The sequence below is a fragment of the Adiantum capillus-veneris genome, chromosome 22 (genome assembly GCF_014529385.1).
Source record: "Adiantum capillus-veneris isolate H3 chromosome 22, ASM1452938v2, whole genome shotgun sequence".
Lineage (NCBI taxonomy): Eukaryota > Viridiplantae > Streptophyta > Polypodiopsida > Polypodiales > Pteridaceae > Adiantum > Adiantum capillus-veneris.
The window spans coordinates 32002566-32074654 of record NC_140952.1 but is presented as its reverse complement, the minus strand read 5'-3'; the positions used below and the strand labels follow the sequence as shown (position 1 = coordinate 32074654).

At 42.0% G+C, this 72089-nt stretch overlaps 2 protein-coding genes across 2 annotated transcripts; one reads left to right on the top strand and one right to left on the bottom strand.

Moving 5' to 3' along the window:
• Positions 1–33372: 33372 nt before the first annotated feature.
• On the top strand, positions 33373–37593 carry LOC147429124 (uncharacterized). Its single transcript, XM_086496087.1, has 6 exons — positions 33373–34011; positions 34088–34355; positions 34441–34671; positions 35031–35091; positions 36024–36090; positions 37160–37593. The coding sequence occupies exons 1-6, from the start codon at positions 33852–33854 to the stop codon at positions 37591–37593; spliced, it is 1221 nt and encodes a 406-aa protein (XP_086352213.1). The 5' UTR covers positions 33373–33851.
• Positions 37594–50629: 13036 nt separating this feature from the next.
• LOC147429123 (putative inactive receptor kinase At2g26730) lies at positions 50630–57369 on the bottom strand. The gene is made up of 2 exons (XM_086495183.1): positions 54627–57369; positions 50630–51697 (listed from the first exon to the last, which is right to left on the bottom strand). Exons 1-2 carry the CDS (start codon positions 55960–55962, stop codon positions 51027–51029), a joined length of 2007 nt encoding a protein of 668 aa, XP_086351309.1. The 5' UTR covers positions 55963–57369; the 3' UTR covers positions 50630–51026.
• Between the last annotated feature and the right edge of the window lie 14720 nt (positions 57370–72089).

Genomic DNA, 72089 nt, shown 5'->3' with positions numbered 1-72089 from the left:
TGTTCGCTATGCGGTCCTTGACTTGGCTTCTGTGGCTCCAATTACTTAGGCAAGACAGTGTACGAGGAGCATGGATGATTTTTGCATGAAGATCATGAGCTACGTGGACCAAATATATGCAAACACAACATCCATTGAAGGTGATTGATTGGAAGAGCATGTAGAAAGAATCAGGAGAGTTTATGCCACTTGCGATAAAAAGACTTTGTATTTTTCATGACCTTCCATATTGGAGTGACTTGCTTATCAATCATTTTCTCAAACCAATGCATATTTTTAAAAATGTGGGGGAGACCTTATGGAAGACCATTATTGGAAAAACGGATAGCAAGGCGCAAAGAGACGACCTGCAAGTTGTGGGTCAAATGCTAGGGATGTAGCCTCATCTTAAACCCAATGGAAATTATGCTATTCCAAAAGCTCCATGGGTTTTGAGAAAGGTAGAGGAACAACAAGTAAAGAAAGTCATATCTACATTCAAAACTCCTACTTGGAGTGTGTGATGCTTTAAAATAGCTTTTACTAAAGATGACAAACTAAGTGGTCTTAAGTCTCATGATTGGCACAGTGTTTTACAGTTTATCTTATCAATAGATCAATGACTACCTGACACATGACATATGAAACACAATTTACAATATTAGTGAGTTAGTGAGTTGGATCTCGTCAAAAGAGATTAGGAGAGACAATATAGATACAACATAGATGCTATAGAGGCAGTGTATATGGTGGAGAAGTATTTTCCAACCAACATTCTTACTATCCAAATGCATTTACTTGTGCATGTGGTTCATGAATTTGTAGTAGCTAAAACATTCCATTACAAGTGTATGTTCTTCTTGGAGTGATTCATGAAGATGTTAAAAGGGTTCGTTTGTCAAAGTGCTCGCCCTGAGGGTAGCATAGCCGAAGGATGGCTTGTGCAGGATTCTCTTGTTTTTATCAGTGAGTTCTTGGGTCCATATGACCCAGGGATTCCCCGATTGTGGACTTCTGAGATAAACACCAAGGTAACTGGGGAGGAGCCACAAGGATAGGGCATCATGAGGAAGATGGATGTCAAAATGCGTGAAAAGTTTATGAGATTTTATCTTCTCAACTCAAAAGTCATGCAAAAATGGATTCAAAAATATGAAACAACATTGGTCAATTGGATGATGCAATTCAAGCACAATCATATCACTAGAAATATTCCCTTTCTAGGTCACCTTCAAAAAAATACCAAACTTTCCTATTGGATGCTGGCTTGATGCAACAATCTCAGAGGCAAAGAAAAATGGAGTATTGATCATCAAAGAGGAAGAGGATATGTCGAGGGGATGCAATTGGCATGTATGTATTGTACTTACTTTTTTTAAACCACATGAAAATCAATGTGAGTTTGAAATTGTTTTATGTGCCACTAGTATCACAAATAGGGAGCTTTGTGGTCACATGGGTGACACTTGAGAGTGCAACGGGTAGACCAGGAAGGGTCACCTTTGACAGTGGGTGTCAAGGAAAGCTTTGTTCAACAAAGTTGAAGTAGTGCTAGGGATGACAATACACAAAGTAGTGCAGGAGCATCCAGATGGGTTCCAATAGCAGTGAGATGCAGCCTGAGCACGCTTGGAGTTCGTAGGATCTTCTCATCTTGGGAGTGGAGGCTATGAGACTCTTTGACATGAGTATTTAAGTGTCATACACTATTTAAATAGCATATGACATATGTTATTCAATTGTTTATTTTATGGTTAAGTATTTATATTACAAGAGCTTGCCATGAAGTGTTCTCCGATAGGTAGAGAGGAGAAATATGAATTCAAGAATGTGCTATCAGCTCTTGTTCTGCAGCTTCAAGAGGAGGGATAGGACATCAATTGGGAGGCCTTACATTGGTCAATCTGGTCGATGTAAATAGATTCATTTTACATGTTGATGTATAGCTATTTATGTTTTGGTTCATATCTACTTTTAGACGGTAGTTGTTATGTTTATGGTTATGTCCATTTGATTATGGTTATGGTTATGGTTATGGTTTCAAAATTTGGTTTTGGTTATGTTTTGATTATGTTTATGGTTATATTTGTTTTTATTATGGTTATATTTAAAGTTATGGTTATGGTTTTAAAATTTGGTTATGGTTATGGTTATGGTTATGGTTATGGTTATGGTTATGGTTATGGTTATGGTTATGATTATGATTTCAAAATTCGGTTATGGTTATGGTTATGGTTATGGTTATGGTTATGGTTATGGTTATGGTTATGGTTATGGTTTTGGTTTTGAAATTTGGTATTATGGTTATGGTTTCAAACTTCAGCTATGGTTATTCTTTATGGTTATGGTTTCAAAATTCAATTATGGTTATTATTTTGCAATTTACAAGATTGTTATGATTATGGTTTCAAAATTCGGTTAGAAATATGGTTTGAAGTTATGGTTATGGTTTCAAAATTCAATTATGATTATGTTTTGTGATTTACACGATGGTTATGATAATGGGTTTCAAAATTTTATTATGGTTATGGTTTCAAATTTGTTTATGGTTATGGTTTTAAAATTTGGTTATGGTTGTAGTATTTGGTTGTGGTTATGGTTATGGTTTGAGGTTATGGTTATGGTTATGGTTATGGTTATGCTTATGCTTATGCTTATGCTTATGCTTATGCTTATGTTTATGCTTATGCTTAAGGTTATGGTTATGGTTTCAAAACTCAATTATGGTTATATTTTGCGATTTAGACAATGGTTATGGTTTGCGAGTAATGGTTTGCAAGTATTGTTATGGTTATGTTTTGTGAATCTCATCATGGTCAATATGTACTCACACTTCTGTGGAATTTTTAGGCAAAACAAAGGTGGAGTGTGGATGCTTTTGCACTCTCTCCTTTGAGCAGAGAAGGCTGCTTTTGGTGCTACTGTACATCCAACACCAAATACTATTCTTCTTTGCTCAAAAACATTTTGCAAGTTTTGGCATCCATATGATCATCTATATAGGCATTGATATGCATGTTGTTATGTACTTTTTTATTGCAATGTGTATACTGACACCCGCTATACCAACGGGCAGTATGTATAGTGTTATTGTAGGCATACTCCACTAAGGGTAAGTACTTCTCCCATTGGCACCTTTGATCTACTTCCATTACATAGGCTTTTAGTAGATCAAGAATTGTTAGGTTAGTTATTTCACTTTGGCCATCCGTTTGCGGGTGATAGGCCGAAGAGAAGTTTAGCCTTGTCCATAGATTGTCAAAGAGACCCTTCCAGAAATTATTGGTCATTCTAGGATCTCTATCCGACAATATGGACATTGGCAAGCCATGGTACTTGAAGATTTTTGAAATGAAGAGAGTTGCCATTTGATGGGCTTTGACAGTCTTTATGAAAAGTATAAAATGAGTTTGTTTACTGAACCTGTCTACCATCGTCCATATTCCCGTATTCCCATGGATAGACTTAGGGAATCCAAAGATAAAATCCATGGATATGCTCTCCCATGGTGAATTAGGGATTGGCAAGGGTTGAAGCAATCCAGGTTGTTTCCCTCTATCAAACCATCTTTTGGCATACCACACATTTAGGAACGCGCTAAAAGCCCATTCTGCATCAACATTAGCAACATAGTCTCCTTTCATAGAAGACTCAACAATGGCTACATTTGTAGTGGAACCAGCATTTGCAGTGGAACCACCCTCTTTCTTCTTAGCCTCTTTGGCCTTCAACTTAGGACACGACTTGATCAAGTGATCATTAGCTTTACAATAATGGCAACGCATCTTTTTTCTGCCCTTATCACCAGAATTTCCAGATGAAGTGCTACCACCAGAAGCATTAGGAACATGATTTTTTCCACTCGCAGCAGAACCATAAGAAGCGGCTGCATTACTGTTACCACCCTTTCTTTGAGAAGCAATAAAAGCCTGTTTAACTGCACGCTGCCTAGTCCTGTTCTTTCTAGAAAGTGACTCTTGCAACAGCAATGTGCATAATGCATCAAACTTGACAACTTCAGGATTTCCTTGGGTCATCAGTCTCCAAGTACTAGCAAAAGTCTGGTAGGAATCTGGTAAGGCATCAAGAACAGTCTGCACAAGGAAACTGTCTGAAATGACTTCACCTGGAGAAATAAGTTGCTCATTGCTTGACACTAGCAAGGAAAGTGTCCATATCATCTTGCTCATGCATAACCTTCCACTCCAGCTCTTTACGCAGCAAAGCAATTTTAACCTCATTGCGGCTTGCATAAAGATCTGCTAGAATATCCCAAGCCTGTTTTGTAGATTTTGTTGAACGGATGTGAGGAACAATGGTGCGCTTCACAGACAATGCAATCAATGCATAAGCTTGCGCATCCTTAACATCCCAATGATATTGTTCTGTCGTAGGCAAAACAACTCTAACAACAGCAATCCTTGCAGCAAGACCTGCAACATCCTCAACATCGCCTACATCCTCAAAACCAGGACGCACATCAATGCCCTGCACAATGTTCCAGACAAGAACATGTTGCATCATATAAGCCCACATAGGGTAGTTGTCCCCATCCAACCTGTCCTCAGCAACAAACATCTTGAATACATCTGTGTTGTTGTTGTCAGCCATGGTAAATGCTGCACCTGATGTGAAAACTGCCCAAAAATAGGAGAAATGGAGCGGGAACAACACGTGATATATAGCACAAACCATAGAAGACTATAAGGCACTTGTTATGCAGAAAACGGAACTGACAAATTCTGCACAAAATGACGAAATAGCCTGTGCAGTACTGCCTCTAGTGGAAACGGAGGCCGAAATGAGCCCAAATAAAAATATGAGCAGACCGAGCTCTACAAGCGCTCCCAAAATATTTGTCGACCTGAGAACTGTTGCCAAACCTCACTGTAAAGGAGAAAGTGAGCAGGCGTGTACTGGAACAGCTGGCGACTAAGCCCGAGAGGACGCAACCTACTTTTATACCAATTGTTGGAATTAGGGTTGTTGAGAGACACACACTACTTGGATAAGACAAAGGAAGCTCAAGGCACACAATAGAGAGTGTATTACTTAGTGTGCAATGGAAAGATAGATAGCCCTAGAGTGATGGACGTATATACAATGCACGGGGAAAAAGCCTCCTAAAGAGGGAAAAAATGCCCCGGTGGTCCTAGTGTGTTCACACACATCACTACCAGATGTATATGGTAACAAAAAACGCTAAAAAGGTAGACTTGGCTGAACTAGGATAAGAGCCTAGACAGGCTTACATTGCAAAGGACCTAATAGAAGAAGAAGAAAAGCTTTTATTGAGCTTGTTAAAGGAATACCGGGATATCTTCACTTGATCTTACAAGGATCTCAAGGGTGTTGATCCAAAAATCTATCAACATACTATACCCATGAGAGATGATGCGAAACCAAGTAGACAGAGACAGTACACCTATAATGAAACATTTGCCAGGAAGATCAAAGAAGAGATTGAAAAATTGAAGGAAGCTGAATTCATTTATGAAATTGAACACACAGATTGGGTGTTTCCAATTGTGGTAGTACCTAAGAAGAATGGGAAATTACGAGTGAGTGTTAATCTCAAAAAAGTGAATGCAGCTACCATTAGAAACAACTTTCCTCTTCCGATAACTGAGCATGTTTTAGAACGAGTGGCAGGAAAAGAAGCTTATAGCTTCTTAGATGGCTTTTCGGGATACAATCAACTTTTAGTTGATCCCAAAGATTAGCATAAAACTGCTTTTGCAATAGAATGGGGTATATTTGCCTATTGGGTTATACCGTTTGGGTTAACTAATGCTCTAGCTACATTTCAGAGATTGATGAGCCCATGCTTTCAAAGAGTATCTTCAGAAATTCTTAGGAGTATACATGAATGACCTATGCGTACATTCGTCAATCAGAGTAGAACATTTTGAACACCTCAAAAAGGTATTCTAGAAATGTAGACTTTACAGGATTTGCTTAAACCCTGAAAAGTGCACATTCATGGGAAGACAAGAGAAAATTCTTGGATGTATCATGTCAAAAAATGGCACAGCTACCGATATTGAAAAGATCATGTCATTGCTGATTTGCCTAGACCAACAACAGTCAAGGGGGTACAAGCCTTCATGGGACATTGTGAGTATTACCGATGGTTCATCTACATGTACGCTATAATTGAAAAACCCATGTATAGCTTGATTACGGACTTTGAATGGTCCGAGGCATGTGAAGAATCCTTCATGAAGCTTAAGCAAGCTCTCACCTCAGCTCCAATATTGAAAGCACCAGATTGGGATAAGGTATTCCACGTACATGTAGATGCTTCAAACTTTGCTATTGGTTGTATACTAGCCCAACCAGGAGATGGGAAAATTGACTTTCTTATTTCTTATGCTAGCTGACAATTGAACATGGCAGAAAAGAATTACACCACCACTGAAAGAGAAGGACTAGGAATGATCTATGCCGTTAAAAAGTATAGACATTACCTATTAGCCAACAAGTTTGTGTTCTTTGTGGACCACCAAGCCTTGTTATATTTGGTCGACAAGCCATGCAGCATAGGGAGAATAGTGAGATGGTTCATCATTCTTCTCGAATTTGATTTCATTGTGGTTGTAAAAAAAGGTACTACACATCAAGGAGCAGATCATTTGTCAAGGATTGTTTTAGGGGAATCACCTAAAGGGGTAGACGATGATCTACTAGATGCCTATTTGTTCTCCGTGGAAATGATCCCTAGATGGTCGGAAAACATCGTGTCATTGATGACAATAGCTCAAGTAGATTCGCAAATACCACTTCCTATCACAATTGATTTAATCAAGCAATCAACTATGTATCAATTACTAGTTGGGAGGCTATATAAAAGAAATCGAGATGGGATATTGCTTTTATGCATTAACCCTAAAGAAAAGGATCAATACCTAAGTCAAGCACATGCTACCATAGTACCCGGGGAGGTCACCTAATAAAAATGTAACCTATCACGTGAGTTCAACAGAAGGGTATTTAAAGTTCTTGAAACTTACAGAAATATATATACACAAGGGCATTATTTTTTCAAATTTGAAAAAAATTTATAGATTTGAAATAAAAGGGTACATTATATTCTTAACAAAATTCACAGATAAGGGGTTTTACAAACATGTCTTGAATGCACGTGATATGGTAGTTTTACACATAGTGAACCCCCCGAGCCATAGTAGGACTTCACTTTGTGGAAAACCAAACTATGCAACGAATCTTAAGACTTGGAGTATTTTGGCCGACTACGAGGAGAGATGTTAGATCTTCTGTAAAAGATTGCCCTCAATGTCAAAAACAACCCCCCATTCCTCATGTAACATTGTTTCAAATGTCACCTATTCCTAAGTGGAGTAATTATCTGGTTACTTACTTATCAAGCCGAACATTTTCTGAGGATATGAGTAAACGCCGTCAAAGAGCAATTGAAACTGAAGCAAGAGACTATGCTCTGTTGGAATTAGGGTTACAGAGAAACGCACACAACTTGGAGAAGACGAAGGAAGCTCAAGGCACACAATAGAGAGTGTGTTACTTAGTGTGCAATGGAAAGATAGATAGCCCTAGAGTGATGGGCGTATATACAATGCACGGGGGAAAAAACCTCCTAAAGAGGGAAAAAATGCCCCGGTGGTCCTAGTGTGTTCACACACATCACTACCACATGTATATGGTAACAAATCCCCCCTGGAGTGATGCGGTGAACGAGAGATGGCACATGAGTAAAGGGAAGTGCCATGCCCTGAGGACAGGATCAGTCCACAAAGGGGAGTAAGCCCAAATCTTTGTAGAAAGCTTCAAGCTTATCATGAGACAATGCCTTTGTGAAAATATCTGCAAGGTTGTCCTGTGTTGGCACATAAGCCAAGCTGATCTCTCCCGCTGAAAGCCTCTCCCTAACATAGTGGTAATGCACCTCAATGTGCTTTGTGCGAGCATGAAAAACTGGGTTCCTCGCAACTACCAATGCGCTTTGACTGTCAGTGTAGATAGTGTTGGCAGTGTCCTATCCAACACCCAAATCAGCCATAAGTCGTTTGAGCCATACACACTCAACCGTAGCTGTGAAGACTGTCCTGTACTCAGCCTCACAACTCGAAGTGGCCACAATAGGTTGCTTCTTGCTCAACCTTGATATACATGAACTGCCAAGCATGAAACAGAAACCACTTGTGGACACTCGCGTGTCAAAACAACCAGCCCAATCTGAGTCCAAAAAAGCATGTAAGTCTGGCGGCAATGATTCCCCCTTGGGATAAAACAAGCCAAGATGTAAAGTGCCACTAAGGTAGCGGAAAATCCTCTTGACAGCCTCCCAATGCTTAGACCCTGGGCTATGCATAAATCTGCTTACCTGTGAGACTGCAAACTGAATATCTGGCCTCGTGTTGCATACATAAATGAGGCAGCCAACAATAGTTTGGTAAAGAGTGACATCAGTAGGATCGCCAACATCATGTAAACTCAACTTCAAACCTGTTTGCATGGGAGTGGCAATAGGTTTGCAATCCTCAAGTCCAAACTTACATAACAATGTCTCTATGTAACTTTTCTGACACAAGGCAATACCACCATCACAGTGCTTAAACTGTATACCCAAGTAAGGATGCAACACCCCCAAATCTTTCATCTTGAAAGTAGCATTCAAATCAGCCTTAAATTCAGCAATATGTCTCTCATTTGGTCCATTGATCAGCAAATCATCAACATAAAGAACCACAATGAGAAGTACATCACCCTCACGCTTTACATACAATGTGATTTCTGTTGGACTGTTACGAAAGCCTTGTTTGACCAAATGAGTGTCAGATTTCTCATACCAAGCACGAGGAGATTGCTTCAACCCATACAAAGCCTTGTTACATTTGCACACTTTGTCCTCTTGTCCTTTTATGACAAAACCACGAGGCTGCGTTACATAAACTTCCTCAAATATGTCACCATTCAAGAAAGCAGTAACAATGTCTGATTGATGTACATCCCAACCAAAATGAGCTGCCAATGCACATAGAAAATGCACAGTAGTCATACGACAAGTGGGAGCAAAAGTCTCGTCATAATCTATGCCTTTTTGTTGTGCATAACCCTTTGCAACAAGTCGAGCCTTATGGCGATCGATCTCACCATCCGGCTTGCGTTTCAACTTGTAAACCCACTTCGTACCAATGGCCTTTTTTCCAGGAGGCAAATCACATAAAGTCCATGTGTCATTTTCTATAAGTGCATCATATTCTTATTACATGGCAGCCATCCAATTTTTTGAATTCTATGCTTCATCAAAAGTCAGAGGCTTCTCAACATCATGTAAGCTAGACACAGCCAAAGCATAACAATCTGATGCATAAGATGCATGGCGAGAGCCTGAACGTGTACGAGTAGACAAATGTGCATCCAATTTACTGTCACGCAAAGTGTGCACTAGCCATTTTGGCATACCTCTAGCCTGCTCATTTTCAGCCCTTTCCTCATCAAGTACATTATGTACATCTGCATTAGTAATAGGCTGATCTAAAACATTTTCAAAAACCCCCATAGGCTGTACATTTGCCTCATTGGAACTTACATTCGTATTTCCACCACTGAAAAGAGGCAACAAAGTGTCATAAATGTCCTGTGAGCTTACATTACTGTCTCTAGTACATGACAGCAAGGGCTGAACAGAATCTTCCACAAACACTACATCCCGAGAAACCAGAATACGTTTTGTTTGTGGATGATACAACCTGTAACCTTTGCTTTCAGCACTTTAACCAAAAAAAAAACATTTGACAGCCTTATCATCCAATTTTCTGCGCTGCACTTGTGGCACCAAAGCATATACCAAACAACCAAAAACACGCATGTGCTCAATAGAAGGCTTTCTATCATGCCATGCTTCATATGGAGTAATAGACTGCAAAGCTTTCGTAGGACACCTGTTAAGTACATAAGTGGCACACATGATGGCCTCACGCCAAAAGAATGCGGTAAAGCTTGACTTTTGACCATACATTGTGCCATTTCCGTCAGTGACCTGTTTTTCCTCTCAGCAACACCATTTTGCTGAGGTGTGTAAGGCACTGTACATTGGTGTTTTATCCCACGACTAGCCAGAAATACATTAAATTCATGAGACATATACTCTTCCCCTCGATCGGAACGGAGGGTGCCCATAGTACATTTCGAGATATTTTTAGCCATAGCCAAAAATTGTTTAAAGCACATAAAAACTTCGAACTTCGCTTTAAGCTGAAATACCCATGCATGCCTGGAGTAATCATCAATGAAAGTCACGAAGTATAGGTAATTGCCCAAGGACGGAGTTTGCATGGGCCCACAAACATCACTACGCACAAGCTGCAACCTGCATGTGGCCCGAACTGAACCATCCTTTGGAAACTTAGAACACTGCATCTTACCCAAAATACAGCCTTCACAAACATGTTTGACAGGTGCTCCAAGAGGTGGCAAAGAAGTAACCATGTCAGATTTCTGCAAACACAGCAAACTGGCAAAATTCAGATGACCAAAACGTGCATGCCAAAGTTTTGCATCTGAAATAGCCCTTGAATCTGCAACAACATTTGCAAACTTTTGTCGACACTTGTCATACAAAGTGAGCTTATACAGCCCACGGCACAAAAGCCCAGATGCAACAATTTCATCACCAAAACTGAGATCCTGAACTGTACATTTGTCATCCACAAATTTGACTACAAGTCCAAGTCTAGCAAGTGCGGATATAGACAAGAGATTCTTCTTGATCCTAGGTACATAAAGTGCATCAACAAGTGTGAAAGAACTGCCATTAGCAGTAGTAAGCACAATCTTTCCAACTCCCTGAACTGGATAAGAGGCGTTGTTGGCACAAGTGACTGAATTCCCATGAGGGACATACTCGAGAGAGGTAAACAATTCACGATGTGAGGTAATGTGCTTTGTAGCACCACTGTCAAAATAACACACATGTGAATCTGTAGCAATTGACAAGCATGCATCATGGATAGCAGGATTGTAAGTGCACTCTGCGCTAAAAGCCCATTCTGCATCAACATCAGCAACACAGTCTTCTTTCACAGAAGACTCAACAATGGCTGCATTTGTAGTGGAACCAACATTTGCAGTGGAACCACCCTCTTTCTTCTTAGCCTCTTTGGCCTTCAACTTAGGACACGACTTGATCAAGTGATCATTGGATTTACAATAATGGCAACGCATCTTCTTTTTGCCCTTATCACCAAAATTTCGAGACGAATTGCTACCAGCAGAAGCATTAGGAACATAATTTTTGCCACTCGCAGCAGAACCATAAGAAGTGGCTGCATTGCTGTTACCACCCTTTCTTTGAGAAGCAATAAAAGCCTGTTCAACTGCACCTTTCCTAGTCCTATTTTTTCTAGAAAGTGACTCTTGCAACAGCAATGTGCATAATGCATCAAACTTGACAACTTCAGGATTTCCTTGGGTCATCAGTCTCCAAGTACTAGCAAAAGTCTGGTAGGAATCTGGTAAGGCATCAAGAACAGTCTGCACAAGGGAGACATCTAAAAGAACTTCACCTGCAGAAATAAGCTGCTCATTGATATCCTTGACACTAGCAAGGAAAGTGTCCATATCATCTTCCTCATGCATAATCTTCGACTCCAGCTCTTTACGCAGCAAAGCAATTTTAGCCTCATTGAGGCTTGCATAAAGACCTGCTAAAATATCCCAAGCCTGTTTTGCAGATTTTGCTGAACGGATGTGAGGAACAATGGTACGCTTCATAGACAACGCAATCAATGCATGAGCTTGTGCATCCTTAACATCCCAATGAGCTTGTTCTGTCGTAGGCAAAACAACTCTAACAGCTGCAATCCTTGCAACAAGTCGTGCAACATCGCCTACATCCTCAGAACCAGGACGTATATCAATGCCCTGCACAATGTTCCAGACACCCTTTGACACAAGAACATGTTGCATCATATAGGCCCACATAGGGTAGTTGTCCCCATCCAACCTGTCCTCAGCAGAAAACATCTTGAACACATCTGTGTTGTTGTTGTCAGCCATGGTAAATGCTGCACCTGATGTGAAAACTTCTCGAAAATAGGAGAAACGGAGTGGGAACAACCTGTGCTATATAGCACAAACCGTAGAAGACTATAAGGCACATGTTATGCAGAAAACGGCACTGACAGAAATTCTGCACAAAATGATGAAATAGCCTGTGCAATACTGCCAGTAGTGGAAACGGAGGCCGAAATGAGCCCAAATCAAAATTTTGAGCAAACCGAGCTCTTTGAGCATTCCCAAAATGTTTGTCGACCTGTGAACGCTCGCCAAAGCTCACTGAAATCGGAGAAAGTGAGCAGGCGTGTGCTGGAGCAGCTGGCGATTAAGCCTGGGAGGACGTGACCTGCTTTGATACCAATTGTTGGAATTAGGGTTGCAGAGAAACGCACACAACTTGGAGAAAACGAAGGAAGCTCAAGGCACACAATAGAGAGTGTGTTACTTAGTGTGCAATGGAAAGATAGATAGCCCTAGAGTGATGGGCGTATATACAATGCACGGGGGAAAAAACCTCCTAAAGAGGGAAAAAATGCCCCGGCGGTCCTAGTGTGTTCACACACATCACTACCACATGCATATGGTAACATGCTCTTATTGGGAACCAATTGTATCGAAGAGGTAAAGATCAACATTTGCGTCTTTGTGCAAATGAAAACGAGTATATTCCAATTATAGAATAAGCACATGCTGGATTAGCTGGAGGTCACTTTTCTAGTGAGACCACCGCAAGAGCAATATTGATGGCAGACATATGGTGGCCAACACTTTTTGCACATGCCAAAGAATATGTTCGAAGGTGTGATGCTTGTCAAAGAGCAAAAATGCCAACACGAGTAGATAACATTCCCTTAAGACCAATGATGGGGGCTAGAGCCTTCACAAAATGCGGTATAGATTTTGTTGGACCGATACAGCCACCTGCTTATAGAACCCAAGCTGAATATATCATTGTAGCTACGGACTATTTGACCGAGTGGGCCGAGGCTAAAGCGACTCAAAAGAATGATGCCAGAACCACTGCTGCATTCTTATATGAGTATGTATTCACAAGATATGGATTGCCAATAGAGATTGTCAGTGATCGGGGAACTCATTTCCTCAATGAGGTAATAGAGTATTTGCTTAATGAGTTTATGGTCATCCATAACAAATCAGCTCCCTATTACCCACAAGCAAACGGACAAGCTGAGCATACGAATAAAATTCTTAGATCGGTACTGACCAAAGTGGTTAGTTCAGAAAGGACAAACTAGGAAATGAATCTCCATGTTGCTCTATGCACTTATCGAGTTTCATTCAAAACAGATCTAAATGCTACACCCTTTAACCTTGTTTATGGCCTTGATGTCATACTGCCAATAGAATTTCTATTGCCGACATTAAGGATATCACAGAATCTTGAGTGGACTGGATATGAATTGTCAGAAATACTTGAAGATTTGGAGAAGCTAAACGAGCAAAAGCTAACTACTGTAGCTCATATCTATGCACAAAAGCGGAAACAAAAATAGTTTTTTGATTCCCACTTAATCAAAAAAAATTTAAAGAAAGGGGACTTAGTTCTAGTCTATTCCCTTAAGCAACACATTTCCAAGTTTAACAAAAAGGGAAACGGACCATTTATCATTGAAGATGTATCTCCAAGTGGAGTAGTAAAATTGTCCACCTTAGATGGTGAACCAATGGCAAATTGGATTAGTGGATGTCGTTTAAAGAAATACAATTTGCAACTAACCAATGAATTGCTAGAGAGAATGCATGCAGCCAAACAAAGGAAGATCAAGCGACAGCAGGTTATTGATGAAGCCCAAGAGGAAGCTAGACTTTGGGTACTCAAGCGTAAAGATGCTCTCAAGAATCAATAGATACCGATTCCCATCAACACTTTGGAACTAGATGATTGACAATGGGATTACCTAGAGACGTAGTTTCAACAGATGACGACTGGTTAGATGGAATGGATCTGTGCATCAAAGTACATCTCAACAATCATAGCACCAATGCTTTGGTAGACACAGGAGCTAGAGTGAATGCAGTCAGTTATTCCACATACAAGAAGGCAATAAGTCAAGCATTGACAGCAGGAATAGCGACAATCAAAGGATGCAACAAGAATCCAACTCCAACATTGGGAGTAGTCAACTTGAACGTGGTAGTACATGGATGTTCATGTCCGCATCAATTTGTATGCTTGCCAGATGAACACATGAATGAGACAATGATTTTTGGCATTCCCTGGATGCGTACATATAAAGAAGTACCAAATTGGGATAAGAATGAGCTAAAGCTATCACCTAAAGGAGGGCAAATCATTGTTCCAATTGCACTAAGCAAGGAGGAATGGAAAAGATGCAATCAGCAAACCAATCCACGAAGAAAATCTTCTCCATCTCCTCGACAAACAAATGCTACAAGTAGCATGCAAGGAGTCAGGCAGATTTGGGTACCAAAAGCACAACTTAAGGACAAATCAATTCAAATCTGGGTGCCTAAAACTTCACCGAAGAAACACAAGACGGTTCCAAGGATTCAAACACAGAATTGAGCATCTACGAGCAAGGAACCTAACATGAAATGGGTTTGGAAGAAAAAAGAGCACTTATCTTCTCCATACACCGCGAAACCAATCAAGCAGTTTTGAGTTAAGTCTCAACAGACTCCACCACACCATGCAACACCAAGCCAACCAAGCTACCAATGGAGAGAAAAAGCTCGACAACAGTCTAACGTGCTACCAACAGCTCAAGCAATCAATGTGCTAAAACACCCTGATGGTACAATCAAACAGAGAGCACAAAAGCTACAAGACTTTCTCTTTGGAAGACATCAGTAGCAAACCTCGACCTCGGAAACCCTTGAGTTATTTACTCAAGACCCAACTCTTGCACAACATATTGGTTTGAATTGCATTGATCTTCATATCACGGTAGAGCCAATCATAGCTATGCATAGACACAATTGTTCAGCCTATGCACGCAGTCGTCCCCGATTATGTCGAGGGGTGGAAGGGCACTAAGTACTAAGTAACTAAGGGAAATGTTTGAAGAGGGAGGAAAAAGTTCCATGTTAACGTGTGATTTTTTGCAAAATTACCTAATAATACGCTCTTATAATTCATCAACAAGGAAAAATTAACTGATAATATCTTCCCGATGAGTATAACTAGTGTATATACTATCGGAAAATCATAGTCCTTTTTTGGGTATTTTTATCATTTTTGTTGATAAGGAGGCTTAAAAATGGAGAAATCCAACAAAAAACAATAAATTTGTATTTTTCTAGTGATTTTCTTAAATATTGGATTTTTCTTTTTCTTTTTTAGAGCAATTTTGCTATTTTCTTTGATTTTTTTAAAATAAACATGTCAAAATTAATAATAAATAGCAAGGAAGCTCAGATGGAAAAATTGAAGACACGATGGTGATCAGAAGGACAAGGCGGACAAGCACAAAATTTTTCAATAAAATCAAAAGACGAAAGCGGGAAGCCTAAATTAGGCGGCCAAGCCTACTTTTGCAAAATTCTTGCAGAATGAACTACAGGAATCCGATCAGGGAAATTTTTAAGTTAACATAGATTTCACGGCCTAGTAGGACTAATGGGGAATCTGGAAAAATTTGGTTCGGGAAGTCCAGGTATAGATATCCATGGTCGGCTGAAACCACCTCATTTCCACTTGAAGCCTTTGGAGAGAGAGATTTCGGCCTCTTTCACACGACATTTTCAGAGCCCACAGTTGACCTTTTTCAGTGCCGTCTCACACGAGACATGAGGGGTAAGTTCTTTACTCGATAATGATCCATTTTGTACGGCCGGTAGCTAGTCTAAAGCCTTAGAAAAAACCCTAGAAATCGAGCAATGCACAAAGACCTACGATCTAAAACTGAACATAGCGGCGCAAACTTGACCAAATCGGATGGGATTTGAACCATAGCGTGCCCTAACATAATAGAACCTTTCTATACCATTAGATGACCATTTGGATGGGGTCAAGGGGATCCCCAGTAGAAAAGTTAGGTTTTTGGCAAATGCCAGAATTTCGACCTGACTCCACAGATGGCTTGCTAATGAGGTCCATATACAATATATATGATAGGTTTGGTGAAATCCATCAAGCAAAGCCCTCAAAAAGCAAAAAACGGCTTGAAGGTTACAAAGCGTCAAATTCGACATACGAGGCCAAACTGACTCCAAATGAGCCATAATTGGATAGGTAGCTTCACGACTATGTTACGGACAAGTCCAAAGCCTCAAAGTTGACCGACCAACCCAACGGACAGAGTAATTGCAAAAAACGGTGATTTCAGAGTTGACAGAGCACAAAGTGATGCCGGCATGATCAAACTCGACCAAATTCAATTTAGGACTTGTATTAGGTGTATGAAACATGTCTAGGTCAAAATTTGTGAGTTCTACAAAGTTTTTGTCACTGAAGTTAATAATTGCGATTATTTACTTTTGCATCATTTTTGCTTGGAAATTGTCAATTCACCTCACCTATCATGTGTACACACCAATTACATGCAAAAAATAAGGTATAAGCCAAAATTACATGCCAAAAATAAGGTATAAGCCAAAATTACGACCCATTACTTGTAAAATTACCAAAAAACGCAAAGAAGACTATGCAAGCCAAAATCTCGGTTATGAACAAATTTTCTTGATCCAAATCACCTCATATCTCATACCCAAAGTCTATACCATGCGTAGAACCAATTTGTGCCAAAAATGTCAATTTTGGAAGAAAAGTTAATACTCGCGATTATTTACTTTTTGATCAAAATTGGGAAATTTTGATATTTGGCCATCATACATCCAAAGTACATGTTGTGATAAGCCCACTAGCCAACTTTGAATCAATTTTGGCTTTCAAAATCTCAATTTTCCTTTATATCCACTGTTTCAGAGACCTAAAGCCAAAATCTGGTACCATTTTCAACCTGTGCATCCAAATGAGCCCATATTTCACTCAGAGCATGTAATTGGCATATACTTCAAGCCTATAAATCCAAGTTTGCAAAAAGTTGAAAATTTTTCTCAGCTATAAATAATCGCGATTATTTACTTTGGTTGCAAATTTTTGTTTTGACCATACAATTTTGTTCCTTGCATGATTTTATGCATCTTTGCTTGTTCAAAAATTGATTTGAAGAAATTTGGACCAGATTATTAGCATTTCAGTCTAAAAGGACATTCCAGAGAAAAATCCGACAAATCTGCTAACTTTGCACTCTATTCACTAAACATGAGCAATGCAAGCCGCAGAGAAGGCCAAGAAGAAGCTAAACCAAAAAGAGAAACTACAAGAACTGCCTGCGTATCAACTGGACCCCAAGTCAGTCAAGGCGGCAAAAGCATCCTATCTTTGTAAAGAATAGCTGGAAGAACACCACACCACGGTCTTTACTGGCAGATTCAAGAGTGAAGAAGGGCATCAGGTGGAGTTGCAGCTCCTGCCTAAAGAGGTCTATGATGTAGCTGCAAAGCCAGAAACCAAAGAGGCTAACCGCAGGTTGGGGCTCAGACATTTCTATGAACAAGAGCCTTGCGGAGTGGACTTTCAGAAAGCTTACGAGCTTCTGTCCACAATCAAAGAAGACGGAACCGCCCAGATATCAGACACCCAAGGGAACAAGGTCGAGGTAGTAATTACAAAGGAAATAGTGGCATCCACAAATAGGTGGAAGAGCCAGCCTGTCTGTACCATCAACACTTCCATTTCCTAGCAAAAAGGCCACCAAGGTACACGACACCAAATCACGCCGTGGCCACCACCTTTACTCAGGTTCTGAGTCAACAACAAGACAGCCTGTGGACCACGCGCAGTATGTCTTGAAAACCTTGAAGGCCACCAAGAAGGAGGGTAAAATAACATACTTGTGCGCTCCAAAAGTGTTGACAAGAATAGCCTATCATGCCATCGGCATGGCTGATAACCTACCGCCTGCTCCGGATCAGAATACATGGATCTTGGCAGTACAACCCTCTCCAAGAGCTACAAGATCAGGTAAAAGATCTTTTAAATCAGGTGATGAATCAGATGACATCTCATCAGAGCGGCATAGCAACAAAAGCTCTGGCAACGAAGAAAAGAGATCTAGGAGGGAAGAAATGAAGAGGAAAGCCGTGGCTGCCCACCAAGAGGAGCCAACTCAAAAACAAGCGTGTTTCGAAAGAGAAAAACAGGCTTACCAGCGTAGTAGGCAAGCACAAGGAAAGGACCCAGAAAAGTGGGTACCCACAGGACTGAAAGGACCTTGAACAAAGCATCATACAAGAAAAGAGGTAGAGGATCCAAAAGATTATTTAGAAAGAATGTACCAAGAGGCCGAAGCCCTAAAGCTGAAAGAGGCAGAAGAAGTGGCAAAGAAAGCTGAGGAAGTGGCTACTCAAGAGCAAAGCCACGCATCTCCCCGACCCATCTCACTGCCACTGGAACAACAGGGCCATCCCATGCCTAGCCCACCACCATCACCGCCAGGCCAAGATACCAATGAAAAAGCAGAGACTGAAAAAGGAAAAGATTCTGAATTCACCCACCAAACGGAAGCTACACAAAAAGATGACCACACCGAAGGACATGAGGAAAATGAAGCCGAGCCAGAACCGGAGCAGGCAGCCAAAGAAACTCAAAAGCCGACGGAAGAAACTGATAAGGAGGTAGATACAGAAAAAGAGCATACCACTATACATGAGACGGAGCCCGAGCTAGAGGAGGCAGAAAGGCCAACACCTGAAGAGACGGTAAGGGTTGAGACCACACCATCTACTTCCACTCAACCAGAAACTGCCGAGGCATCAAAGCCTCAGGATGGCCAAGGAGAAGGACAACCATCTACCTCTATAGAACCACCAACACCTACGACACAACAGGAAGCAACACATGAGGCTGCAGGCACATCCAAACTAGAAAGACAGGAGGAGTGGTAGTCCAATGACGAAGTTATTTTACAAGTAAACAAGTATGCAAGGAAGATGCAAGACATGATGGAGAAACTCCACTCAGCAGCCTTAAACCACAACATGAAGGCCAAGGAACTAGAAATGGTCATCGATGCTCTTCAAGGAGAGTTCGAAGACAGGATGATTATCATCACTAATCTCCAAAGGCAAGTGAAAGAGCTAAAGACAAAAGAGGAATAGCACCAGATAGCTAGGGACAAACAACAAAAGAAAATGGAGGAGTTTGGTGACCTCCTTACTAAATTATCTGATGCCTGCAAGGTGAAAGACGAGCAGCTGACAGAAGTCACAAATGAACTTCTTACCACCTCTCTGTCAGCTCAAAAAATTCAAGTGCAGTTAGATGTAGCCAACGCTTCTCTGCAATACTCCAAACATAGTATCAATGAACATGCTATTTTCTTGTGGAAAATCAGAGAAAATCTAGCCGTGGCCTCGATCAAGGGAACATATGAAGTGTACAAGGCACTTGAAAAGAAAAACAAGGATTTAGAATTGGAATTAAGTCTCGAACAGTCACGGCGCACAGACCTGGCACTCATGCGGGTTCAAAGAGAGGAGGAGCTCCTAAAGGAGATAGCAGAACTCAAGCGCATAAATCAACTCCTCAGAGATGGAAAGACCAACACACAAGAAGAGGTAGGCACTTCAGAACCGCCTCAAATTGACATTCCCTCGGTCTCGTTTGTTGAATTTGAAACGCAGTCCACAGCAGAGCTGAGTGGTGCTGAAGACTTTCAGGTCCACATTACAGACAAGGATACAGTGCCATCGGTTCAACTGTCAAAAGCTGAAGAAGACACACTAAAGGAGAAAATCACCTTAGAGGTGGATGAGCAGTGGAAGGCCTCTATGGATTGGGAGTTGAGAGTTTTACACTCTGTCAATGTCACTCAACTCACTCCCAATCAAATCAACGCTCAATGGCACCAACTAGCCCTGCCGTACCCTCTCATCAACGTAGAACTTTTACAGGTAAAAGAAAGGCTATACAAGAATATGCAAGAAGATGGCACAGATAAAGACCACCTGAAGTGGAGGTTAAGCTAGCTGAACAAGAATCCAAGATACCTGATTCTGTTCACAAGAGCACCTGTAAACTTACAAAAAGATCCACATTCTATCCTGCACCTAGAGTAAGTACATGGCAAGCGCATGAAGCATTGCAGAAGAAGAGGCCAACTTGGCTCAACTTCCCCAGGCTGCCAGCTCCAGAGAGAGGCCAAGCGACGGAGGAATACATGGTGCAAACCCTAACGGGGGCCATGAAATTCTTCAAGAGTCTGTCAGATCTCTCCTATGCAATGCTATATAAGATCTGTAGGATGCTACTCACATGCATACAGGTTTTCAATGAGCCTGAGCAGACAGGGGCCCCATGGCTCTCATTCTTGGAAGGAAACAAAGGCTTATGTTATGATCTAAGTGGGCAACCTTCAAAAATTCTTTATGGATTCTATGCCAGATGCATGTTCTTGTCCTTGGATAATATGCTAGCCATTGAAGAAGCATTCTACACTGGATTCTTCACCTGGAGAACAAAAATATTTACGTCGATAATAAGCTACCTCACATCCAAATTTGTAGGCTACTCAGCGGTGGAACTGAAAAACTAAGTCACCATGCAATTTTTTGCAAGTGCTTGACAAAGAACGAAGAATCAGATAGCAAAAGGCATTGGAAGCACTGAAAGACCGCCCCGCCCACCGTCAACCGGAAGACTACTTCAGCCCATAAAGCTATGTCAAGGGATGACACATGCGAGGGGGGGGGGGGGGGGGATGTTAGCAGCAAGTTAACGCGGACACCATTTTGCTGCTAACGTGGACACCATTTTTCGGAGTTCTCCTTGTAAAACAATTATTATTTTGATAAATCGAAAATATTGTAACTCCTATTTTCTTGGTAATCTTTGTAATTAATGATCCGGGGCTACAAGCTTCCAGATTGTATCAGCCAGTCAATTCCCAACTTTGGTAGAACTCCAGATTATTAGTTTTGACCACTCAAAAACCTTGGCTAAGGTATAAAAGCCAATTTTTGTAAGTTTTTTATAAGTTTTGGATAAGAAATACACGCCTGAGCTAACGATGCTTACTTCTCTCCTTCTTGCGCTTCCTACTCCATCTCCAGTTGTCACATTGCAAATGCGTTTGTTGCATTGCAACCACCGGTAAGAGCCCTACGCATTGACGTAATCCATTCACAATATTTCGTATCTTTTCGCGTCGTTGACATGCCGCCTAATTTCATCATAACTAGGAATTTACACTTTTAAATAAAAAAACTAAGCATAGGCGGGGTATTGGGGCATCATTGCTAAGAATTTAGATGCATTATGGGTCGAAAATGGCTAGGTCAAAAATCCACTGTTGTTAATAATCACGATTTTGGAACTTGACCTAAAGACCTAAGCATGTGTGCTTAGGTCTTATAAACTTGTCCTAGAAGTTTCGTTACGTTTGGATGTCATTTGATGCTGTAACGGATGTGATTTTCTTGCTGATGAGCGATTGGTTTTTGGTGATTTCAGTCACTTGAGTGTAGCTTGAGTTAGATGCGAGTTGTTAGTTGTTTTCCAAGATATTGACAACCTCTTGTAGCCTCTATGCACTAGTCGAGTCAGCTTCGTCCCATGGTTTGACAAATTAATAGTGGTTCTCACTAATACTGCAATAAGATAGGATGGTGAGGTTTGACATGCGTCCCACACCGTCCAACCAAAACACCTATCTCGCAACGAGGATATTATGTCCTTGTAATCAATGCAAGCATGTTGTACAATGGACAAGACGTGTTTCTTTGCAGCACGTTCACGAATTTGGAGAGTTCGATCCATCTATTATAGATCAAGTTGTTTCCAATTATAACTCGTCGGACTCTGACACTGGCCAACAAGTAGTAACTTGCAACCCAATAGAGGTTTCCGTAGGCGCTTTGGTCAAGTAGCATATGTGAGGCCACATGATGTAGCCTCTGACAGCTCGGGGGAAGATCATGCAGACCACATTCCCAACGAGGCAATGTTTGAGCCCGAGATCGATGAAATGATCGAGACTATCATGGATTCAAAAAGGCTTATCTATGATGATATGAAAAGTGAAGCCGATACGCCATTGTATGATGGAGCACGTGTGTCTAGATTGAAGGCGCTCCTGGTTCTTCTCAACATGCAGACCAAGTTTGGATGGAGTGACACTAGCGTCACAATGCTTTTCTGTTGATCTATTACAATGTGTTTACTTTAATAAAAAACTCTAGATGTATAATGATCTGATAGATTTTTACACTATTGTACCGTATTTTTTTCGATGTGTAGATTGCTGAAAGAGCACATATTGCCAGCTGATAATGTGATGCCAGATCCAAGAGAGGAAGCAAGAAAGATCTTGCAAAACTTGGGGATGGATTACAATTCAATCCACGCTTGTCCTAACGACTCCATTCTTTTCAGAGGGGAATACATAGACATGGAGAAGTGTCTGAAATGTGATTCCGAGAGATATGAGTAGATCTCCACGGAACAAACATTCCACAAAAGGTTTTGCGACATTTTCCTCTACTTCCTCGCATCAAGAATTTCTTCGAATGTAAGTCCATGGCCACCCTAACATCATGGCACGAGGAGAATAAATCTTTGGATGGTGTGCTACGGATTCCTGCAGACTGTGCAGCCTGGAAACATATAGATGAAACATGGTCGGATTTTGCTAGGGAAGCTCAAAATTTTCACCTAGGCCTGGCTATGGATGGTGTAAATCTATTTGGTCAAAGATCAACATCTTACAGTGTATGGCCCATTGTCATCGTCAACTACAACATTCCCCTGTGGTTGACTACAAAGAAGGGGTACCTATGGCTAAGCTTGATTGTGTTAGGGTGGTATAAAGTGAAGAATATGGATGTGTATCTTCGTCCACTATTGGAAGAGCTACAACAATTGTGGATTGGCATAGAAGTGGTGTATATGAGTCGACATAGGTCGACAGAATGCTTTGATCAGGGGCATTCTAATGTGGACCATGCATGACTATTCCGGACTAACAAAATGCTTAGGTGACTTACACTTAAACTCAAACACTGTAAATCTTGGTCTTTCTCAAGCATATCTATTATCGTGTGTATACATGCATGGATTCAAACAAGCGGATACAGAGCATGTGTCACATGTGGACCTAGACTGAATACACATCAGGCGTCCTCATTGAACAAGCAAACCTACGAAGGTCATCAAGCGTATCTTCCAAAGAATCATGTGTTACACGATGGCTTTTTGGGAAGAGAGCCACCAAGGATGTCTGCACAAGCATGGTTAGAGCAGAAGGAGATGTGTGATGCGGGTTTGCCCCCAAGGATAAAGAGACTCTCTCTATGGTATGGGTTACCAATATTATTGGCCCCAACTCATGATCAATCACTTGCTCGATCCAATGCACATATTCAAGAATGTGGGTAATCTGCTATGGGACCATCTGACCGGCAAGAAAGATACTTTGAAAGCCAGGGTTGACCTTAGAAATGTGGATCGTATGGAGCAATATTGGCCGCAGACAGCATCCGATGGATCGATAAAACTCCCTTAAGTGCCATAGATTTTCACAGGAGTCCAAGAATGCAAAGTAAAAGAGAACATTTGATCTGTGTGGACCCCCACTGGCGTAATGCACTTGCTCCGAACGTGTTTTACTAAAGAAGGAAAGGTTATCGGTTTGAAGTCACACGATTGGCATAAAATGTGTCAGGTATGTTCATAGTGGGAATTGTGTAACAAATTCGTGTGTGGACTTGAATATCATTGTTGTACGTGTTTTTTAGTTTATTTTACCGATGGCCATTGAGGGATGTTTGTCTCTTGACGTCTGTAACACAATCTACAAACTTGCGAAGTTGGTGCAATGGATCTAACAAAAGGAGATCAACGTAGACTCCATACCATTTGCCAAACTAAATGCTGCGGAGGTTGTGTGCATGTTTGAGAAACACTTTTCTACTCCCATGCTAACCATTCAGGTGCATCTTCTTGTTCACATAGTTGATGAGGTGAAAATAGCTGGCACAGTACATTCCAGGTGGATGTTCTTTTTAGAACGTTTCATGAAAAAGCTCAAGGGATATGTGCGTCAGAAGTCACGTCCGGAGGGTAGCATGGCAGAAGGTTGGCTGGTATCAGAGTCCCTAGTGTACATTGGAGAGTGGCTAGACGGATTTGATAAAGCCCGGGATACGCTATGGTGAACCATAGATGATGAGCGCATACCTGGGATTGTCATGTGCAATCTCGGTGTTGAGAAGAGATGATGGAACATCTAGAGGCTAAAATCAACCGACTTTCCATGCATCACAATCGAGTGATACAAAAGTGGATTTCACAATATGAGGATACAAAGCAAGAGCGACAAAGGGCACGAATGGAGTGGAGATGGAGAAGACGACCACCGATGCACTATCCGACGGGTCTGGAGAGCCTACCAACATTTATGAGCTTAAGATGGTTGCACAACCAATTGAAAAGCGCACAACAGTGTGGTGAAGAAGTGATTGAGGAGGAGTGGGAGTACTCTCGGGGTTGCGCGACCAAGGTAACTTTGCAATGTATGACTAGTGACTTTCTAGATGTTTGAGCAACCACTCATAATCTTTGTTGGTTGTAGTATAAGTCATACACAGCAACATGGTGTAAAGGTCGACATTTTAGGATGGAAGGGATCAACAAAAAGCATTTTACTCAAGATTGTGGAATCATGGAAAAATTTGAAGATTCTAATCGATGATGGTCCTCTGATGCAGACCCTATGCTGGCGGAACTCACTTACTTCGACACGCTACAATAGATTTTGAGGATCGATTATAAAGGATTTTTTGTTGACTTGTTCGACATGCAATGGTTCAAGATAATCATGGAGGGTCGCAATGCTACTGTGCATAGAGGAGAGTCTAGTTTTCTTGAGGTGGATTCAACTAAGAAATGGACTGACCTAAGAGACACTTTCGTACTACCCGAGCATTGTGAAAAAGTAAGTATGTGAATAGTTAACATCCAATTTTAGAAGTTATGTGCTTGGAAGCTCTCATGTAAGTTATGTGGCTCTGGCAGGTGATATTTCATCCTACAAAGTCTGCATCAAACTGGTGGTACGTCATAGAGGTAGCCCCTTGTAGTGCACGGACGTATGAAGGCTACCATGTGCCAATCACAGTGGCATCAATGGAGGAGATCAGAGAAGATGCTCAGTCAGAAGCCGCTGAGGTGCTACCAGATGAGCATCAAGCTGCTACTCTCTATGGGGTGCATGAAGAGAATCTACAAAATGAAACGGAGGACATCTGTTTAAACGGAGAGCTTTATATAGATATAGGAAGTTATGCTAAGCTTTGCGAGGATGAGAGAGAGACCTCTTAAAGCCATAAATATTGTATTCAAACAATTTTGCTCCATTTTATAAATAATATTGTATTCACATGGCTTTTTGTCCATTTCTATTTATATGCGTCATTGCATCATTGTATTTAATGGTCTTTGCGTCCACTCCAGGTATGTATGCTCTAGGTATGTTCTCACAAGCAGGGACGATGAGCACTACGCTCCGAGTGCGATGGAGATTGAAACTGCAATCGCAAAGGTTTGCTCAGTATAGATGCTGCTCCTCCCACCACTAGATTTAGTTGATCGGGTGAAAGAGACACTAAGAAGCACTACTACTGCTTCTCAGCATCTCTTTCACTCGATGATTTAGATTTAGTGGTGGGGCAAGCAACTTCTATGAGCATACCTTCGCGATGCAGCTTCAGTCGCACCCGAAGTACAGTGCTTTTACAAATTCACAGAAATTCAATGAAATCTCTCTACATAGGAATCCCTCCCCCCTCTCTCTCTCTCTCTCTCTCTCTCTCTCTCTCTCTACTTGTCCATGTTTTCTTCTCCATTCATTCAATAATAAGATTAAATATTCGTGTGTTTAATGCAGGTATGGCTAATGATGAGTTTCTTTATTCTTTATCACCCCAGCAGAGACAGTGGTACGTGGAGCGTCATTGCTCTGGAGCACCATCACGCGTTCCTACGGCTTTAGCGTCTCCCTCTATTTCGGAGCATTCAGCGTGCTCCAAAGCTTCGGTGTCAACAAGACGATCTTCACACTCGTCTAGGCATCGGCGCTCTAGTGGTGGCGGCGGCGGTTGTTGTGGGGATGCCGCCGCCGATACCTCGACACCGCCTCGTGTTTGACGAGGCTCTTTACCCTCCTCTTCTTTGCCCGCCCCCACACCAGCCACGGCATCGCCATTGGCACCAGGTTTTGTGCGGCTAACGACCATTCCTAGCAGCTACACACCACTAGCTACTCCTCCAGAAGTCACTCCAGTCGACACTCCTCGCTTTGGGACCCAGACTCCAGTGGAGACACCTGAAGTTCGTACCCCCATCGACACGCCGCTAGAGACCCGTGCCGGGACACCCAAGTTGATTCATCATCGGCGAGAGGGCTTGCCTTACTCCATCGACTTCAGCGGCGGCATCATCTTGGATGATGAAGGCCAGAAGGTGAAAAAGATAAGAGTCATTGGCATGCTGCATGACGAGTTTCCCATTTCAACACGGGATGATCGCTTCAATGAAGACCTGATGAAGGTTCGAATACGCGAATACTGCAAGCACAAGCGTTTCGAAGTGCAAAAAGCAATTAAGCATGGGTGGAACAGACCAGATTGGCTAGCCAAAGAAGATTGGAAGAATGCAAAGAAAGCAGCGCGTGAGAATCCTGACAAGTGGAAGCAACAAAAAGAGGCAACCAAAGTGCGAGTAGAGGCAGGGAGCTTGTACCACTTGGGGAGCGGCGGGTGGGCATCATTTGAGGCCGATTTTGTAAGTGTTTTTGCATTGCTCTTTAGGTTTGATAGTTTAGGGTTTAGGGGTTTTTAAATTCTAACATAATGGATTCTTTCTATGTTTTGACAGTGGTCGATGACACGATGTGACCCCACACCGTACGAGCGTGAGTACGCAGGCAGAAAGGGTTAAACGCCTTGATGGACATTCTGAGTTATCGCGGCGGCATGGTTAGTATTAGGGTTTACTCTTTTCTATTCGTTGTATTGTTTTATAAATTATATGCTTATACTTACAGAAAGCTATCTTATTGTTTTTATTTTTAGAATCCAACAGATATGCCCCTTGGACGTGATGAGACATCTGATTAGACGACGCCAGTCTAGCCGTAGCTAGATAGCATTAGTTTCTTTATGTCATAGCATATGTATCATGAGATGACGTTTATACGTCTTTTTGTAACTATTGGAAACCATGTATAGTTTTTCAATAATGACAATGCTAGCTGTTGTAACTATTACATTTGCAAAGTTTAACAGACAAGTGATTTTGCCTATGATGTGTACAAGTGTCAGTGATTTACTTTCATCAATTTACTTTTGTCAGTTTTGTACCTTTATTCTGCAAACAATACTATGGATGATGGAGTTAATGGTTATATTGTCTTGTGGGTGACTACTTTGGGTCTATATCTAAGCTTGCACTTTCTTTCAAAGGTGAATCTGGGCTTATCTTGGATTCATTTAGGTTTACTCTATTATTGAAACATTCAATATGGTTGATGGGTGGCAGGGCATTCAATGCCCTACCACCAAATTTTTTTTTTCTCTCGGGTGTCGCTATATAAGGCTCTGTAGCGTCACTATGAACGTCGCTATAGGTGGCCTGTAAACATTGCTATGATCGTCACTATAGGCATCGCTATATAGCGACTTCTATAGTGACGCATATAGCGATGTTCCCGTATCGACACTGCTAGCGACGGTCTTAGCGACGTCGAGGAGTATAAAAACCCAATGTATTTTCATCGCTAACAGCGTCACAAGTGCACACAACCTCTTGTAGTGTCTAGCTCAATAACCCTATGGATGACCTACAAATTCTTTGTTATTGATCATCTACACTAGTAGCACCTGTTGTGGATTGTAGGACATCTAACCAACCCACGTGATAGGTGTGACCTGTATATAGGTTGGTTAGAGTTTCCATTTTTAGTTCATATCCTCAATTCTCATTTAGGAACACCCCATCTAGGATTAAGGTGCTAGGGGTGTCCTTTGAACTAGATGCAATGTGGCTCTCTATGGGTTGACCCTTAGTGGTCGCTAATTCAAGAGCACTCAATTGCTCTCCTAGCATGGATGTTAACATAGGGGCTTTTGCTTTTAACTCTCTTCGTTGCTCCGCCTTGCGTAAGCTCTCAATTTCCTTTTCCCTTGCTACAAGGATATATCACTCAACCTCTTGCACTTTGGCAAGGCTTCTCCCATCAGGTAGTATAACCTCGGAGGGGAATACATCTGAAGATTCAGAGGGTGCAGTGAATGGAGTATTCACGTGTACACTCTCTAGGAACATGGGCTCTACATTGGTCATGATTGGCGAATTTACTTTCCCACCCCCCTCATTTACTTCATTAGCCCCATGTTCGGAGTGAGTGTCTCTACTAAAGGTTTTCTTCAAGTGGCTAAGCACGCTCGGCCCGGACCGTGTGCATGTCTTGGCCTGAGCTATCAGGATTAAGCATTGGGTAACCCTCCATGACATCGTAGTCAGAGGAAGAGTCACTAGATGCAATACGTGGGTCCTAAGTGGTACTACCTTGGGTTCCCACTGAGGGCCTAGAGCCTAAGGTAGAGGAATAATGAGTGCACGCGTAAACAGAGACTCTCTATGTGCTCGTTCTCTAGCACACGACCAGAGCATAGGTGCATGTGAGCTCAACACTCTAGAGGTGTTCGTGAGTGCTTGTGAAGGCCGCTCACCTAGTTTTTTAGGTATTTAAAACCCACATTTTTTGTTATTTTTTGTCCCTTTTTTTAAACCAAGCCACAAAATATGGCGTGTGATAGCTCAAAATGAGCATCTTGGCTAGAGGGACACATCATAAATTATAGCCCCCGATTTGGTTACGTACAGCCCTCGAAATCCTAAAACTAGTCTTTTCCTAGGTGGGGAGAGGGCTAGATTTATTAAGTCTAAAGGGTGAGTGTGAAGGGGATGGTGGAGGACTTGATGAACTTGTCCCACATGCCCTCCCTTCACTTGAGGTCCTAGTCCTTATATATAAAGTGGTGTGTATAGTATATCATAAGACTGAGGAGTGAGACCTGGGCCTAGGCTCAGACTCACACTCGGGCTCGGGCTTCTGGTTTCGGGGAATGATCTCGATCCTTCCTTTTAAGATAAGGTTTTTTTAATGTTTATTTTGAGTTTTCTTTTTAGTCCCAAATACTTTTTTTGAGGATAATGTGGCTGCGTTGATGCGGAGCTCCCACGTGCACACAATAGCTCCTGTGAGCTCTGTCTAACCTCTTTTCAACTTACACAACTAATTAACGCTTACTACCTTTGCTAACACACTGTCAAACATAGCACACTGCACACTCACAGACAATCAACTCTTTTCGCACTGTCTACTCTACTTCTCACTGTCTACACTCACTAACAAATCTACTAATACCTGCACATTACAGATCTTGCAAACCTAACAAAAATGCAGCACCAACAAAGCTTACAGCCACTTAACATAAGCTGACAAAAACCTATTAATCTGTCCTTTATAGTCACTTAACAATAGATAACAAAAACCTGCTAATCCGCCCATTGCACCACTTAACAGTCCTCACACAACACAAGAAAAAACAAAAAAAGATGGAAGAAAGGCTTCCAGAGGTAGCACTCAGTGCTCCTCAAGCTTAATGCAAGGCATTTCCTGGCAACGGTACCAAAAATGTACGCTTTGCCATACGTGTTGAAGGTGGGAACTTGCTTGTGCAATGTGTGCAAGCCTCATTAAAAGGCTGCAAACACACAACTAGAAGATCCTAACAAGCTCAAAGGGGTAGGGGTGTGTCACTCACCGCTCAATGCTTCCGTTGTGAAGGATCATGTGTTGAAAAGAAGAAGGAGTCGTCATCGATGTCGCACTCAACCGCCTCGCCGTCGCCGACACCGTTGCAATGATCTCTCTCTCTCTCTCTCTCTCTCTCTCTCTCTCTCTCTCTCTCAAGCATACACACACACACACACACACACACACACACCTGTGTGCACACGAAGGAGAAGGAGATAGAGATGGAGCAAGAGCACTTCTTTTGAGGGGGTGGTTATGGAGCGAGCTTTAGAGCGATCTTTTTTTGTTTTGTTTCCATCACCTCTACCTCCCATTGCCGCCCCTTACCACCCATGACAACCAACACCCTAGCCCACCACTGGTGGTTGGTGGTGCTAACTCACTACCACCATCTGCCACTCCTCCTCCTACCATCACCGCCCATTGCCGCCGGTTCTCCTCCCACTCTTTTTTCTAGTGGGCTACTCAAGGACCTCCTCTCTCTCTCTCTCTCTCTCTCTCCTATCTCTTTCGCTCTCACATGTCTCTCTCTCCCCCCTCCCCCCAACACGCTCTCCCTTTCTCTCCCTCTCCCTCTCTCTTTCTTACTCTCTCTCTCTCGCTCTCGATCTCTCTCTCTCTCTCTCTCTCTCTCTCTCTCTCTCTCTCTCTGCCCTCTCTCCCTCCCTCCTCTCTCTTTCTCTCTCGCTACTCAAGGACCTCCTCTCTCTCATCCTCTGTCTCTCTCTCTCTCGCGCTCTCTCTTTATTTTGTTGATTTTGTCTCTCTTTCTCTCTCACTTGTCTATCTCTACCCCTCCCCCCACACCCACACCCACACCCACTCTCTCTCTCTCTCTCTCTCTCTCTCTCTCTCTCTCTTGCTTGCTCTTTCTCTCTCTCTCATCCTCTCTCTCTCTCTCTCTCTCTCTCTCTCTCTCTCTCTCTTTATTTTGTTGATTTTGTCTCTCTGTCTCTCTCACTTGTCTATCTCCACCCCTCCCCCCACACCCACACTCTCTTTCTCTCCCTCTACCTCTCTCTCTCTCTCTCTCTCTCTCTCTCTCTCTCTCTCTCATGCTAAGTAGAGAGGTAGAGGAGTAGAGATGGTGAGTGACGGTTAGTAGAGAGTTAGAGGAGGAGAGATCACTAAAAGATGGAAAAAAATGGTAAGCTATATTGAGCCATCTCTTTATATAACTCCTTGATACAAGTGAAATGTTGAGAGTAAGGAGGGTAGAGGTTGAAATTATTCCAAAAAACAAAGGGGAGTCACTAGCGATGTCGCTATTGCCTCCCCAAATTTTTATATTAAAAGCAATACTCCCTAGATCTTTAAGGTTTCTTTCTATAGTTTCCTACCACATTAAAACTCTGTTCTTCTTCTATCTCTCTCCCTCTCTCTCTCTCTCTCTCCCTCACTCACACACACTTTTCGTTTTTGTAAATCTCTCTCTCTCTCTCTCTCTCTCTCTCTCTCTCTCTCACACACACACACACACACACACACACACACACACACACACATATATATAAAGAGAGAGATTTATTTATTCATTTATTTATTAATATACATATGTATATATATGCATATAAATATAAATATAAATGTATATATATTTAACCCACACATATATATATATACCTTTATATATTTACATATTTATATATTTATATATTTTTACAAATAAATAAATATAGATACCTAAATGTATACTTATATTCCATGTGATTCCCAAGTGAGCTCTCTCTCTCTCTCTCTCTCTCTCTCTCTCTTTGAGGTATCTTGGGATAGTTTCCCACTAGGTGCAGGATCTGAGCTTTGTCGCTTGGAGTCAGTGGTGGTAGAAGAGCTTTCTTGCAAAGCTAACGTTGTGGCAGGAGTTCCATTGTTTGGCTGAGTGATCACATTACTAGTCATGGGTGTCATGGACAGGGTTAGTTGTGAAGGATCAAACAAGGGCACCATTGCAAATCTGTCTCCTTCATAGTGCCATCCATTGCATCACCTTTAATCATATCATCTCTTGGACTAAAAAAATTTTGAGTTTTCAACCAAGATGCGGAGTTCATCACTGAGAATCTAAGAAGATTACTATTGTTACTTTGCCCAGTGCAAAGGGAAGTTATACTTGGTCTCTTGCAGCTTGATGGTTTGTCGTGCTTTGCCTAGTGCGAAGGTAAGTTATGCTTGCGCTTTGGAGGCAAGTGATCGTGTGGGAGCGTAGGCCAATTTCAACTTTTTTGCATGGCTATATTAAAAAGCAAAATAAGAAACCAGTAGCGAGGTTGCTACTGGTTGGTACGTGGCTGGAGAGGAGGCGACTGCAGATGGGGACGGCGGGTATGCGGCATGCAGGGAGTGGAAAAAGGGGACAGCCGACTGCAGATGGCGGCATGGGGGAGCAACAGAGGGGCCGCCACCTGCTGGATAGGGGGAGCAGTAAAGTGGGAAGACAGCATGCATTAGAAAGGAGGGGCGGCCGAAAATAAGGGGTTGCTCAAGAGGCTCTCTGAGAGGGGCAGCTAGGGCATGCAGTAGAGGGGGCAGCGCTACTGTGGAGGAAAGGGGCTGCCAAGGGCGACCTGCGGAGGCCAAGGGGCTGGAGAGAGAGGGAAAGGCCTCGTCTTGGACGTAAGCAAATCGAGCCAGAGGCCGTGCTGCCTTTTTTTTTTTGGTTTTTTTAAGACAAAAATAGAGAGAGCCTCTACTTTTTTTTTCTTCTGTGCTTCGCTAAGGGCTCGCTCGCCATCAACTGGCCTCGCATGCATAGCTCTCTCGCCATCAACTGGTGTTGCATCCCAAGTAAGCTCTCTCTCTCTCTCTCTCTCTCTCTCTCTCTCTCTCTCTCTATTGCAGCCTTTTTTGGGGTTTTTTTAATACAATAATAGAGGGAGCAATAGCGATATTTCTATTGCTCCTCTAAGTTTTTTTTTTCTTTTGTGCCTCGCCAAACCTAAGCTCGCCTCAACTCGGACCACCCTAGCTTCTCCAAGGCTAATTAGCTCGCCATCAACTGGGACTCCATCCCCTCTCATGCTTCGCTCACAAGCATCGCTCACAGGCCAATTTATGCATCGCTCACAGGCCTTCCTAAGTAAGCGCTCTCTCTCTCTCTCGCTCCCTTTTTTGGGGTTTTTTAATACAAACTCACTCTCTCTCTCTCTCTCTCTCTCTCTCTCTCTCTCTCTCCGCAAGGCTTTCATCTGTGAAAGTGAAACTTATGTGAGTATCAAGAAGAACGTCACAACCTGAGGGAATTATTATGTAGTAGTATTGATATTTATAGATTTCATTTCAATTTTAGCTATAACATAATTAATGCATCCTAATTGAATCAATAAGCTTATGCATAGCATGATTATTGCTTCTTAGTCAATTGCATAAGCTTAGCTATAGCATGATTATCGCTTCTTAGTTTTTTAATGGTGTAAGTTTTGTTGCCGATTAATGAAAAAGGCTACGTAAAAACTTCCTTCATAGATATGCTATGTATGGTAAGAGCAATGGGCACAGCCAACATGGATACATTGCTTAAGGCTTTGGAGGAAGATGTTCCAGGATGGTTGCAACAAGAATTAGATGCTAAAATGAATAAGCGTGGGGGATTACGAAGACGCTGGTACAAGGTTCCTCTTATCATGCTATCCCAACTTCTATATCCGATAAGTTTCTTTGTCCTTTAGGTTATTCTCACCATGACAATGTAGTGGGTCAAACAAAGAATGAACTAATGTCACAATTCAGGCAAAGTATACAAAGGCTTTGCAATGTGTGAGTAATAAGCGAAATGAGCTGTCAACGAAGGAGTTCATTATCCATTACCGTAACGCATTCTATAAGGCTGACAACGGGCATCCGCAATTGAGGATCCTAACTTAGGAGAAGAGTGGTGGAGGTAAGACTAATAGGGATTTCTTTCAAAGGGAGTTAAGTTTACATTCACGTGCTACTTAAAAAATTTTAACATTTGTTTATAGATTGCTTATGGAGATAGATTGGAGAAGGAGACCAAAGTGGTTGACAGATGATCGAATATATATTCTTGCAAGCACCGACCTACCAGTCGATCATCGTAGCAACGTGCTAAGAGCCTTGGTTAGCGATGACCCAGCCACGTTACATCCAAGCCTAAAATCGGCACTAAGTAAGGTCATTTCGCGACAAATGTTTCAAGAAAAAGAGAGTATAGTATTAAATAACGTAGTTGTGTAATAATGTAGATGACCACTCCGTATTTTGCACTTGGTTACGTCGAGAGACACGGTGGAATCGACTTGTAAACGAGGCTACGAGACAGTATGCTTTGCTGAAGAAATCGTGCCGTCTCCTTGAAAACGACACCCTTGTGACAACTATAAGGGAGTGGCAATCGAGGTACAGTGGCACATTGTATGAAGTGGAGTGCGAGAGATTGAAAGGTGGACTCAAAGCTAACAAGCAGAAACAGAAGAAGGGTACTAACATGGCCGCCAAACAGGCATTTTACAGGTATGTAATCTTGTCCTAATTGATTCCTAAATCCTAAAAAATTTGAGTGGATGACAATAAGTATATTTTGGAAAACATATACCAGATGGGTGCGGAACATGGGTTGGACAGATAACGTTTCAGTTACAAAAGAGTGGCTCAATGTGAAGCACATTGCATGCATGTATACGGAAGAACAACATGCAGCATTGTGGCCCAAAAAAGTTTATGTTGAGTGTCCTCTTTTCATTGACTTTGCAAAGGACACATTCCCCCCAATTAGCGGGAGCAATTCAAGGAGGCAGAGACCGGCAGAGTCAAAAGACAGCAAGAAGAGGTAAAAGCATACAAAAACATAGTTAAATTATTTTCAAGTCATGTGAGGATTTAATTGCAACCCGTGAAATTAAATTTGCCAGGGTAAGAACCTACATTCCCTAAAAGGAAAAGATGGCGTGACTGAGGAGACACATAACGAAGAAGAGGAGGAGGAGGATCATGAACCAAGGCGCAGCGACGGGGAATGTCCTTTGGAGTTTGAGGATGATGAAGACGAAAGTGATGTGCCGCCTTCTCCAACTGCTAAACCTACAAGAGCCCCACAATCTACCCCGGCAAGTTTTCACACACCCTTATTGTTGCTTGAATGGAAAGGTTGTACTAATAGTACTCGTGTAATTTATATGCTCTCCACAGAGGCGCGAAGAAGGATAAAGGTCAAGTAATGGACAGAGATACTCTGATGCCTCTAAACAAGGTTAGTACATCAAGTCCTAAAGCAGGTCAAGAGGGAGACACGCAATCAATGGAAGAGAACCTATTAGCACCGAGACCCTTGTCGGCATGGAAGCCACCAAGAAGCCTAGAGAACCAAGGCACATTAATCAAGTCACCTCATCTTCCAACCCATGTACCCATGGAATCTGTGGGTATATAGAGGATCATTCAAGCTCCTAATAGTTCCACAACACGTCAAGAATCTAAACCATCCAAATACTCCTCAATACCTCCCCAACAACAACAAGAACCATTGCCATCAGAAGCTCATAGTCATTTCCTAGAGCCTAAACAAGCACCACCAACATCTCATACCACTTCAGAGCAGCCTGTTCTTCCTCTGCATGACGAGGCACATGAGCAGGCACAACGACAATGCACAGAGATTGGAGTTAATATAGGGCCTGCTCATATACACCGCCAGGAGTCCACTGAAAGTGAAGGATTGTAGGATGCCATACGCTCTAAGGAAATGCCAACAATTATCGGTCTACCTCGTAAGTATGGAATGATTGATTGTGGTATGTGTTGTGCAGTAAGCAAGGTATTTATTTTTGTGGGTGGATACAGATGATGTGAATGGCGCAATACCCGAAGTTTCAATGATGTGAATGGCGCAATACCCGAAGTTTCAACTGTATTGTCTACTGTAGCAGAGATTGGTCACCTCGAAAAGCATGCTTTTCTTGTTGGCAGTGAGCAAGTGTATAGCAACAAAGAGAAGATATCTTTAATTATTTAGAATACCGTCACTTACCTGTTTGTTATATCCAAATGTCATGGTGCAATGCAACACTCCACCTCACGATGAAGTGCACAATTCATTGGCACATAGCTCTAGTATGTTAACAACCTGAGGTAGTCCTGGTATTACTGTCTCACCCTACTAACTGGATATTCATTTCTTTAAAGTCAGATTTTGTGGTTTTAGCTATTGATCCTATGGGAGCAGCTGACAAGACGGGCAAGGGAGATGCAGGTTGCGATGCAATATTTTGTCATCTACCAACGAACACAAGCGTCGTCGGGATAACATTACCCAGTATCCCCAAAGGGAACCATTTTGAACTCAATCAAATCCAAAGGTTTTTTGTATTGCCAGGGAGTATCTTGATGAGAAGGGAAATCTAGTGTTGATATTTCGTCAAGAACATGCATGGGCATTAGCGAGCTTAGCAAATCAAAATGGGTATTATCTTGACCATACAACTATCGTCCTGTGTGCTACTCCATTCAGCCTTCATGGTGGTGTTGCGGTAGGTAAAACTATTTTCTTGCTTTGGAAAATTAGTGTGTGATAGAGTGTGTCCTCATTATGAGTCTTAAGTCCCACAGATGCGATGCTTGGAAATCGTTGTATTTCGCAAAATTGGTGCCTACACTAGATTGAATCAAAAGCGTGATTCAGACGTTATCTGTGATCACTACAACACCAGTCATTGGCAACTCAAAATGGATGGCTGTCCTTGGCGAGGTATGCCGTGAGTTTTCAACAAGTTCACCTCCATTGTATTTTCTTATCTAAATTTCCAGACATGCATCTGGAATGATGATATCTCTTCAGGGGGCATGGAGAGAAGTCCAACTTTACACGAGAAGCTACTCTCTTTCTATATAGAGGAGGGTAATGTAGTATTATATATGTATGTTGGTTACGGTCTTCTTGCACGTCCGGGGCTGCGAATGGGTCGACATGTACTATTGCTAGATTGACAAGAGTCAATGGAAGAATTGCAACATCTATGTAATGGTAAGTGTCTTTCTTCCTCGAGTAGTGTGAAAGAAAAAATTATGTATCCCTCCTAATATGATGCTAAGTAAGATCCATTTGGTAATTGATCGTCGTGAAGGCACATGCACACTTCCTTCTTGCCATGCCAAAAGGAAACTCATAGTGTCCGATGTTAACGGTGTCCTGTTGAAACGGTGGTGGTGGGAAAGTGCACCTTCCCACGTTGCAAATATTCTTAATGTATTGCGAATGGGTGTATCATTACGACCAAGGATATTGCTATTGCTGAGGGTGATGTTTGAGCTATTCAATGTAGGGGTTTGGAGCTCCATGCAAGAGCAAAATCTCACCCCAATTATCGATTTATTTAAGAGTAAATACAAAGAGGCTGGGTATGGTGAGATATTTTTCAAGTTTTTCCTGCATCAAGGACACTGTGAAGAGAGGCACTGTGAAGACAAGCATCCAAAATTCAATTTGGTGTTTGTGAAGAACTTTAGATCTGAATTGGTAGCCTCATACATCAAGGACCCTCTGGACACCATTCTAGTAGATGACAATCCTGAGAAGGCAATTGAAAACCCACCACATATGCTTGTCACAGTAAGGAGTTACGATGGAGCGAGCAACGACAATGTGCTCCTTATGAATTTACTCCCATATCTAGAAGGTCTTCATGCATATCCTGGGTTAGCATCAGATTGTATCGAGAATACGCCTTTCAAACAAGGTATGCAATGTGTGTCATAGGATTCATTTAATAGGTGATTGGTTTCAAATACTGTCTTCTACGACTTCTTAGTAAACTTTCAGTATTAATGTAGTTTCTGCTAAGAGCATTGTCCCTAACCAAAATTTCATTGTAGTTTCTACAGCGCATGGTGGGGAAGTTGAGCACACAATGGAGGCGACACATGGTCTTGGAGGAGATGCGGTCATGGCACATCCTAAAATGTGATGAGGGAACCAAGATAATTGTGTACACAACAATGTTTAGCTGCTATATTGTAACTCAATGTCATCAAATAAATAAAAATATTTGGGTCATTTATTATTCTCCACTCTCTATCTTTGTTTTAATCTATTTGGATTTAGATATGTACATGTGATGAGGGACCAAGATAATTATGCCACAGCAATGTTTAGTTGTTAACGTCATCAAATAAATATAGTTATTTGGGTCATGTATTACTATCCACTCTCTATCTTTGTTTTAATATATTTGGTTTTAGATATGTACAGAAGAGAGAGAGAGTGCGTGAGAGAGACAAAGAAAGAGAGAGGAGAAGATGAGGGATGGAGAGAGAGAGAGAAAGAATGAGAATATTGTAGCCTAAATGATTTTAGCATGTGATAGCGTGAACATGCACCCAAGCCAGAGTAATTGTTTTCTTTCTGGTTCAATTTGATAGAAAACCACATCGCAATGTGGGGGAGGGGTAGGGATTGGTGGGGTAGAGTAGAAGTGTCATAAAATCTAATATCTAATATCTAACCAAACCAAATGATTTTCTCATATTAAATTGATCACTTAATGTGGGAGAATAAACGGGAACAAGTGTTAAGATATAGACATGTGCTTAAAGATCTATCTCAACACAGGGCCAATGGTAAACGAGCCCAAATGAGAGATGGTCTATCAAAGAGCAAGGCTAACAAATGGAGCATAAGACCTTAGGGTTAGCTTCATTGAAGACCTCCAATAATGTGTGTAAAAGTCCTTTGACCTTAAGTAAGCTACGGCTGAGAGCTTGAGGCGCGGGAACCCGACCCAGCTCGAGGTGCTTGTTCTGCTTGTCATGCTTGATGACTAAGGTGCTTGAGGTCTTGATGATTGAGGTGCTTGATATGCTTGAGGTGCTTAATGATTGAGATGCTTGAGGTGCTTGACATGCTTGAGATGCTAGGGTTGCACTTGAGGAGAGAACCCAACCCAAGCTTAAAGTGCTTAAGAGCCAAGCTTGTGGTGGGAACTGGGCCTATGCATGAGGGGCTTGAGGTGTCAAAAAGTCAAATATTCAATCCCTACAAGGAGGGGACGAGCCCTACATGAGGGGGGATGAGAGAGAACACCCACACACTCACACAAGGCATGCATGGTACAAAGAAAGCAAAAGGAACACTTGTCAAGTTCCTCCTCATGTTGCTCTCATGGTGTGCCTGAAGCCTATTGGTTGGCCACCCAAGGGGTCCAATAATAATTTAGGAGATTTAATTAATTGATTTAGCATTTATCTAGCCCTCTCTCTCAAAGGGGAAAGGGGGACACTTGTCTTAAGGCTACCCTTGCTGCTTGTAATGCCTCCTGCTTATGATTGGCTACGCCTGGAGGGGTCCAATGAGCTTCAAGCATGAGCTACAAGGGGGGGTCGACCCAAGAAATCTAGGGGGTTGCTTAGGAGGTATACTCACCCACACACACTCACAAACACTCTCATGGTGTGCTATGCAAAGTGCAAGAGCTCCCTCTCCTTCTCCAAGCAAGTAGAGGTTGAGAGCCTACATCAACACTCTTGGATATGGAGTGCAAATCCAACCAAGATCCATGCTTCAATGCTTAAGCTTGCCATCTCCTTCTTCTTCATTACTATGCTATTATGTATGCTAGCAACAAGAGTTATGATAAGTGAGGAACTAATTTTTTCTCCTACAAATGTTTCTTCTTCCTCTTCCCTACCCTCATTCCCTACTAGCTCTCTCCACCTTCGAAGGTGTTTGAGGTCTTGGGATAGTTGAAGCTTTCTTCAAGTTTATGTTATGTTTGTGATGCATGAAGCTTTCCATCTTCATTGCATCACCTAGGTCACAAGGAACACAAAGATTGTATTGTAACAAGTCTCTCTTAATGGGAAAAATCATAATACAAATGCCTATTGGAGGGGGGCTCCACATAAATCCGGTCCTCAATTGTTGTCATGTTCTCTAAATTCTCTCTCTTGCAAAAGTATTTTTCATGCCAAGTTAACTAATTGCTATGATTATGTTGCTATCTTCAATTATGTTCACCCGCTATATATGCTCACAAAGTCATTTCTCAAAAGTACTCTCATTAATTTCCGCTACTCTCAAATTATATAGGCCAATTCCATTACATTGGTATCATAGCATTTGGTTTCTCTTTTCTTGGTTAAGAAGAGAGGTCCTTAAGTAGCCTATAAATGGTTGATGTTGTTAATTATATTAGGGTAAGTGGAACTAGGATCTATTATCAGTTTTGTTGAGCCCACTATGTGGGGGATGGTGCACACCTCGAGAGCTTTGGACTTAATAATGGAGTATTTTTAGACTTGCCTACACGGCTTTACCATTATTGAGCCATAAGAAATCCGAAAGGAGCTAGCCCTCAGCAACTCTGCTATGTTAGACCTACTCCTCTACTCTCTATAATTAACCACTTCGAGCCGTGGGTGTAGATACTTAAGAGCCGATTTTCAAAGGCTAAGAGGAGTGGCAACTAAGGTTTTGAATTTCCAAAGCATACACTAAGTACATACATAAATTTTGTTAACATGGCTGAAAATAATCAAGAGAGTAGAACGAACATTGATAGTTTTTATTTTTCACATGAAGGTGCTAATGATGATGCTCCCATGTTTGTGAATTATCTCGTCACTGGGTTGCAGCAAGCTATGGGCAACCCTGCTTTGCAAGCCGAAGTTACTCAACAACTTTGTGCTTATGGAATTTCCCTTCCTCTCCAAGAGGAGAGAGAGCTTACGAGGCCTCTTGAAGAGACCCCCAAAAGAAGACTCTCTCCCATTCGAGAGGAGGAATCCAAAGAGCAAGAAAGCAATGAAAGTTTAAGTTCCTCTGAAGATGTGGCTCCACGAAGACGGCGGTCTAGACGATCGCCCACTCTTGCCAAGAGGAAAAGATCAACACATAGTCCTTCTCCTCATCACTGTGAAAGGCAAGAGAGGAAACAAAGGAAGAAAAGGGCTAGGAAGAGGTCACCCTCTTCTCCTTCTTCTTCACCTTCCTCCTCTTCCGACGAAAGTTATGGATATTCTCCTAGAGAATACAAGAGGGGAGGACATCGCAAATCATTTCTTGCATGGCGAAGGTCACAAAAGCTAAAGAAGTTCAAGGAAGGAGGAAAGAGTATCTCTTTTCTCACCTATGATGGAACCTTTGGTGCTACCGACAAAGTGTTGGCCTTCATCCAGCAATTTGATGCGGCCTTTGGAGACGAGGGCCTCACAGAGTCCTCCAAGATACGCCATGTAGCTATGCACTTCCAAAAATCAGCTCGTCAATGGTGGGCTAGCCTTCGTGGAAATGGTGAAGCCCCAAAGACATGGAAATACGAGTTTCCATCATGAAGAAATTCCTTGCAAGCGATGCAAAAGACAAAGTGCTTACTGAATGGCGCAGCTTGAAGCTTCTCTCTCATGAGTCTATCCACAAGTACGTAGACAAGTTTTGGGACTTATATCTCAAGGCTACCGTCTTTCAAAAGATAGAATTTGCCAAGCAAAGGCAGCAATTCTGTGCGGGATTACTTGAAGAGATGGCCGAATACATCAACTCTCAACGGCCTGATACTATCAGCGAAGTAATCCATCACACCATGGTTGCTTCACGCATCAATTTCCATCAAGGGGCTACACGTAATGTCAAGCCCATGGAAAACAAAGAGAAAAATGATGCAAAGAGGAAAACCAATGTTCAAAATACTTCCCAAGTCACTTCCAACAACAACAACAATCGGTCCAAGGAGAAGGGAGTTTACAAAGGTAAAAAAAAACTCTCTCCTAAAGATCTTGAAGCTTTTCGCAAGGACCATAAGTGTTTCAAGTGTGGAGAGCAAGGACATGGCTATCGTTCTTGCCCCAAGAACAATACTCGCAATGAGACTCCTAGGGCTTCCACCATCGAAGCTCCAAAAGAGGATGCTCATTGCAAAGGATCATCACTTTCTTATGCTTGGGGAAAGGTAAGAGATCATGATGCCTTCATCTTGTTTGACCCTGGCTATACTCTGAACTTCATATCAATGGAGCATGATGCCTTCATCTTGTTTGACCCTGGCTCTACTCTGAACTTCATATCAATGGAGTTGGCCACCAAGTTGGGCATTCAAGCTTTTGAGATGGGAGATATGGTAATGGCCGACGCAGCTTTCAAGGGACAGCAAGCCTCTGTTACTCCCTTGATTGGGAAGTTGAGGCTTCATGTCCAAAGCTATGTCGACAAAGAATACTTCTTCATCTCTCCTCTCCAGCATGAGGATGCTATCCTAGGGGCGCCATGGTTTGATCGCATGGTTGCCAACATGAAGTTCCCTGAAAGGAGAATCTACTTCACCTATAGGGGAAAGAACATGTATATAGATGCTAGTGAGTGTGGTCACACTATTCCACTTGTAAATCCTCTTGCTTTTGATAAGTCAATGAAGAGCTCAGTTTCTGCGTACATGATTTTTGTCAAAGAGTCTCTAAAAGATACTAGTGTTCATCAAATGTAAATTGTAGGAATCAAGAAGAGTTAGACTTGTCTAATTTTCTAAAATGATTCCAAGATGTGTTCATCGATGATATCCCTATGGAATTACCTCCAACACGAGGGGATGATTACCATCGCATTGACCTCCTTCCAGGAAGCTCACCACCTAACAAACCTCCTTATCGAGTCTCACAAGCTCAACATGAGGAGATCATGAGGCAAGTACAAGAATTGGTATACAAAGGTATGGTGAGGCCTAGTTCCTCTCCCTTTTGTTCTCCAGTCCTTTTAGTGCAAAAGAAAGATGGTACATACCGTATGTGTGTGTACTATCGAGCACTAAACCATATCACTATCAAAAACAGATTTCCCGTGCCTTGGGTAGAAGATCTGTTTGATAAGCTACAAGGCTCTACCTACTTCAGTAGGATTGACCTTAAGAGTGGCTATCATCAAATAAGGATAGTGGATGAAGATATCTTAAAGACCGCATTTCGCACAACATTTGGTCTTTATGAATATCTAGTCATGCCTTTTGGCTTGACTAATGCACCAGCTACGTTCAATCGTCTGATGGAGAAAATTTTTCGACCATACCGCAAATTCACTGGAGTGTTCTTTGATGATATCATCATCTACTCCAAGTCTTTGGAGGAACATAAGTAGCATCTCCAAGTGATTTTTCAAGCATTAAGGGAGAACAAGCTTTTTCTCAACCAAAAGAAAAGCGAATTCTTCCTTCAAGAGATTCAATACCTAGGTCATATTATCTCTCATGATGGTATCCGTATGGATCCATCAAAGTTAGAGGTAATAAAATCATGGCCTAACCCAAGAAATCTACATGAGCTAAGAAGCTTTATTGGTATGTGCGCATACTGTAGATGCTTCATAGAAAAATTCTCTCAAGTAGCAAGACCACTACACGACTTAACTAAGAAGAACGTTAAGTATGTATGGACTGCTAAGGAGCAAAATGCTTTTGATAAGCTCAAAGAGAAGCTTACTTCCCAAACAGTCCTCATGCTTCCGGATCTCTCAAAGCCATTTGAGGTCCAATGTGATGCTTGTGGTGATTGCCTTGGAGCAGTTTTGCTTCAAGAAGTGCATACCATAGCATATCAGAGCCGAAGGCTCAATACTAATGAACGAGTCTTGGGCATTTATGAGAAAGAGCTTTTAGCTATTCTACATGTCCTAAACACATGGAAGCACTACCTATTGGAGACTCCATTTATCCTACGAACCGACCACCAAAGTCTCAAGTATTTCATGACGCAAACCAAGCTTTCCGACAAACAAATGAGGTGGACAAATTTTCTTTCGTAATTTAATTTCCATATTGCTTACATAGCTGGTAATCACAATCAAGTGACCGATGCACTTTCACGACGACCAAAAGTTAATGCGGTGTCTATAGCTAATCACAATGATCTATCCTTTATGATAGATGAGTATGCTACTGACCCTGACTTTAGAGACATAATGTCAACCCTTGCTTTGAGGAAGAAAGAGGAATCATTCACCTTTCAGGATGGTTATCTTGTCCACGGCAATAGGCTATGTGTTACCCATTCCCTTCGTGAGAAAGTTATGTATGAATCCCATGCTCCTCCATATGCGGGGCATAGAGGTATTCAACCTACTCTCCGAGGAGTAGAGACGTACTTCTATTGGCCTACCATGAAAGTGGACATACAAGAGTATGTTTCAAAATATGTAGTATGCTAAAAGACCAAGTATGATAGAGGGAAGCAACCTGGATTACTCCAGCCATTGCCTATCCCAAATTCACCATGGGAGAGTATATCCATGGATTTCATCTTTGGATTACCCAAGTCTATCCATCGGAATATAGGAATATGGACAATAGTCGACAGGTTTAGCAAGCAAGCATATTTTATTCCTATCAAAAAGACCATTCAGGCACGTCAAATGGCAACTCTCTTCATATCTCAGATTTTCAAGCACCATGGATTACCCACATCCATCCTGTCAGATAGAGATCCTAGAATGACCAGTAATTTCTGGAAAGGTCTCTTTGAAAATCTAGGAACAAGATTGAATTTCTCTTCGGCCTATCACCCACAAACGGATGGCCAAAGTGAGATAGCCAATCTTAAAATAATCGATCTACTCAAGACTTATGTTACCGAAGTAGATCAACGCTCACAATGGGAAAAGTAATTACCTCTTGTAGAGTATGCCTACAATAATACCGTACATACTTCTACGGGAAAAGCACCTTTTGAAATCATTGAGGGAAGACCTAAAAGTCCCTTGCTACTCAAAGTACATGGGAAGATCTTCGCCGCCGATGAGTATAGCCGTGACCTACAAGAATCTTTTCAAAAGATTAAGGAGGCTATATCCATCTCTCAACAAAAGGAAAAAGCTACTACTGATAAGCACAGAAGAGCCTTAATGTTCAAAAAAAATGATTGGGTCTTACTCAACTTTCCTAAGGCTCGATTTAGGCAAACGACGGGCAAAAATCCTACGGGCCATCAAAAGTATTATGCTAAACTAGCAAAAAGATACTATGGTCCTTTCCAAATCTTGAAGCCCATCAATGAGACGGCTTATCAACTCAAATTGCCCAACCATTGGCTCATACACAATGCCTTTCATGTAAGTCTACTTAAGCCCTACAAAGGAGAGCCACCAACTGAACCAATTATTGAAGACCCTCCCGAAGTTGAAGACCAAGAAGAGGTGCTACAACCCGAAGCTATCCTTCGGCATGAAGACAAGGTACTATGACATGGTAGGATTATCCGACGGTATCTTATTAAGTTCAAAAATTATCCTTTTGAAGATGCTAGATGGATGCAAGGAATACAGCTTAAGGATAGTATGGACCTTGTCAATGCTACATTAGAGTAAGAAAATGTACAAATTTCTTTTAAATGACTCATGTTTTTGTCTTATAAGACTAGTCCTCTTTTTAATTGTGCACAAATTTAACTAGTATGCATGCTTAGAATCATGTTTGTGATGACGTCGAGAGGAGAAGATGGAGGAAGAAGGTGGAGGGGAGGGAGGATGTTGGAGGAGGAGGCTGAGGAGGAGAAGCAAGTGGAGGGGAGGAGGCACATGGGCGGCAAGAGGAGGAAGGAGAGCAAGGGAGGGCGGCCCAAAAAGGGGAAAAAAAAGCTCGCTCCATTGAGCTTGCTCGAAGATCTAACTCTACGGTTGAGTGTGTATGGCTCAGACGCCTTATGACTAATTTGGGTGTTGGACAAGACACTGCCAACACTATCTACACTGACAGTCAAAGCGCATTGGTGATTGCGAGGAACCCAATTTTTCATGCTCGCACAAAGCACATTGAGGTGCATTACCACTATATCACGGAGAGGCTCTCAGCAGGAGAGATCAGCTTGGCTTATGTGCCAACACAGGACAACCTTGCAAACCTTTTCACAAAGTCATTGTCTTGTGAGAAGCTCGAAGTTTTCTGCAAAGATTTGGGCTTACTCCCCTTTGTGGACTGATCATATCCTCAAGGCATGGCACTTCCCTTTACTCATGTGCCAGCTCTCATTCACCGCATCACTCCAGGGGGGATTTGTTACCATATACATGTGGTAGTGATGTGTGTGAACACACTAGGACCGCTGGGGCATTTTTTCCCTCTTTAGGAGGTTTTTTCCCTGTGCATTGTATATACGCCCATCACTTTAGGTCTATCCATCTTTCCATTGCACACCAAGTAGCACATTCTCTATTGTGTGCCTTGAGCTTCCTTCGTCTTCTCCAAGCTATGTGTGTTTCTCTGCAACCCTAATTCCAATAGTTTTCTCTAGTTTAAGTTGCCTCGTCCCTAACAATGATGCCAAAATGTGGGCTGATTGCCAAGTCTCACCATATTTGTGGTAGTAGAGCGAGAACCACAGATACATAAAATGTCAATCCATGGGACACCGCTGACCCGACTTGTGCATGAAGGCTACAAGAAGTTGTCAATCCCTTAGAAATACCAGTCACAACTTACTACTCCCAAGTGTCAATCTCTAGTGAGTGTCAATCACCAAAAGCTAGTTTGCCAGCCGCAATCACACATGCACCCTTAGTAGTCCCTCTGTAGCATTGGTGTTGAGCCATCCATTGCTGACCAATGACCACTTCTTCCACTAGGTGTGCCTTGTCCATGGTTTCAAATTGATTGAAGCCAATGGTAATGTAAATGACTCCTTTGCTTGCACCACAGGACTTTGTTGTAGTCTTGATAGTTGTTGAGAGCTCTCCATGTTGATGCCAAATGCTTTCAAACATCATGTTTGAATTTTCATCTTTGTCAAGTAGTGCAGTATATCTTGAACAAAAGCCATTTGCATAGTAAAGCACTTTTGCAATCCTTATGGTAGATAAGTTGGTTGTTGGGTGTAGTATGTGTAAAAACCTTTGTGGAGGAAGATTAAGTACCTTTAAAGACCTGTACTCTTGAGGGGTGCACTATGGAATCATGTTAATGTATAACGTGAGTTTGAAAGGAGGGCTTTTAAAATACAAAAATTTTAGGCAATTTAACAGAGATATATTAAAATAAGGGGGTTTTATATTCAATTTTGGAATTTTTTTCTAAAACAAGGGATCATTTTATTCATTCAAACATGTTAAAAGAGGGGTTTTTTTAATACCTCGTGAATGTACGTTATATAAGGTACTGAATGGTGGACCCCCGAGCCTGTACTTGACTTGCAGAGGGGATTTTACTTGGGAGGGTCACTATATGTTAAACCTACATATTATGTGCGTTCAAAGACTATTTATAAAACCCCATCGCTGTGCGTTTTCACCCGTAAAAGCGATCCTTTTCCTATTGAATCTGTAAAATAATTTTCAAGAAAATTTCAACACCCATCTGTATATGAAAATGTGAGAAAATATAGAATAATGTAATCCATACTGTTGAATCTACATGATAGGCATTATGTTAATGTAGTGAACCCCTCCCCCCCCCCCCCCCCCCCCCCCCCGGCTGAGACGGGGAGGTTTTAGTTGATTGGCACTTGCTTTGGTGTAGTTGGTCCAATTAATCCTTGTTTCTTAGCGGCTTCAAGCATCTATTTGTTGAGAGATTTAAGGGTCTCTTTTGGTGGACTCGAGGGACAGACTCTATATATAAAAGGGAATGCCACCTACAAACAGACACTCTGAGAAAAACCCTTATTCATATCTTATATAAGGTATGAAAGAACACCCGCCCCCCCCCCCCCCCCCCCCCCCCCCCCCCTTTTTTTTTAATGCTTGCATGGTTTACAATTTTAAAACATTAGGATACCCTTGACTTATAATATAAGATTTTGGACTCAAGTGACTATCAAAATGTTACCAGTGCGATGAACGTCTATAGCATAGCTATCTTGAACTAACATAGCCTAATCTCAATACTCAAGGAAGCAACCAAGATGGGGCACAAAGACATGTTGAATTGCAAGCACAACAATTATTGTTGCAAGAAAATGCACTTAGGAGCATTAACAAATCATCTCTAACGGTCCATCTACAAGCATATGCTTGATCATTGCTCCTGCTAACTACTCGAAAGTCGTCAACTAACTGAGCTTGAAATGTCGAGAAACCTTGGGAGACGATAGGTGGGGACGAATAGAACCTATTTGGACCCTAATTCCTCATTTTTGAGAGGTACATGAATTGTGACGCATCATTTTGGAGGTCAACAAAACATGAACAAAAGTGGTCTAAAGGCATCTTTCAAGGCCTAGTTTCACAAATTTAGTATTGTCGAGGTCACCTCGAGGACAGGATTAATGAGGGTCACTATTTCCTGGGCAAGCTCCAAGCGGAAATTGACAAGTGTAATGATGTCTAGGATCAGTCCCAAGTCTTTATGTAATTTCAGTCCTAGTCGGTGGATGATACTCTGTGTACTTATTCCAGGATGCATCTGGTTCTCACCAGTTTTGTAATATTTTTGCTCTTCTAATATAATTTCCTCATGCTTATGGTATAAAAAAAAAATTAGTATTGTCACTCTAAAATATCATCAAAATAGTGGATTTAGGCTCACACAGCATAGACACGAATTTCAACCAAACTGAAAATGAATATGCTCAACAGAAAGAGCAAGAGGAGACTCAATTTGGATTACTAGAGAGAAAGATATGATGATTATAAAACAAATTTGGGTTGCAACAACTTCTCTCGTACATGCTTATCCAAAAAAATTCCCTTTCTCGCATTTTAATTTGACCTATTATACCTAGAGTTTCAGTCCCCGTGGGATTATACCATTACAATAATGAGACAATTACAACTTTGGAGAAGAGCTTCTGCAATATGACTATTGTCGTCCTTGGCATCGTTTAGTTAGTTTAGCCATTGTACTTGGCTTTGTACTCGAGCACTTGAATTTCTCGTGTGTACTTTGTAGATTTGGCTTTTGGGCGATGTTCTATAGTGCATTTGATGGGATTGCATTTTGGTAAGCTAATTAATTCACAAGAAGATTTGGAAAATTTCTCATGTAGGAAAATGGAGTCTTTCTAAGTATTTTTCATACAATGCATAACATCATGAGCTTCTGCTCGAGAGGCACCGCATACCTAGCTAGGTATGTGGCGCCTCCCTCACAGAAGCTCATGATGTTGAGGTAAGTCACAATGTGGGAAATATTGTGAGAATTTGTCCAAAACTTCTTGTGTATAATATGCCGTGCTTATAGATCCTTTGTTAGGGGATTGAAGATTCAATTTCAAAGAAGCCTATGACAAAGCTTTCTTCAAAACTCTGTAGATAGCATGATGGATGAAACATAAGCCTCACATACATGCAGCCCCATGACATTGCCATGTGCCGGCTCTACATTCTCCACATCGTCTTGCAAAATTACGTGTAAGTAGAGGATGAAACCTGCATAGTATTCCACCTATCAAATATGTGGTTATGCATATAACATCTAATATCGTTCGTGTACATATGCATTGGAAGCTTCAAAGAACTCCTCGAGAAAACAGGTTTCTTTGAGAGACTACAAAACTAGTGTATGTCTTGATTGGGACTCTTAAAGACATTGTATTTGCATCGAAAGTTGTAGGATATTGTTTTGAATGTTATAAGTGCATTTGCTTTGGAGGAGGCAACTATGTTGATTACGGACAATATGCAGAGAACAAAAGACAAATGAATTATTTATATTCAGAAGTGGTGTCATTTCATGGAGATCAAATGCTCTCAAGATTGCACAACTATGTCTACACTAGAAGCTGAGTTGGTTGTGGTGTTAGAGGTCAACAAAGAAGTATTATGGCTTACTCGTCTAGTAGGAGATTTAAACATCAATGCAAACGTTGTAATTTTGCATTTGATAGTTGAATGCTATCCAATTAGCATGGAATTCAAGGATTTGTGTGAAGAGGAAGCACATCAATGTGCATTAATACTTCTTAGAATGAGGTCCTTGAGGACAGGAGTATCAATCTTGCCAAGGTTCACGCTGATGACTAGCTTGCAAATGTCTCACAAAGAGATTGGGTTGCTTAATTCAGACCATCGAATGTGAAAAACGAATCTCGGGACGCACCCAATCTCACGATGTTGACATGCTAGCTAGTTTTGTACCGGACACATGTCGAGGATGGCCTTTCCATTGAGAAGGCTTCCCCAACAACTATGGATTCTTGGTCCTAAATAAGGTGGACCACTTTATGGGTGATGATAATGGTGCATCTGGGCTATGCACATAATTAAGTTTACTTTGGTAGAATTGTGACATAGTATTGTTGTTGCATGTTATGAGTTCATCTAGCAAATTCCTAGTTTATGTAATTGCATGCAAAACGACGTAAATCTGGTGACTTGATCAAAATCAAACCCAATAGGTCTCAATCCTTTCGGAACATCTCAAATGCATAAGTGAAGGGTGAGTTTAGGAAATGAAAAGCACCATGAAAGTGGCAAGTCAAAAGCCTTTTCATGTCCATATAAAGAGGTGGTCTAGTGTGCATTAATACATTTGTATTTTAATTCTTTTTTACCTTTTCTTCAGCATTTTCTTCTCTTTAGAGTTTCCTTGCACTATGTGGGTAGTGAATTTTTTTTGGGTAGCCATTAGGAGGTATATTTATATTGAACATATCGGGGAATAGGATGGGGTCGTCGATGGAATAGCCTTGCCAAGAACTTTGACATCATGCTGAACAGGAAGATTATTTATTAAAAAGCATCCAAATTGAAGTCATTTTGGTTTGAAATGTGATCAAAAGATATGTTTTGGAGTGCTTATAGTTCACAATAATTTGTGGTTGAAATGTGACAGAACATTTACCATAAAATTGTATTAAAGCAAGAAGCTTTTACAAGAAAACATTGCCCATATCAAAACAACCACTTTGATTGAAGAGTCTAACTAATTACATCAGATGGAAGTCCCTGAAAAGAATGTCTCAACTGCTTGAATTAATTTGCATTTGAGCTGCCAAAGAGGTCTGCAGGAAGCTGCCACAAGGCAACAAATGCATTGGCAAGCTCTTCCTGATGTAGATTTTAGTAGAGAGTGAGAGTACAACAAAATATCATCAGAGAAAATGATGTCAAAAGAGCCTTTGAAATGAGAAATCAAATGAAAGAGAATGAGTAGCCCATCAAGTAATGACTTGATGCAGCTTCTGAACAGAAAAAAAGGGACTGGTTAATTAATGAATGCTTATGCCTCTCAGGTCTGGTCCGTTGCTGTTTGAGTAGCTTCTATCATCTTGTGCATTTGCTTCCCTTCAAGGAGTAATCCGTGCCGGCGTCGAGGGCTCAGTCCTTTGTGGTGTGTGGCCATTCGACTCTTTCGACTTGTCTGATGATGATTGCCGGATCGTGTCGTCTGTCTCGAAGGCCCGCACATCCTCTATCATCTTCACCACTTGCGACATGGTTGGCCTCTGGTCTGGCGACACGGCGACACATGCCATTGCGATCTGCAGGATTTGCACCATCTCTTCTTCGATGTTGTCGTATCGCAAGAGCTCCACATCGAACACTTCTGCCGTCCACTCTTCGCGCACGACCGACTGAACCCACCTAGGAAGATCTATTCCCTCTTCACTAGAAGTCTGTGTGGGTGCTTTGCCAGTGAGGAGCTCTAGCAGCAGGACACCATAGCTATACACATCTGCCTTGCTGGTAATGCGACGTGTCTCGAGGACTTCCGGAGCGCGGTATCCGAGGATGCGTGATGCAATGGGGCTTGTGCCAAACAGAGGCATGAGGGAGTAATCTGAAATGCTTGCATCGTAGTTTCTTGAGAGAAGCACATTTGAGGACTTGATGTTTCCATGAGTGAACTTGTTGCCACCTCCTTGCTCATGTAAAAATGCTATTCCCTTGGCTGCACCTGTAGCGATCTTTACACGTGTGTCCCAATCCAAAGCAGTCCTCCCTGACCCTCTGTTCCCTGGCATGTTTAAAAGGGAAGTCAGAAAATACTTGTATTGAATGGCATCCATGGATTCTTTTCGACATATGCATAAACAAAGGCATACATTCATCTGTGTACCACACATATAATGAGTAATGACATACTCCCTCTGCAACTTATGTGGCTTTCTTTTTATTCTTTTTTGTAAAAATTTTCTCATTGGATCCTAATGAGGCTATGGATTCCAATAAAGCTTGAAAATAACCTAATTTTAGTGTCATCCCACCTACAAATTTTGAGATTTACCCCTCAATTTTATATTCGAAGGTGAGAAAACCTACAAAGACTACAAAAAATTTAGTTTAAAAACCTTCACATATAGTCAATTTACCTCTAAAATCTCTAATGTGTAGATTTTCCAAGCTTCTGGAAATTAGTTTTTTTCAACCACGGCTATGGAACCAGCTTTGTTCCATTTATTTGGAGCTTCTTAGAGCAAACACAAGAAGTTTTAGAAATTTTCTCATGTAGGAAAATGGAGTCTTTTTCAGTGTTTTTCATGCACAAATTCTCACAATATTTCCCACATTGTGACTTACCTCAACATCATGAGCTTCTGTGAGGGAGGTGCTGCATACCTAGCTAGGTACGATTGGAGGCAGGGGACCGCCGGCCTGGTGGGGGGGCCGGGGGTCCCCTACCCCCAATTGTACCTAGCTAGGGATGCGGTGCCTCTCGAGCAGAAGCTCATGATGTTATGCATTGTATGAAAAATACTTAGAAAGACTCCATTTTCCTACATGAGAAAATTTCTAAATTTCTAAATCTTCTTGTGATAACATCATGAGCTTCTGCTCGAGAGGCAACACATACCTAGCTAGGTACGATTGGGGGCATGGGACCGCCGGCCCCCCCACCGGGCCGACGGTCCCCTTCCCCCAATCGCACCTAGCTAGGTATGCGGTGCCTCCCTCGCAGAAGCTCATGATGTTGAGGTAAGTCACAATGTGAGAATTATTGTGAGAATCTGTCCAAAACTTCTTGTGAAAGGTAAACACATGGATGCAAATGAAGTAGAGGGAGGACATGACAAAATTATGCATCACATAGATTAGAACATGTACATTTTTCCCTAGAAAACAAGAGTTTCAAAGGAAAGCTTCCAGCAGGGCAGGGTTTATCCCTTGTGCCATCTGCTGTCGGCTATACTGCGGCCCTCCCTGGAGTGTGTGAAACAGCCCTAAAGGAAGTTTTTTAATTGTTAAGATGTCTTTATTGGAACAAAGTAAAGGTATGCTGTAAAATGCAACTATTTTAGTGGGCAGTTGGAAGAGACAAAAGCATTGTGGTCTATTCAAAAGTGTAGTTCAAACTTCAAAGTAGAAGATGCTAGAGAATTGATTCTTCTTAAAAGTACTTAAATAAGATTCCAAAAGATGCCAAAAGCTACCCTAAAGAGTATTAATAATGCACAACTAATTAAGGAGAATATGGCAAAGGGTTTATAATACAGAAAAGATAAAGTTGAGATGAGATTGCTGAAGACTCCTGAAGAGCAATTATACATTATTTGCTCAAAAGTTACTTCTAGTGATGGATACCAATTTGTCTTGTAACTGAACACCTAATGTTTGCAAAAGGTATATAAAGCCACAAACTACCCTTCTTTTTGCCATAAGAATACATTAAGAGCTAAAGGCAGGTAGTATCACCAGAATAGAATCCACAGTTTTTCTTGTCTGTAATAGGTACTACATTAGCCTTAAGGGCTTGAGAGGTTGAGATGAAGGGAAGAGTGTCTGTACCAGGAAAAAAGCAGGAAATGCAAGGAATTTGCTTGAACTTTTCAAGAGGACCTTTCTTCCTTTTTGGCAGTCACATCCACATCCCATACCTTTTTCCATCAATGCAAAGGACTGTTTTTAATTAGGCCAGCATTTTGCTAGCACATCACCGGAGGGTCAAACGCTAGGGGGCTCGAACCCCTCGTAGGTGGCGTACTCTCAGCCGTTGGATCTTGCAGTGAGCTAGGGGTAAACTGAGGGTAAACAAAGGGTGCACAATTTACCGGCCTAGCCATATCCTTGTGATGATAATTGATTGTTGTAGCCCATCTGCCAATGCACAGAAGAATGGGATGGACATAGGGTCCCGGAGGGGGGATCCATGGCTGCAATTTGGCGTCGTGGATCGTGGGCACTCTCGGCTGTGGAATCCCTTGGTAAACTCTGTGTAAAGTGAGGGTAAATTAGGGGTAAATAGTTCACTGCTAGTTTACCCTTGCTTTACCCGTAGCTCACTAGGGAGATCCGATGCCCGAGAGTGCCTGTGATCCTTGGGGTAAACTCTGTAAATTGAGGGTAAAGTAGGAGCTTAAAAAAGTCAACACTATTTTCTCTTGGTTGAGTGATTCAGTTGGTTGTGGGTTCAAAATGCCCTTCTGACATGAATGCTCACATATGGTGTGTTTTCCTTGCCCTCTAGCTCCCAGAAATACCGACGATTTATCAATGTTCACAATCAGTCTGATAGTTTCCTTGACAAAAAGAGTTGAAGTCCCATTAAAGCCCTATGTTGAATAAAGAAACATCATAAAAATTGTAGTTAAGATGTTAAACTGGTAGGAACTTGGGTGGAACCTAATGTTAGCATGGGCTTGATTCACATTATAAAGAGTATCTGAGGCATATCCATTAAGAGGTTAAACTTCATGCAACATAGCTAATTTCATAGATGACACATGCATACTATATAGTTGCTGGTGGTGTTTTGGCATTTGAAATTGCGTGCGTGCTACTGTAGTGATGCTTAATCCGAAAGCTTAAACAAGCTAACAGTTTTGGCTTAATCCAAAGCTTCAAAAAGAAATCACTACCAGCTTATTAAATATAAGAACTAGGAAGTTATGAGCTAGACAATTAGTTATTTCAAGCTTGATTCCATGACAAGGTTAAGGGTTGATTACCATGGAGGAGGGCAGACAAACTGCCAAGGGCCATGTGCTGGAAGAGGAGCAGCTTCTCATCTTTGGAATAATAGTAGGCGCGGAGGGGGACCAGGTGGCGGTGCCGTAAGTTGCCCAAGCTCCCGATGTGCTGCTCAAACTCCTTACGCCCCACTGACACATCCTTCAATCGCTTCACAACGACAGTTGTACCATCCTCTAGAACTGCCTTGTATGCTGTTCCGATGCTCCCCTTCCCGAGTACCTCCGCTGATGCTCGCAGCAAATCCTCGAGATCGAATGTGCTAGTTCCTCCATCAAAAAACACAAGCTTGTTGCTCTCCTTCTCTGCTGCGGAGCTGAATTCAACCTCACCCTTTCCTGTATCCAAGGCCTTTTGTGTCGATGTGCCACCGGCCTCGCCTACAGATTTTCGTGCCTTAAGCCTGGTTGTACTCCATCCTCGGCGCTTGAGACACCATACAACACAACATGCAAGTATAAAGAATGCAAGAGCAGCTGCCCCTGCAGCTATTGCCGCAATGTAGCCCTTTGTGAGTCGATGCTTGGACCTCCTTGACTTCTGGGTCTCTGTTGGGGCTTCTGCAGGTGAGGAAATGGGTGCATTTGCACACTGCTCGAACAGAGGCTTTCCACAAAAATGATTACCTTCAAATGCTGATGCATCAAACCTCTCCTGGAGCGATGCAGCGACACTTCCATTGAATGTGTTGTTTGCGACGCTAAATTGTGTCAGGTTTGGTAGCAATGATATAAACCCTGGCAAGCTTCCTGAAAGAGAGTTGTTTTGCAAGTAGAGGGTACCGAGGCGGCGCAAGAGAGAGTATGATGAAGGAATTACGTCAGAAAATTTGTTATATGCAAGGTTCAGGCGGATCAAAGGGGGCAGACTGGAAAGGGGTGGGAGAGAGCCGGAGAGCTCATTGTGCTGTAAATAAAGGCTCCGTAGCTGCGTACAATTGGCCAAGTCGGGTGGGAGTGGCCCAGAGAGCTTGTTGGAGCGGAGGCTAAGCACGCGAAGCTCCGATAAGCTACCCAAAACGCCTTCTGGTATGCGGCCGGTAAGCCCAACACCTGGGAGATGGAGACTCTCCACTCTCTTGTTGGCATTGCATATGACACCCTGCCATTCACATACACTCACATTCAAAAGCCAGTTTACCCTTGGTGCAGCTTGCAAGCCTGATAGGAAAGCTGACAATGCCCGTGTGTCAGTCTTCTCATCTCCAGCTGATGGAGGAAGCCCCGTCGAAGTGATGACAAGCTGTGACAGTATGAAGGCAAGAATGACTATAAGGAGCTTCCCAATGCATGCTCTGCTGCACTTATGCTCCATAAAGGCCCAAATTATGGCAAGCTTGGGTCAAGATAACATAGCATTCATGTTATGCCTCTGATGATTTTTCAAAGGTTGGCATGGTGTGTGATGAAGCTTTGTGGACATCATATGCTTTTATGACACACACGTCTTGAAAGCTGATTAACATTGTGGGAATAATCTCGGGCGGAGGCCAGCTAACAATCATTTTTTGCACAAACAGCTTATGATGCCATACACAGCAGCTCATGAATTAAGCTACAAGTTGTGCTGGTATTATGCAGCTAGAAATTTAGCACATCAGTCTAAACAGAGAAACTCATATCAAAAGAAAAATCGCGGCTGGTGCAATTATCCAAATTAAGGCGAAATTGCCCTAAACCACTGTCTATACCGACTATGCTTGATCAAGATTAAGGTTTGAATTCTAAAGAAAGGCTATAAGCTACTCACTCTTCGCAAGATTGTTAGGTTTGGGAGGCAATCAATGAAGGATTAGATGAAAATGTGCCCAATTGTCTGCAAAAATTTGTAGAGAAGGTTATGGATATATTGTGGGCGAGGAGGTTGAGCTGTGAAAATGTGGGTAGTGTGAGGTGAAAGTCTGTTTGCGAGGTGGTGATAGGGTTGGGATAAGCTCATGAGAGGGGCTAGTGGGCTAGGGTTAGCGTTATGTTAGCTTATACAGCCTAACGTACAGCTGCTGGGCGCTTACACGAGAAATGTGCACTTGTGTCTCTACTCTTCACACCCACAGATTTTAGCACATGACGAGAGTTACCCATCTCTCCATCCCTGCCTCTCTCTCTCTCTCTCTCTCTCTCTCTCTCTTCCTTTGGCCTCTTGGGTGAAAGCAACAATGCGTGCAGGCGGCAGCAGCCCTTTTTGTTGGATGCCATGAAAGCGCTCCCTCCCTCCCCCAATCCAGAGACTCTCAGAGAGGCTCAGGAGTCAGAGAGCCCCCGGCCGAGGCCGGGCCCCCCCCCTGCTCCGACAGAGCTTGTACAACCTCCTTCCCCGCTCATGAGCAAAGGCTGTCCACGGGGTGACCCACCATCGACCGTCAAAATTCCAATCTCACGGTAAACACAATGGAGTCATGGACCCAATGACCCATGAGTCTATCGTGTGTGTGTGTGTGTGAGAGAGAGAGAGAGAGAGAGGAATCTTCTTCTAAGTGCTCACTGCTCTTCTTCTACAAAGATTTCAGAGAATCAATCATGGTGCTCTCTCTTTCTCTCTCGGAATCTTCTTTTAACTCCTAATAAGTGCTTTTTGTATTTCCTAGAATCCATCATCTATCTCTAATCTCTCTCTCTCTCTCTCATAGCAGGTCTTGAGTTCAACTCCTCGTCGGCTAGATCTTTAAGGTCTCTTGGGATAGTTTCCTACAACATTCAAACTCTCTTCTTCTTCTTCTTCTCTCTCTCTCCCTCCCCCCCCCCCCCCCCCCCCTCCCCCAAAAAAAAGAAGCCGCACTAAGGAATATATGCACACTAAGGCTGGGTTCACATTGGGGAGGTGGAAGAAACACTTCAAAAAGTGCTCTCCGGGTGGAAGAGTTACAAAATGCACACTTCCACCACCTATCTGTTCACATAGAGGGTGGAACAAAAAACGACTCGATTTTTTTCCACCGTCTATTGTGAACATTGGGCGGTGGCAGAAAAAATAGTAAAGAAAAAAATATTTATCAAGTGTACCAATAAACCTTGGGAAAATTACCAAATGTCCCTTTAATTTGTGAAAAATCCTAAATTAGTTCTCTAATTTCAAAAATTCCAAAAATACCGTCAATAGTGTGTTAAATTGCCAAAATGCCCTTCAAATTCTCTAAAATTTCTTTTGGTTGTGAGAGTAAATTTGTTTAATTTGTTTTTAATAATAAAAGAATATTTTGGTAATTTTTATAATTTATAAACCTTAGTGAAAGAGGGGGTAATGAAAGTGTATTTTATAACGTTTATGAGGGTGAGCTTTGACACGACAACCCACGTGGAGTCCTTTGGGCGAGGGGGGGGGGGGGGGGGGGGGGGGGGGGGGGGGTCGGAAGAAACATGCTCAAACGCTTCCATGAGCTGGCATGCCTTTTTCATTGTTTCCGTCGTGCTATCTGAACAGCCCATCCGATGTGTGCCCTTGCGATTGGCTGCCTACAAGCCTCTGTGTGCTGCCGCCGCCTAGTACTCTGAATCCACCCTAAGCTCTCTCTCTCTCTCTCTCTCTCTCTCTCTCTCCACGCGAGAAGTGGAGTTCGGGAAGAGTTATGTTGTGTGCACACTATGCTCCTTGCAAGTTCAAGGGGTGCTCGGTTTTTTATCACATTCAAGCGTGCTTCTGGCCCTCATATTTTCAGCTCGGAATGCTCCATGAGTACCATTTTCTCCCAGTCGCTTTCAAGCATCAATATAGAGCATGCAACATGTTTCATTTGGTCCCATAGGTCATATTTGACCTTCGAGGATGATAATATCCATTCTAGGTGAGTGCATGCTTGGAACACGATTGGTAGAGGTCCTTCCTTAGGGTTCTATGGTTGTTAGCTATTTCGCTCCAAATACACTACTTGAATTGGAGGAATAAAAAAATGCTCGTGATCTGCAACATCCAATCTCAACCATAGAGATAGGGGGGTGAATCACGTGTGTGGTGGTGGAGAAAGAGAGTGACCACTAACAGGGGTGTGTGTGTGTGTGTGTGTGTGTGTGAGAGAGAGAGAGAGAGAGAGAGAGAGAGAGAGGAGGAGGAGTAGAAGTTTTTAATGTTGTAGGAACAATCCCAAGATACCTCAAAAGGTCTATCAGATGAGTTTTGAACTCAAGACCTATTATGTGTGTGTGTGTGTGTGTCTTGTGTGTGTGTGTGTGTGTGTGTGTGTGTGTGTGAGAGAGAGAGAGAGAGAGAGAGAGAGAGAGAGAGGCTCACACACAATCTATGAGAGAGCCTTAGAAACTCATGAACCCAAAGTCTAGCATGTCATGCATAGTGCATGATCGGTAAAATCTACTAACTAACTAACTAACGCATTCCACCTTTACACAATGCGCATCATCATCTTCCCCACACACGCATCTCACACATTGCATTATATGTGGTATAATGGGTTTGCACTATCACATGCGATGGGTGCTTGATTCCCCATCATATTCACATACAATATAGAGACACCCCAACATGTGCATATCCATCCAGACCATCATTATCATACTAGTCCTGATGATGACCCATCCACATTCAGAGTCTCTTTCCTTGCAAGTGGTACCTTTGCATTTGCCTTTAAGCAACTCTTTCAACCACCACAATGGGCAACCCTTTATAGGAAGCAAACTTAGCTATCCCAAATTCCAATGGTATCCACCACAAGCCACTAAGCAAACTATATTCTATAATACCTTTGGTATGAGTGTTCGGGAAGCTTAGTATCGTGCCGTTTTCCATTTCAAAAATGCCGGTTGAGGGCAAGCGCAAAAGGAGAAATTCCGCCCCAAAATAGAGTAAAATAGTGTAAAAAATAAATAATAGCTTAATTTTTTAAAGTTTCCTCTTGGCAATTTCAAGAAAAGGAATTTTGTATGTTTGGGAAAATGGTTTTTCCAGAACATTGCCTGGTATCCACAAGCCATTGTTTTCAACGGAAATCAAATGTCCAAACGCACAGGTTTTGTAATTGCAAACCTTATTTGCAGCGAAAAATTTGAGTTTGGCACCAATGTTCCCAAAGAACGTTTTTCTAAACAAATAGAAAAACATTTGTATACATTTTTATAAAACAAATAAACATTTTTATACCTCTAAAGTATTCTCGATGGCTTCATAAGAAATATATTCACTACTTACAAAGTTCAAGGACACTCTTTAAAATTAATTTTATATATATATATATATATATATATATATATATGTGTGTGTGTGTGTGTGTGTGTGTGTGTGTGTGTGTGTGTGTGTGTAAAATAAATAAATATATGTATAGAATTTACTAGAATTATGCAAGGTGAAGTTTCACTTTAGCATTCTAAAAGAATAGAATGCAAGTGAAGTTAGGCCCTGTAAGGATGTGAAATGAAAGATGAAATAGAAAGATTCATTTAATATTTTAAAATAAGAATGTAGATGGTTGGATAATCATTATGTGGGAACGTGTTCTTGGAAGATGGGCAGCGAATTATTTAGTAATTACTAGAGTAATTACTACAGTAAAACCAAAGTGTATCAATAGGACCCATTGCATTATTATCGGGTTTGCAATTGTTATCACTTGTATTAGCGCTTTGCGCTATAATCGTACTTGAGTATCAGTGGCAGTATTGTCGGCTATACTTTCTCTCTCTCTGTAATCATATTCGCCGTAATCTCAATCATGGTATACATTTCAGTGATACTTACTTCTCGACCAGTCTTTTGAATCTGAATCTGAACCTTACTACAATCTATAAGTCTGATTCTTATTTCAGTATCCACATTTCAGTTTAGTCTCTGATTTCTGTCTAGTCTGCTGTCTAAAATCTTTCCACACTAGTAGCTAAAATCCTTCAACACTGGAATTAGATGTCTCAAGAGATCAGCTCCAATTCCATTTTGGTGATCACGGTGGCTACTTTGATTGGTTGTAGACGGCTGGATAATCACCATGTGGGAACGTGTTCTTGGAAGATGGGCAGCGAATTACTTAGTAATTACTAGAGTAATTACTACAGTAAAACCAAAGTGTATAAATAGGGCCCATTACATTATTATCGGGTTGGCAATTATCAGGTTGGCAATTGTTATCACTTGTATTAGCGCTTTGGGCTATAATCGTACTTGAGCATCAGTGGCAGTATTGTCGGCTATACTTTCTCTCTCTCTCTCTCTGTAATCATATTCGCCGTAATCTCAATCATGGTATACATTTCAGTGATACTTACTTCTCGATCAGTCTTCTGAATCTGAATCTGAACCTTACTACAGTCTATAAGTCTGATTCTTATTTCAGTATCCACATTTCAGTTTAGTCTCTGATTTCTGTCTAGTCTGCTGTCTAAAATCTTTCCACACTAGTAGCTGAAATCCTTCAACACTGGAATTAGCTGTCTCAAGAGATCGGCTCCAATTCCATTTTGGTGATCACGGTGGCTCGAGCTGAAGCTCGTTGACTGAAAGACTCTTCTCCCAGTTGAAGTTTTCAGCAATGGCACCAAAGTCCAATCGTGGATGGAAATCTACCAATCGTGTGGACCCCATTCCTGAGGAGTCAGGAAGAGAGTCTGACCCCAAGCAAGAGAAAATGACTGACATTGAGGCTCAGGAGGAGCATAGTCAGGCTGAGGAGGCGCAGGACTCACAGCACTCCAGTCATTCTCGACGCAGACGGGCAGAACGGGAAGCACGAAAGGCAAAGAGTTCCAAGAGTTCTCAGTCTCGCCAGAGAGATGAGAATGCCAAGGGCAGAAAGGGAAGTCACCATACTTCTAGCAGAAAAAACTGAGAAGATATTTATACTGAGACAGAGAAAGAGATTGATTGGGATGCTGACACTGACAATTGCAAGAAGGCTCCCAAGCGTCATTCTGAAGCCAAGAAGAGAAGTGGTGGGATCAGCAGTAATCGAAATGATTACGCCGCTTCCCTAAAGATTTCCTTTCCCATATTAAAAGGAGGCAAAAAGGGTGATCCAGATGTTCACATACAAGCTTTCGAGCGGTATGCTGAACTAAAAAACATTGATGAAGATGATTGGGGGGAATATTTTCCACAAAACTTGAAGGAAGCAGCGAGGAAATGGTATTACCATTACTCTGTATGCCAGCTGAGATCATATAACAAATTACTTGAGGCCTTCAGGTTGGAATATTCCGACAATCGAGGGGACGAGGATATTCTCTGTGAATTGGATCAGATCAAACAGAGGAATTTGTCAGTCCGTAGCTATGTCGAAAAGACAAAAGAACTGACCAGGCAGTTGCAAGAACCGTCGTCGAAGAAGAGATTAAGGGCATGGTTTCTGAATGGGTTCAGAAGCAAAAAGCTTAGAGAACAAGAAGTACCAGCCCCTACAAAGAAATTCAATGATCTAGTCCAAAGAGCATTGAAACTGGAACAGCAGGCTAAGAAGGAAAAGAGCCACAAGAAGCGAAGGACCAGTAGCAGTAGTTCGGCTACTGAAGCTTCTGATTCCAGTGCAACGTCCAGCAGCTTCGAGAGCAGCTCCACTAAATGGACAAAGGAGAAATCAAAGAAGAGATCATGGACCAAGAAAATTGAAGAAATGGCTAGGCAAATTGCAGAAATTAGCCACACAAGACACTCGGTCCGGAAGATGGAGACTTGGTGTTCAAGATGTAAATCCAAGGACCACATCTCCACTGAATGTCCACAATGTACCTACTGCAAGGCCTTTGGTCACCTATGGAATAATTGTGGCATCAGAATTCACCATTTTAAGAAAGGAAAGGATCTATCAGTGGTTGCCTACAGTGAACCAGTGAAGGCAGAACCAATCAAAGTAGCTCAACAAGAGAGACCAGGTACCAGTGGTACTGGTCAAGGACGTGGCGGATACCAACCAGGAATGGACAGAGTAAGAGGAAGAGGCAACTTCCAGACCAGGAGCATGAATTGCTATACCTATGGAAAGTATGGTCATTTTGCAACCCAATGTCCAGATGCACCGATAACGACTACTACTGAGGCTAAGGCACCAGATCCAGTCCCAGTCAGAGTAGTTACCAGGAGCAAGGGAGTGATCATTGAAGAAATTCCAGACATTTCAGAAGTACCAGTCAATTCTAACAGCAGCAAGTGGGCCCAACAAAGGGAATTTTGGAAGGCCAAAGGTAAAGAAAAGGTGGTAGGTGAGTGGCAAGAGCAGCGGGAACTAGCAGCTAAAATCACAGAGTTAGCTAAGAAGCTGCCAGAGCATCCAAAGAGTTCCGAAGCTAGAGTCATTCAGAAGATACCAGCCCAATCGACTGATAAAGATCAGTCAGTACCGGCCATGACAGAGACCATGCTGGCTGTAGTACATGAACTAGCTGATGAAATGGGAGTGGATGGAAAGAGTAGAAGTACTGCTAAAGAAGAATGGGAGTGTGAAGACACTAGTTCTTCAAGCTCTGACAATCAGTCTGACCAGGAGCGAGAGAAAAATCACGTGAAAATTTGTGATAGAATCCAGAAGCTGACTGTAGAGCTGGAGGATATAAGAAAGACCTTACCTAAGGTGGCCAACTTTATCAGACAACGTAGGAAGACTGAGGCAGAGGCCAGAACAGTGGACCTGACGGCTGTCCGGGATGATGAAGTTCCACTTATTCAGGTAGACTACAAGGTCAGGAAGTAGTGGGAACCTCTTTCAAGTGTCATACTGGATGGAGGAGCAGGAGTCAACATAATGGGAGCCCATCTTCAACAAAGAATGGGTATCACTAACATGAAACGAGCACCATTCAAAGTAAGAATGGCAGATCATCGAGTCGTACAAGCGAAGGGTATGATTGAAAACATGCAGATAAGATTTGGGAGGGAGAAATTCAAAACCAGTTTCCTAGTCTTGGATGTGCACGGAGCATATGGAATGCTACTAGGCCGCCCATGGTTAAGAATAGCACATGCTATTCATGACTATGCAAACCAAACTTTAACCATAGAAGGGGCCAGTGGCAGAATCAAAATCTAGACCAACAACACCAGGAGCTGGAAAAAGGAACTGAGGCCGAAGGAGTTGTGTCAGAAATACCGAGCTAAGAAAATTGAGCGAATGCTAGCAGCTATGAACATATTTCCTTTGGCAGAAATTGATTTGAATGCCCATAGTCGTCGTTCCTTAGAAGAATGGGAAATTAAGAGTTTGTGTTGACTATAGGAAACTAAATGCACAAACCATTAAGGATCCATTTCCCTTACCTTTTATTGATATGTTGCTTGATGAGATCGCAGGATATGAGATGTATAGCTTCATGGATGGTTATAGCGGCTATAACCAGTTACAGATTGCTCATGAAGATAGGGCTAAGACCACTTTCATCACTGAGTGGGGAGCATTCATGTATCTGGTGATGCCTTTTGGCCTGTGTAATGCACCAACTACTTTTCAGCGGTGTATGATGGAGATGTTTAATGAATTTCTTCAGCGGTTCCTTGCCATTTTCATGGATGACTTCATTGTCTATTCAGATGAGGAACAACACCTTCTATTCCTAGAGATGGTTTTTAAACGCTGTCAGGAGAAAAGGATTTGTTTGAATCCATTCAAATCTGTATTTCTGGTTTGGAAGGGACAGCTACTGGGACATGTGGTTTCCTGCAATGGAATAGAAATGAACAATGACAAAATACAGTGTGTCCAGCAAGCTAAAGCACCCAGAACTGCTTCTGAATTGAGTTCTTTCTTGGGGTATGTGAATTTCTATAGAAGATTTGTACACAAGTTTGCTTCTCAAGCAGTACCACTATATGAGCTTACAAAGAAGACTAGTAAGTTCAATTGGACTGCTGAGTGTGAGGAGAGTTTCCAGAATTTGAAAAAATCCATTACCAGTAAACCAGTCCTCAAGCAGCCGAATTGGGATATTATTTTTCATGTACATGTAGATGCTTCAGGATTGGCAATGGGGGCAATATTAGCTCAGCCAGATGGCAGAACAGACTATCCGGTCTATTTTGCTAGTCGGAGATTCAGTCAGGCTAAACAAGGCTATACCACTACTGAAAGAGAAGCCCTCGGAATGGTTTTTAGCGCTACAAAGTTCAGGCATTACCTATTGGGGAAGTTATTCCATTTTTATGTGGATCATCAAGCTCTTCTGTTTCTGATTAACAAAGTTATTATTCAAGGTAGGCTGATAAGATGGATGATGTTCCTTATGGAACTTGAATTCAGAATTTTTTTAAGCCTGGCCGAAACCACTGTGGAGTTGACTTTCTTTCCAGAAGTACAGAAGGATATTCAGAATCATCTCTGAGAGATGAGCCAGTTGATGTTGATTTATTTCAGTTAGAAGCAGAAGAATCAGTGGATCCTGAATGGTATGATATTTATCAATTCCTTTCCCAAGGTGCCTTTCCAGAGGATTGGAACCAGAATTAGAAGAAAGCTCTGATCATAAAAAGCCTGAAATTTACCATCATCGAAGGAGTACTTTATCGATTAGGTGTGGATGGTATACTTCGAAGATGTGTCCCTATGGAAGGAAGAATGCAAGTTATTTCAGAAGCGCATAATGGCGAGTCTGGTGGACACTTCTCCAACGATGTGACCTACAAGAAGATTTTGCAAGCAGGTCTGTGGTGGCAAACAATGATTGCTGATGTCAGAAGATTTTGTAAAACTTGTGACATATGCCAAAGAATGGGCCGACCAACAGCTGTAGACATGACTCCCTTAATGCCAATACAACCATTGGGAGTATTCATGAAATGGGGACTGGATTTTATGGGACCTTTTAAGAGGTGACTCCTAGGAAGAACAAGTACATCGTGATGGCTACTTGCTATGTTACCAAGTGGGTTGAAGCTAAGGCTCTTCCTGACAACACAGCCAAGTCAACTGCAAGGTTTCTATTTGAGAATATTGTCTGCCGATATGGATGTCCAGTAGAAATTGTGACCAATCAAGGGACACATTTTATCAACGATACTATGGAAATCCTATTGGATATGCTTTCAGTCAAGCGTCGGAAATCTACTCCTTACTATCCCAGATGCAATGGATAGGCTGAAAGTAGCAATAAGACAATTAAGACTATTCTCACTAAGGTGGTGCAAAAGAAACCAGACCAGTGGGATTTGAAGCTTCAGACTGCTCTATGGGCTTATAGGACAGCTTATAAGGTAACTACTAGAATGACACCATTCAGAATGGTGTATGGTACTAAAGTTGTGGTTCCTATGGAGTTTGTAATCCCCAGTCTAAGAATGGATGTGAAGTATGGATTAGACTTCAACCAAAATCTTGAGAAAAGACTGAATGAACTGATGCAGTTAGATGAACTCAGGCAAAGAGCTATGTTGGAACAAGAGATTGTTCAACAAAGAAGGAAGCACTGGCATGATCGCTGAATTAAAGTCCAAGAATTCCAGAAAGGAGACTTAGTGCTTCTATATCAGTCTAAATTGGGTCCAAAGAAGCCGAATTTGAAGATTGCCTGGGCAGGACCTTTTGAGGTCGATTGGGTCTTCTCCAATGGCAAAGTCAGATTGAAAGATTTATCTGGACTGATGTTGCCGGGAGTATATAATGGAGCAAAGATCAAACTTTATTATTCAGAGACTAGACAAACTGGGTTGGAACAAGGTACTAAGGAACTGGAGGTTCTTGATCAAGAGATACCGGAATCAGACATTTTTGGTCTTTTTCATGTGCAACCAGTTCTAGCTTCAAAACCAGTACCAGAAGAACCAGATCAGGCTGACCTGAGAACCAGTACTAGTATGGTCCAGCCAGAGTGGGAATCAGTTCAGAACCAGTATGGACACACTTTCCAAATTTTAAGTGGCCAACGGTCAAGTGGTATGCCAGTGGTAATTATTACAAGGATGGGTTGCAGTCTTGTCCAATGCATGTTTGCCACGACAACAACGACGCACACAAGTCTAGGAGCAGCGAGTGGTGGAGCTTTTATGGCGCGAACACGTATAACAGTAAGAACAATAGCATTTTTCCTCATAAATCTCCTGCGCGACGCTTTCCTCCTGTCAACCATTCGCCATTGCCAAGCTCCAAGGTTTCTTCACTATATCCGCAAACTTCGACCTCTGACGAGATAGCTGACTGTCAGACAGCATTACCAGCGACACCAGGAACAAGTAAGTCCTCTTCGTCTTCGCCCGTTTCATCGTCGTCGACCTCACAGTGTATGGGTAGAAGGAAACGCTCAGAGAAGATGCAGAAAACTCTTGAAGAAACCCAAGCTATAGTTGCTGTTGGACGGGAAGTCTCACACACCCATGAAGTGCATGCAAACACTACCTAGATCAACATAATGTCAATCGAGGACACAGATGACACGATAGGCACACGGAGGAAATCTCTTTAGCTTGTCAGGCTGAGACCATCCTACACATACAACACTCAGGAAGGCCAACTAAACCACAATCAAGAACCTCACTGCTCTCAACTACACCACCTAGCCACATACACACATACGAAAGGTAACTCCCCTAATCATGCCAGATTCGTACAAAACTTAAGGAACACCATCCCCTCACTAGGATACACCTGTCCCTAAGCTTCTACACTCAAAACCCTCACTCTAAACCCGTCTGCGGAAAACGCGTAGGATGACAGAGCAGAATTCTGAAAGTGCCCGAAACTGAAATTTATGAATACCTATGTGTAGCTTATGTCGCCACGACTCTATAGACTACTAGCACGCAAAAAACAGACATTGTTTGATACACTTACAGCCACAAATAGCTCGTAGATGCGTCGGCGTGTGCGCTTCGTCTCGCGTGGAATGCTTGGCGTTGTCGCGTAGCTCTCCTCGAGCCTACAGCAATGGTGCAGTCGGATCTCCAATGTGTTGAGCGAGCAGGGCGTAGCAAGAGGATGAAGCTCACACTCACTCTCTTTCTCTCACACACACAGTAGACGGCAGCGCTAAGTTTTGATTATGATTAAAAGTCTTCTTTACAAAATGACCTAGGTACCTTATATACTAAGGCTACCTTAGGTTTAACCAAAAATGGGGTTGAAAGGGTCAAATGGCTTTGTATTTACAATCTAGAAGTGCCATTGCACCCCGGCTTCTGAAACTAGAATAACTACTCATTACAAATGACGTTTATATCCATAATCCGCAGCATTTCATAACTCGCAAAAGATAAGACTTTGGTACGAAACTTGAGTTATGTTGTGTTGTTGACCCAGCGGTCAACATTCCCCCCTTCCGCGTTCATGTCGTCCCCGACATGACCTGATTGTCGATGGCGATGTGGTCTTTGTTGTCGTTTTGTTGTTGTAAAGAAAGTATAGACTATATCCTTTGCAGTAGCTTGTCTTGTTCGTCCAATCCGATGTACATAGTCTTCACATGATTCAGAAAAATCATAATTGATGACGAACTTTATGTCTTTCACATCCACGCTCCGAGCTGCAACATCTGTTTCTGTCATTATAGGTCTACTGTCAGATCTAAATTCAAAAGAACCCAATGTCGTTTAACTTGACTCTTATCATCATGGATAGAGAAAGTTCCATCCATCACTTGCTCCAGCAAATCTGTCAGTTCGGAGTATTTGTGATTCTCAGAAACAACTTCTACAATCTGTAGAATTGAGTGATTGGCTTTCTGATCTTGTGAGGCAATGACAACTTTGTATGATTTATGTTGTGATGTTGACCCAGCGGTCAACACTTTGCTGTTGTTTTGGCTTCATCTGTTGCACTGCTTGTATCTTTGTCGAACCACAACAAGAACTAGGATCCATTAGAGCGGACGTCTATCATCATAACCATTCATCTTTTGAGATCCCCTGATTACTTTTAAGTCTGCTCTTCTTCATTGGGGACTTCTTTGTTCTTGTGCAATCATGTTGTTAGTGTTGTCTGCAGCTTTGTCAGTGTAGGCCATTCTTCGACTCGCCATTGAGGAGAAGTATGCTATGATCTGAAATTGGTGTTCCGATTCATTTGTCAATTGATTTGAGTAGCATTTCCTTATTTGTTGATGTAGAAGGAATATGTACAAGAGGATGGTGATAGGTGTCTTTAGATTAGGGTCTAAAACCTGGATGACCAAAGGGAAAAAACACGGTGGGAAAAAAATGCCTTTGGTATACGCTCTTCTTGGAGTTGAGCAGTTGAACGTGAAGTACATGTTCATGAAAGGTGAGTGCTTGGGTGAAACACGGAAAGAGTGCCTGATGCAAGTGCCAATTATGGGACACTCTATATGCATATGAGAAATTTGTCATCAAAATCATGCAATATGAAAGAAGGAGATGATGGGCGTTCGAGGAATAAATGTAGCACATGTGACATCAAAAGATGTCTCAATAGCTTCCACCTTTCCAAGAAGGGTTTTCGATGTAGAAGTTTCTCCACTCGTATCTCACTGTGCTCAGTACGTGAGTGTCTTTTGGACCTTCTCCTTCACTTCACCAGACTTAAGTACTTAGACTTCGACTCTTTTGCTCACCTATACCAGCATGAGCGACACAACTTAAATATGCTCAACTCTTCCAGCTTGAGCAGTACCTAGAATAGCTAAGACGCTTAGACCACAGAGAATATTACTTGAAGCTTTGGGACTAACACCTCACTCATTTTGTGGCTTAGCTCGACTCTACCTTGTAAGACTTATCGGTTGCATGTTGACACTGCTTTGTGACAAGTTCTTCGGCTGTTGTAGTGGCTTCTGAGACATACTTCGTGAAGTTTCATCGTTTTCCTGTACCTTCTTCTCTTTGTAGTGCTCAGGCCTCTCGTCAGTCTTTTCTTCATGTGGTTTATGGATTTTTTTTTTCTTAATAATAAACAAAGAAAATCTTTAAAAAAACTCAACAAAAGAAAGATCATTCAAATAGAAATCTAAATGCTATGTACACTATACACATGTCCCTAGGGGCTCATATATGGATTTTGTCCCCATACTCCTCTGTAACACTACTATGAGGGCATATACTCTAAATTTTGTCAAAACATTATCACAATAAAACGCAAAAATTCAATGCATCTCACAAAACATTTCCCTCTAATAGTCATAATGTTAGGTCCGCATTCAGAATGCCTCCCCCCTTCCCATTTGGAGTCATCCTTTACGACAGGGTATCGCAAAGGGTATGTGTTGTGCTTCGGCAAAAAGTTGTGCCTATGCAGGCCTTGTAATGTAGCCCTATTATGCATACACAGTCAATGCATGGAAGAGATTTATGTTGTGCAAGATGTGGGTATAAGCAATTTGCTTATTGGCATTTGTTGGCGAGGCTTCCTATTCTAAGCAATGTAATGGTCTTTGAAGCTTCTGTATCGTTGCTTGATTGAAGCGACTTGCTCTCTTCTAACTGTACTGTAATCGTAGGAAGAATTGTAAGAATTCAAGCGGCAATGCACTGACAACAGTTTTGTTGTTCTTCTTTGGGACCCATTTCTTTGCGATTATTGGCTGTTTTGTTGCTGGCTCTCGTTTGGGAACCCATACTTGCCTGTGCTTCATTTGTGTTTTAAGAGACTCCTTTGGGATCCACCTTTTTGTTGTGTGAGTCAACAGTGGTCTTTGCTTCAGCCCTTGTACGCTTGGTTGGTGACGGGATTCAGGCTTTGAAAGTTGATACTGTGGTTGTTTTGGAATCCAAATGAATTCCTGACTTTTTTGTGCTTGAATCAACTTCTTTGGAGCCCAAACCTGAGTTGTGAAAGCTTCCGACTTTGTGATATTCTTACCCATTCGTGCACGCTTTCCTTGCTTTTGTTTTGGTGTTGGATCTTGTGATTTGTCATTAGAGATCTTTGTCTTCTTGATCCATACCTGTTTTTGGCCGATCTGGCTTTTTGGTATCCAGATTTGTCGAGCTTTTTGGCTTTGACTTGTTGTCCTGTTCTTTTGACCTATCATGGTTGTTGCTGAAGGGGTTGGTGATAGTGATGTTCTAAGTTGATGATAGGGGATGTCGTAAGATTCATCACTATCGCTACTATCCTCAGCAAGGTTGACTTCTTGTACTTTCCCTTGATTTTTTGGCTGGCAGTGGAAAGTTACTGTCTGTTTGCTCGTGGGTGGTAGTTTCTTGGAGGACTTTTCTAGCCCATTCATTAGAGCATTGTTAGCTCGTTGCTCTGGTCGTATTCCTACTAGCTGAGTCTTTGCATCCTTATTAGGAGCCATGTATGAGGATGCTTGTGGTGGCTATGTCTTCACTGAGGACTTTGGAATCCACTTTTGATGCACTTTATTCATGTAGCGATGACATTGATTCTTGGGTCGTTGATCTTCTTGAAGCTCGAAGTGTTCTACAGAGTCATAGAACTCGTCGTCTTCATCTTTTGATTCTCCACATTTATTTTTTTGCTCCTTATGTCGTGAGCTTGTTGATGTCTGGTTCTCTTCGTTTTCCTGGATTACACTCACTGCAAAATAAGGAACGACATCATAGCCATTTTCATCACAAAACTTTGTTGTGGGAGCATCCTCCACGGCGCACACGTCCAGAGTAGCCAAGATGTGTTCCCATCCAAAAGGCTCTAACTCTTCTTCAGGAAATGGTTCTGGGATATAGTCCATATCCTCTATAACCCGTTCTAGGATACATTCCTCACGTTTCAAGCTACCACATTGTGAAGCTCCACACATCCACAGTTCTTTAGGCTTAACTAACCAAGCTGGCAGTTCGGATCCTGCAACTGTGGCGGAATCAAACTCCTCAACCGGTGTTCTCGTCATATCCTTGTAGCTATGGTCCCTCAAGTTTACCTTTGTTATGGTTTCCATATGTCTCAGGTATATATGGTCATAACCCCAATCTTGGACCATTTTCAATTGTCGCATGAATGGTCTTCCTAGAATGATTTCATAGTTGTTCTTCTTGCCAAAGTTAACAACAACAAAAGTGTGTTCATATTCAATGCCACAAGAAGTAACAATTACTTTTTCTAGCAGTCCTAGGGGCTTTTCCTTGTGTCCGTCTGCAAGCTGCACGGTCATTCGTGTGGATCTCAAGGCAGGTTTTCCCCATTTTTTCCAAACCTCTTTGGTTGCAATGGCCACACCAGCTCCACTGTCAAGGATTGCCATGGTTTGTACACCATTGAATTCCACAGGAAGGGTGGTGTTTCCATCTTCTCCCTTGTAATACTTGCCTGCCTTGTTTAATGGAACTGGCCTAGTATTTAGTTGAGGCATTTCAAGCTCTTTGATGCCTTCCTCGATTTGAGTCATTGGGGTTTTTACACCAAATTTCTCTAGATATTCACCCACATTAGCCCACATGTTTGGTCTTATTCTGAGCAACTCGGCTAACATTATTGTACAGGTGACTAGGGTAGATAGAATATCTACTAGCCCCTTTGAATCGATGGCCTTGTTGGGAGACAGTCTCTGTGATGGGATTGCAACCACATCTGACTTGGTCTCGTACTCTCCCATGTAGGATGGTAGTGTTCTTAGCGAATGGGGTTGACTATCCATAGATTGTACAGATCCTTTGTCACCCCAACATGATTGCACGTCTAG

What these genes read in the sequence shown, in the direction of transcription:
- LOC147429124 (XM_086496087.1), top strand. Translation starts at nt 33,852, where the DNA reads ATGGAGATAGATTGGAGAAGGAGACCAAAGTGGTTGACAGATGATCGA. An exon ending in AAGCCTAAAATCGGCACTAA is followed by an intron (nt 34,012 to 34,087) that starts GTAAGGTCATTT and finishes GTAATAATGTAG; the next exon opens with ATGACCACTCCGTATTTTGC. An exon ending in TCAAAAGACAGCAAGAAGAG is followed by an intron (nt 34,672 to 35,030) that starts GTAAAAGCATAC and finishes TGCTCTCCACAG; the next exon opens with AGGCGCGAAGAAGGATAAAG.
- LOC147429123 (XM_086495183.1), bottom strand. Translation starts at nt 55,962, where the DNA reads ATGGAGCATAAGTGCAGCAGAGCATGCATTGGGAAGCTCCTTATAGTC. An exon ending in TTTGTCTGCCCTCCTCCATG is followed by an intron (nt 51,698 to 54,626) that starts GTAATCAACCCT and finishes TAAACATGCCAG; the next exon opens with GGAACAGAGGGTCAGGGAGG.